This window comes from Pleurodeles waltl, chromosome 6, assembly GCF_031143425.1.
Source record: "Pleurodeles waltl isolate 20211129_DDA chromosome 6, aPleWal1.hap1.20221129, whole genome shotgun sequence".
Lineage (NCBI taxonomy): Eukaryota > Metazoa > Chordata > Amphibia > Caudata > Salamandridae > Pleurodeles > Pleurodeles waltl.
This window is the reverse complement of record NC_090445.1, coordinates 74207126-74279214: the sequence shown is the minus strand read 5'-3', so window position 1 is coordinate 74279214 and position 72089 is coordinate 74207126. Positions and strand designations below refer to the sequence as shown.

The 72089-nt window shown below is 45.2% G+C and overlaps 1 long non-coding RNA gene across 1 annotated transcript; it reads left to right on the top strand.

Annotated features, from left to right (window-relative positions):
• The first annotated feature begins 21045 nt into the window (after nt 1–21045).
• On the top strand, nt 21046–38270 carry LOC138299223 (uncharacterized). Its single transcript, XR_011204724.1, has 2 exons — nt 21046–21413; nt 38044–38270. It is a non-coding gene; the product is annotated as an uncharacterized lncRNA (long non-coding RNA).
• The last annotated feature ends 33819 nt before the right edge of the window (nt 38271–72089 follow it).

The window sequence follows — 72089 nt, the reverse complement described above, 5'->3', positions numbered from 1 at the left end:
ACCAAAACAGGGCTCACACCTTCTATGAGGATGGCAGCGATGACCCTCATACTCAAGACATACCGTAGCCTCTCCCTTAGAGGGACAGCTTATAAGCTGATGTTCCGTTAGTACTGCTTCCCACATGCCTGGCTTAAATCTACCCGTGAGCTTCATCCAGGTGCCTGTGCTGCAACAACGCTCTGGGTGACTTCTGCCACATATGGTGGTCATGCAGAGTTATCGCCTCTTACTGGGAGGAAATACTGGGCCACATCAAATCAGTATTGGGATATCCACTCCCCTCACACTACCACACAGTAATCTTGGGCGTACGCCCCATCTCGTTACGCACCATGAGCCACACTGAATGAAGGTTAGCCAGCTATATGTTACACCCGGCATGTCAGTTGATAGCCCTCTCCTAGAAGGCACAGATGCCACCTTAAACGACTCAATGGTTTCTTCGCCCATAATGGCGATGGAGCTCCTCTCCTATAAACCCCCTTTAAACACTGAAAATAAATTCCATGCCATTTGGAAACCATTGCTTTAATACTTCATCTGCCTTGAACACATATGCTTTGCACCACCATGCTTTAAAGCTTTACAATTATTCAAATTAATTGAATTAAGTGCCATCACTGCTCTCTCACCTAATAGCTCCCAGGTGGCTTTGGGAGCCGTCCACCCCCGCATCCCGCACGCCAACCCCCAATTCTAGGGATAGTGACACACAGGAATGTAAACAGCCAATGACTTGACTTGGTTTGTACCATTTTTGATTTTTGTGATTGTGTTTGACCAAGCCTATGACACAGTATGGGCGATGGGCTGCGTTCTTAAAGCCCTCAATTGCTGACTTATACATTGTATTTGTCTTCTTTTTAAGAGACAGACTGATCTGACCCAATACCCAGAAAAATGTAAAGTCTCTGATGTAAGCTTGGTTTGTTGTTTTACACTTCTGTCTGCTATATAATGTAAAACGAAACCAATAAAAATATTTTGAGTGTTAAAAATATTTTGAATAAAAAAAGAAATATGATGCCTCAGCATTCTATGGGGATGCCTCGCTACTGTTTGTTATACCAAAAAAATGATTACAACCATAAAATAAATAGTAGGAGTGCTCATACATAGATCTGTAGGAATACTTTAAATTCTCTTGTCAGTTCTCCTTTAACCCCGTATCTAATTTTGGCGCTCATATGTAGTTTCGCCAGAAAGTGTAAAAGTGCTTCAGCCAAGCAGAAGTCTAAAAGAAAAGTCCACAGCTTAGACTGATTCACACAATCAAAGGCTGTGGACAAGGCCATAAATGCAAGATATAGTAGGCAGTGCTTGGAAATACTGTATTTGCCAGTTATCAGATTTAGGTTTAATTGTCCCTACTCACTCCCTAAAAGCCAAATTGACTGATCGGCAGCCCATGTTCGAATCTTATTATAAATGACCCTCCCTAAGATGTTAATGGAGGTGTCAATTAGTGAAATTGTGAGATAACAACTAGGATCCGAATGATTGCCTTTTTTAAACATAGAGACAATGATGGATGTACACCATGAACTAGGTATGGAGAAATAATCCAGATTATTGCAAACATTTGTCAGTAGGGGTGCCCAGAAATCTGGATTGCATTTGGTCAAGTCTACTGGGACTCCATCTGTGCCAGGGGCCTTCCTGCAAGTAATATTCATAATAGACCCTCAACCTCGCTTAGGTTAAATGACATACACAGTTGGGTATTTACTAGGAAGTATAATGCATAGGCTGCTGAATTCGAGACATAAATTCCCGAAAAGTGGGCTTCCAAAGTGGCGCAAGAGGTATGGCTCCTATGGGGTGGCATAAACCAATTTAAGGTACACGCAAAGGTTACAGCTGTTCGGAAGCTTCTTGAATCTTGAATATTAGAAGCATGAGCTTATGTTTTCCAATGCTGGGTAATGACTTCTGCCCACCTTTTTTTAATAGTTGTTTTTTCCTATCTATACTGATTGGTAGTGAAATTATCAGGAGTTCTCTTGCTTGATTAAATGTGCAGTGTGAGTAAACCTTTATCTCTAGTGAAAGTAAGGTTCCCTGGCCTTAGGAGCACGAAATTAGAATCATTTGGATGTTGGGGCTGTTGCATTACCATTATCAAGATGAACGTCCTCCCGTGGGCGCTATACCTCTTTCAGACGCTCCCCACTCCCATCCCACAAAACGAGATGCCAATGGGAGAGAAGCAACCATACAGGTTTTGTGCTGCCAGCGCTGACGGGATAAGACCAGGATCAGTGTCCTTATTTCCAGTTTCCTCTGTCCCTGAATATAATTTGTATATGTGGCCCTTGTGGTAGCTGTTAGGTTTAGACCACTACCCTGGGCTTCGGTTAAGCTAACCATGAGAAAAGTCCAAGTCTTCTGAAACCATTAAATGTGTTCAACGAACCAGTTCTCTTTTGAAGTTTGAGAATTTCTTGTTGAGAAGTGGGCCCTCCGGTAACTAGAGCTCCAGTGATCAGGATTCCATGTTTTAGCAGTGCTGACAAAAGGAGCCTGTTTTCTTGACCTTAACAGGCAAAGTACAGAACTAACTAAATGAAGGCGATTAATGAATGGAGTGGATAAGATGCCTGATGATACTAAGGATGGTTCTTGAATCATCTACCAGAGCAGGTAGGAAAGAGTACGGAAACCACAAAGAAAGAAATGATACTCCCAGAAATGAATGCAGGAGATGCAGATGCAACTCGGGGGAAGAAGGGGAACAGATAAACAACACAGGGAAAGATGGGGATGAATGCCACATGAAGAAGTAGCACACGGGCGAGACCAGCATGGAGAGGGGTGGGAAGAAGCACACAGGGACAGGCAACAGCACGAGGGAGGAGAGAGGTAGATCAGGAAGACAGCTCAATAACTGTTAGAAATGGGGTCTCTAGTTGGCAGTCGGTTTGCACCCTGTCCAAGTAGGGACCCTCACTCTAGTCAGGATAAGGGAGATACCCGCTCAGATAACCCCTGCTCACCCCGTTGGTAGCTTGACATGAGCAGTCAGGCTTATCTCAGAGGCAATGTGTCAAGCATTTGCACATAATACACAGTAATAAGTGAAAACACTACAAAAGGACATCACACCAGTTTTAGAAAAATAGCCAATATTTATTTGTGTAAAACAAGACCAAAACAATAAAAATCCAACATACAGTGTTAAAGATATACATTTTGCAAGGTTTACTCAAAAATACAGTTCCTTGAAGTCGATAGCTCCAACTGAGGCTATCTCGGCGTTGTGATCAACAAAACCAACAGTTCAGGCTGGCCACGGCATCGCAGGCCAGCTACGGTGTCGGTGAGACCCATAAACAGTACCTTTGGAATTGCAGGGCATCGTGATCCTCGTGGTGAGCTCCAAAGAGTGGCGTCGCTGTTGTCGCGGTGTCAGGTCAGGAGTCAATGCGGGAGTCGTCGGGCTCTTGAAGTCACACGCGTTGCAGATCGAACTCCGGGCTGATGAAGTCAGGAGCGCTGGCGTGGATGGCTTCGGGGCTGCAGTGCGAAGCGGGACGGTGCGACTTGCGGTGCCCACAGGTCACGGTGCAGGCAGCGGCTCAGTGACGGTCATCCAGCGGCGTCGGTGAGACCAGGGCTGCGGTGTGAAGAGGGGTGGTGCAACATGCGGTGTCCACAGGTCACGGTGCAGGCAGCGATGGCGGTGTTGCTAAAGCGCTGTCGTCGGTAGGTCCAAGCCAGTGGTGCGGGACGGGACGGGACGGTGCTTCATGACCCTCACAAGCGGTGTCCACAGGCCACAGTGCAGGTAGGGATGCCTGGTGACAACACTGGAGTCGATGGTGCTGGCATCGGTGGAGCGGGGCTGTGGTGCGGGACGGGACGGGGCTTTGTGCTCCTCACGAGCGGTGTCCACAGGCCACGGTGCAGGCAGCGGCGCTGGTATCAGCAGGATCGTCGTCGTCGGGGATGCCCAGGCTGCGGTGTGAGCAGGCGATGCTGGAGTGTGGGGCCCACAGGTCACGATGCGAAGAATGGCTCGGTGAAGTTATCCGATGACGGCATCAGTGAGACCAAGGTCACGGTGCAAAGCAAGGCAGTGTGACTCTGTGCAGCATCGGAGGTCACGGTGTAGGCCAGCGGCTTCGTTGGTGGCGGCTCAGTGGTTTCTCCTCTTGAACAGCACAAAACACACAGTTCCCAGTGCTGCAGGTCGATGAAACTGAAGTCTTTGGTGTCCCTGAGACTTCCAAAAGGAGGCAAGCTCTACTCCAAGAGCACTTTCTCAAGCAGGACACTCAGCAAAGTTCATCCTTTGCACTCTTTTCAGGCAGAAGCAGCAACTGCAGGCCAGTACAACAGAGCACTCCAGCAACCGGACAGTACTCTTCTTCCAGCTCTTCAGCTCCTCTTCTGGGCAGAGGTTCCTCTTGATTGCAGAAAGATTCTAAAGTCTGGGGTTTTGGGTCTTTTTCTTATACACCTTTCTGCCTTTGAAGTTAGCAAACTTCAAAGCAAAGTCTCAAGTGCTTGCAAGATCCTTCCTTGTCCAGGCCAGGACCCAGAGAACACCAGTGGGTTGGAGACTGCTTTGTGTGAGGGCAGGCACAATCCTCCTCCCTCTCCTTTAGCTCAGATGGCTCATCAGGATATTCAGGCTACACCCCGCCCCCTTTGTGTCAAAGTCTAGAGAGAGGTGCAACACAGCCCAAATGTCAAACTGACCCAGACATACAATCCACAAACAGGCAGAGTCACAGAATGGTTTAAGCAAAAAATGCCTACTTTCTAAAAGTGGCATTTTCAAACAGACAATTTAAAAAACAACTTCACTATAAGGTGTATTTTTAAATTGTGAGTTCAGAGACCTAAACTCCACATTTGTATCTGCTCTCGAAGGGAATCTCGCTTTAAGGATATTTAAAGGCAGCCCCCATGTTAACCTATGAGAGAGATAGGCCTTGCAAGGTGAAAACCGAATTTGGTAGTATTTCACTGTTAGGACATATAAAACACCCTAGTGTATGTCCTACCTTAGACATACACTGCACCCTGCCCATGGGGCTACCTAGGGCTTACCTTAGGGGTGCCCAACATGGTAAGTGGGTACACTTGCCAAGTCGATTTGGCAATTTAAAACTGCACACACAGACACTGCAGTGGCAGGTGTGAGACATGTTTACAGGGCTACTAATGTGGGTGGCACAACCAGTGCTGCAGGCCCACTATTAGCATTTGATTTACAGGCCCTGGGCACCTCTTGAACACTTTACTAGGGACTTACCAGTAAATCAAATATGCCAATCATGAATAAACCAATCAACAGTACAATTTACACATACAGCATATGCACGTTAGCACTGTTTAGCAATGGGAAAGTGCCCAGAGTCCTAAAGCCAACAAAAACTAGTCAGAAAAATTAGGAGGAAGGAGGCAAAAAGATTGGGGATGACGCTGCAAAAAGGGCTAGGTACAACAATAACGCATGCACTTTCTGTCAGTGCTTGTACAAAAAGAAAAAAGTAGTTTCCAGACATCGAGCACAGACACCAGGCAAACACACACAAATTTATGAGGCAATGCTCAATAGGAGGGACAAAAGAAAGATTGACAAGGAAAGCCAACCAATGATTGCTGCTGGTGCAGGTTGCTCTTCTGTGTTCACTGGCTGCTGCCAGTAGTTGGGTCCAGGTCTGCTTGTGTCTAATGCATGCATTGCACCACTTTGTAAACATGACGCAGGGAAATTGCAACTTTAGCGCCTCCTCAGCATCAAATAAATGACGCTATAGCGGCGCAAAGGTGGTGCTAGGGGCACTTAAATCTGCCCCTAAGAGTCTTGTTTTGTAGTTGAAGCCAGTAGTTCCATATTAGCCAACACTTGTTATTTAGGTTTCCAAATGAAATGCAAAAACTCTTTCTGTAACCCTTGCTTGTATCTTTTGAAAATGAAAGTGGTGACATTTGGAACTTGAATAAAACTGAATGAAACCCCAATGTAGACTGTCAGAAACTTTTAGGGTGCCAAGCTAGTAAGTCCATCATAGAGTTTTTACATGAGGCATTTTTATTCTGAGTTAGTCTGACATCCATGTACCTTCACTTCATTAAACTGTACCTCTTCATCTTCTGAGTCTTTACCAAGATTTCTTAGGGATGTGATAATTTATTAAATGAGTTAAACAGGAATGCCCTACAGTACATCAATAAATGGCGTATTATTTGATCGACATGAGTGAACAGACAGGACCTCATCTTCTGCAATAGGGGCATCAAGAGTATCTCTCATCTTGGCTGAGACAATCCTGGAAGTAATAGAGCTCAGAAGAGATTTGTATTAATAGTTACAAACTAAACTACGCATACGGTGTCTCACAGACTGAATACTAGTCTTTGGTAGCTTTAAGTTCAGTTGCCAGGTGAGATTCATGCTTGCGTCATTTCAAAGGTGGCTTGAATAGAATTGTTCAATGTGTACCCTTCCGGTAAGGAGTCCTTCCAAATAATTCTTAAGTATTTGTAGTTGCTAGTACACTGTATTATTCCAGTTTGTTAGTTGTTCCATTACTTTTACTCTGGAAAATAAGATTTAGTTCAGTCATTCATCTTCGTGAGTTTTGAACAATCTGTCCCCTTTTTGATTTTATATGAACCATTTTATTAAACAAATATTTATGTATATTAACAAATTGCAATACAATTGCTGTATAAAAGTTTGCCTCTAGTTTTCTTAATGCAGTCAGACGAAAACACCTTTATTCGGCTGAAAAACAGCCATAAAAGTATGCAGATAAATAGAAAGATAACACCAATCAATCAAGCAGCCCGCCATAAACATTAGTATCACACATAGGTATTTTATTCATGTTTGATTAATTAAAATCATTACATGTCTAAAACTACACATAAAAGTTACGTTAAAAAAGCACCAATTGATGCAACCAACACATTATTATTATACTTAGAAGAAAAACAAACAATACTGTCTCTTGGCTAAAAACAAAGCACCCTCACAACCAAATTAAAATCAAATGAAACAGATAAAAAGTTGAAAGGTTTTAGCAATTTCAAAGTTTAGGAGAGCATCTGGGTTTAGGAGAGAGGCTGGATAAAGTGCAAAGTGCAAACTAGTGAGGTCAAGTCCACAGCCAGGTAGTCGAATCATCCTAACACGTCATTAGTGAGTGCAAAGCGAATATAATTTGTACATTTTTCCAGTCTAGCTAGAGAATTTGGCGTAATTTCAGAAAAGCACAAACCCGAGACCTCCCTGCAGCACCTGGCACCATTAAATCGGAACAAAGGAAGGAGCAGGCGTGTCGCTCGTCGGCCAGTTTGGGGCAGCAGCACAGCAGGGGAAGCCACGATTCTTTGTGATAGTTGCAAAGCCTGCACGAGATTGCCCTGCCATGTTTGGTCCAAACAGGATTAAAATCCGAGATTGGCAGAGTGATAATCTTCATGTAAAGGATCGTCCTGCGTATCTGGTGCTCTCGGTGTTGGGGCTGGCACGCAGGCTTTCCATATCCCGTTCAAACAAGGGATGCTAGCCGTGTTTGCCATGGAGAACCCTCTTCTTCAAAAATCGTTTTCAAATGGTACTTGAGGGAGGTCTCTGGAGCCCACAGAACCCTTAGATAGTACTTTATCAGTCCCCCTGACACATCAGTTCTGGGCTCCCTAGCCCCAGCTCCAGTCTCAGCCTACTTCTTCTGGCTTGCCTTTGGGCAAGCAGCACTTTTTTATACGACTTGATCTGGGAGACCGAGAGGCACAAGTCAAGGGCACCCGGAAAGGCCAGATGGCCATAGTTGAGAGCCGGGATCAATTTTGCTCTCAGAATTGTCAACGTGGCCTTGGCTGTTCGTTTTTTAGGCGAATGCTTAGGTGCTTCAGTGCATAGAAGACTCTAATAGATTTTATTCTGAAGTATCTTCAATGAACAGACGGTTTGGCCCTTTCTGAGAACCAGACTCCAAGGTAGGCATAAGCTAAAGCTGTCGTTATTTGTACCTCCCCCAACTGCCAATGAAGATGTTTTTTAAGGGGATAATTGCGGAACACTATGACCCTGGTTTTACTCTAATTCACCTGCAGATTATTCTCCTTGTGGTATTGATAGAGGGCGTTAAGGGCTCTCTGTAAGTCTACTCGGGCATGGTCCTTGATTGCTGTGTCATCTGCATATTGCACACTCTTCCTAGCCTTGGTGTGACTAGATTAATGCCATTCAAAGCAGTCCCCAGGTCTGCAGTGTAGAGGTTGAAAAGGAAAGGGGCCAACACACAGCCCTGTTTGAGTCCTTTATCAGTAGGCACTCTGACAGTGGCTGTATTGGGGCTTGTTTCTACCCTGACCCAGATATCCTGGTATGAAGAAATAATAGCCCTAAGAAGCAGAGGTGGAATCCTCTGTGCGTCTAACTTTCCCCATAGTTTGCCCCGATCCACCCTGTCGAAGGCAGTACTGTAGTCGACAAAACAGAAATGGGGGGGTTCTGACAGCTTGTGTAGATAAATACATAAATGCTACAATATTCTCCATTGTTGAACAGGCCCGTCTGAACCCAGATTGATGCAGCAGGAGGATACTTCTTTCAGTGCCCATGCTTCTAATTCCTTTAAAAGGATGCAGGCATAAGCCTTGGCTTTGAGGTCAAGGAGAGCGACAAGCTGATGGTTTGCCAGGTTGGATCGGTCACCCTTTTTGTGTATGGGAAAGGTACTGTGGCAGAGGCAATAGCATGATTAAAGAGTGGCGTTAGTGTTGATACCCAGAAGAACTGTGCAGATTTGAACACAGGTGGGAATCCCATTCGTCCCTGGGGCCCCATCATTCTGCCCGTTCTTGATGGTAGCCCCTACTGCACCTCCTGTTATGATCATGTTGGGCCTATGAATCGGGGACAGGGAGGACTATCGAAGGAGCTGCTGCCACCAGCGGATCGAATGTGTGTAGCTGTGCTACGTAACTAATTCAGTTCCTTTCCACCGCTCCAATCTCTTTGGGTTAGCCTGGGTTACCGAGGCAGTTTATGTACCTCCACAATCGAGCATGGTTCTTATCTTTTAGTAAAGAGAAGATTCTAAGCCACTCTGCTTCAATGTACTCCCTTTTGTGCTGCCATACTTTCTGCTAGTATGCTGCTCTTAAGGTAGTTATGGATTGATCACCTTCTATTTTACTCTCTCTTCTCCTAGTGCTAGGACCCAGCGGAGATTGCACTTGCAGGCAGTTATCTCCTTGTTTCGACACAAGGTGAAGGTTGAAATTATGGAACTTTTGCTCTGGGTTTCTGTTGGCCATTCCGCACCGTATGTTGAAGATCCACCATGAGGTCTTCCCAGTACCCTGATAATGTTATTAAACTGGATGGCTTGTTTCTTGACTGTCTCCTCTTAATCCAGGCTGCGGGTCTGCCTCCCAGAGTGGTAGACCATTTAATTCTGTGTAAGACCTTGTGGCGCTCTTCCCCTGAGTGCTCGCAGAGGGAAGAAGGTAAAACTGATACAGTAGAAATTAGCTGCAAGGTTGCTGCATACGTCTATGATCGCTTTCATCCCTGTTGTAGACTTCCAAGTCTTGGAGCATTGGAGCCAGACCGTCGCTAACAAAAATGTAATCAATTGTGGATGTGTTACAAAAAGTGGGGTGAATGCACCCAAGAGGAAAGCAAGCTTCTTTTAAGGTTCAAGATGAACTAAGTTTGTGAGTGTGAAGGACAGGATGTAGAGGTGCTGTCACATCTGACGGCCTAGAGGAGTTATAGGACATGCCCAAGTCCCTGATGTTGAAATCCCCAGCCATGATAACCTGGTGGGTTGTTTATTCAACAATTCACCAATCGTGTTTACTAAGAAACCCAAAGCCTCTTTCTTCTGATGCTGGGCAGGATTAAGGTAACAGTTGATTAGCAAAGGCTCGGGAATTGATCCTAAGCCTTTACTATTGTTACTGTGTCTGCCTCGCAGAACAGACAAAACCACCATCCCCTGTGTGGGACGATAAGGAACATGTGGGTATTTCTCCGGGCAGGGGTGCAGAATGTATATACCCAAATTTGCTATCTCGGGCACTTCCTTAAGCACTGCAAGTTGGAGTCTTTGTTGTCAAAAACCCACCAAGGTTGATTTACCGTGGGTGTCTCTGGAGAGATTCTGAAATCGTACCCATGCATGGGTCGTCAGAGTGAGTGAGAGCCAAGGATGGAATGTGTTTGAGCAAACGAGGGATGTTACTCCTGTTTAGAATTTCATAAGGGCCTTTGACGTATTATCAAGGAGTAAGCACTACCTCATAAACGCCAGTAGCTTCCTTTGAGGCTATAGGCCCTGCTGAATCCTGCCTGTGTGGTTGAGTTGAATTAAGAGGGCCGCAGCCCCCTTACTCTGATGTATGATTTTCATTTTGTCTGGTGTGCTATGATTGCTGTGGCAGAGGACTACCTATTAGGTGGCAAGAACAATGGGAACAGATGTGGAGAGGCCCCTGCCATATGCTCGGCTGGTTCAGTATTCACAACGTTTGCTGGGATGACCTGGGTTCTAGTATCCATCTTCCTCTTGTTGAACGCCTGTCGTTTCCAACCCCCAGGGGCGGGAGTGAGTCCACTGAGGGCCTGAACTACCTCTAAATTCCTGGAAGGGTGGAAGATCGTGGACTCATGAACAATACCCTTTTTTATTAGATGTTTGTTGGAACCTAACGTGGAGGTGAAAATTGGGTATATTGGTGCATGGTTGTTCGCACCTGTTGTTCAGTGCTTTGAAGTCTGTGGCTGCAGCACCATTCGAGTTGTTTTGGCTTTTGCATGCTATTTCCTCCTCTTTTTCTTGGCCCTTCACAACAAGGGGGCCCCTGATGTTGCGGAGAAAAATTGCACCTCATTATTATTGTTCTCATTGGGGGCAACATTAGATCTGGAGCAAGGCCTTGTTTGGGAAGGTAATGATTCTGACAGATCTTCAGGGGCTGGGAAGCCCTGAATGGGCACAGAACTGCCACTTAAATGTATTAATAAACTATGATTTGACCCCTCTGGACACACAAGCTCCTAGGTGAAATCACAATTAACTTTCAGCCAACTTTGCCCCAGACTGAAGTTAGGAGATCCCCAAGGATCTCAGGTAAAGTTACTGATCTGTCAATGATAGCTGCACATGAGCAGGAACACTTCTTAGTCTTCAGGTTGCCTTGAATCTTCCCTTCAATGATATTAATCTTGGAGCTCAAATTCACCAAGCGCTGCACAATCGATTGCAGAAGGTCTATTTGAAGCTCTATTTTTTTGGACTGCCATAACAGTGCTCCTGCTATGGAGATTAGTGCTGCATTTATGGCTGACGAGTGCAGATCCTCTATACTGTTGGCGACTTGTGTTTCTGACAATGATTCCCTTGTCACTTCCGGCATTGAGTGAGCTCAAGTGTTCTTTCGATTTTGGACTCGAGATGTCGTAGGGAGGAGGCTGTAAGATCCCCCTTGTCATTATTTTCAGTGGATGTGCCGGTCATTAAGAGGGTGGAACCTGTAAAGACTGAAAAAGGCCATTTATTTAGGACAGGATTGCCGTATATACAATAACATAGCCGGTAAACTTTTAAACAAATTCAAAACCCCCATCCCCCCATCTTCTAAAACCTCTCCAGTCTTCTTTTCACTCATCTCTCCAATAGCTTTCGTTCCTCCATCTTTCACTCATATGTGACCCACACATCCTCCTTTTTCACCCATTCCCTGCCTGCTTCAGGCATCCCCCACTCTATCATCCTTCACCTGTTTTCTTTTCCCCCCTGGAAGGGTGGCCAAGCCCGCATCTGGCTCTCCACCCTCCCTCATCTACTGTCACACCCCTACCAGCAAACCTGCCCTAACTGGCATTCCGCAGCTAAAACCCATAATACACTCCACGCACACCCACAGTCATCTCTAAATGCATCCACGAACTTCCACACCGCGCTGACAGTTGGTGTGGAAGAGGCCGGTCCCCACACCCCCATAACTTAAATACCCCACCCATGTCCCAATCCCACGTTTCACATTACCAATCCTGCCTAACCCCTTGTCACTTCCCTCCCGAAAGTCCCAGTGGAGAGACTAGACTGTGCCTGCTCTCCACGGGGCCCCCCATCGGGACATAGTCAATGACACGAGTTCTCAAAGTGTAAAAGGCCATTTATTTAGGACAGGATTGCCTTATATACAATAACATAACCGTTAAACTTTTAAACAAATTCGAAACCCCCCAACCCCATCTTCTAAAACCTCTCTAGTCTTCTTTTTGCTCATCTCTCCAATAGCGTCCGTTCCTCCATCTTTCCCTTCAATTTGACCCACACATCCTCCTTTTTCATTCATCCCCTGCCTGCTTGGGGCATCCCCCACTCTATCATCCTTCACCTGTTTTCTTTTGCCCCCTGGAAGGGTGGCCAAGCCCGCACCTGACTTTCCACCCTCCCCCATCTACTGCCACTCAGCACAAACCCGATAGGCGTTTTGCTGCCCCACTAGCGAACCCGCTGCAATATTGCATGCTCAAGCATCATCACAGAGCCACATCTTTTCACCCCACAAATCTCCCAACATTAATCTCAGTTCTGTGAGATAATACACATTCCCCAATTCGGAAAGGTGCACACCATCCGACCGAACCAGGTCAACCATTTCTTCCTTGATGTCCTCATGTTTTAGAACCCTGATCCCGTGGGCCCCGCAGAAACTCTCATAGCTCTATTCAGCTTCCTCCTAGCCCTCTCCACGGCCCCATGTTTCAAGGCCCCTCTCCATTTTCTTCGGGGTACGAACTCAGTCCGTATTATGCATGTGCCACGCATCCTTTGGCAGAGAAACTCAAGATCTTGTTGCATATGTTGCAGTATGGTGAGACCAGAAAGTTTTACTAAGTCATTTACCCCCAAATGCAAACACAGCATATCTGGACATCCCCAATTGGGTAGCATTGACGTTAGAAAAGGAAGAAAATTCCCCCATCTCATGCCACTCTTTCCCCACCACAACACTTCATGTCGTCCACTTGACAATCCCAAAGAACGTCTGTATATCTGCCTTTCCACGTATTTCGCCGACCAATGGATGAAGGAATGCCCGACAAATCAAGTGACTGATTTGCATATGGCTGGGTCCAAACTGGGGTGGCATGGTCAGCAAAAGAATGATGGATTAAACCCAGATCTGTGACTGGGGGTGAGTGTTTGCATTGCTCAGCACTCCGTCCATCATCCTTTTGTGTTGCTAAAGTTGCTTAAGTGGAAAGGGTATGCCCAGACGTGGGACCCTTGCTCACTGTGTCACTGGATTCAAGCTAGCCTGGCTGATGAAGGGTGAAACCCTGAAACCGGTCCCAGGATGCTTGTTTCTGGTCCAGGGAGGACCCAGCTTGGCAGTTCGGGCTGGACTGTTCCCATGAGGAACAGGGTCAAGACTGATGTGCGTATGGCTGGGTCCAAACTGGGGTGGCTTGGTGAGCAAAAGAATGATGGATTAAATCCAGATCTGTGACTGGGGGAGAGTGTTTGCATTGTTCAGCACTCCATCCATTATCCTTCTGTGTTCTACAAATAGCTTCTAGAGGAGGCCTCAGGGGTAAGATGCAAATAGCTCATAACAGTCGATTTCCGAACCTTCACCTTCAGCCTCTCTGCTTGTGCATGCTCTAGTAATAGGGCTTGAACTTGCTTCCTGCCAAGGGAAGTGCATGTCGCTATGGCGACAAACATATCAGTTAAACTGATCTCTTCCAGGGATTTTTTTTACATACACCAGCCAAGGAATAGAGAGGCCCTTGTCACATGACAAGCAGTCAAAAATTATATTACTTGTTAGGGACGCCTCTTCCATGCTCCATAGAGCCACAAAAGGGGTGGGGCGGGTACGAATGTAATTGCTCAAATAAATTAAGCCTAACTCTTTATGACAAATAACATGGGAGGTCGATACATGGGCTAATAATACCTTTCTGCAAAAGCGATTTACTTCCCTCTGAAGATTTGTTGGATCACCTGTTCCCCAGATTCCTACCCCATAAGTCACAGTTGGAAAGCACTGGGCAGAATATATTTGCAACAGGGGTAAAAGTGTCCTTCCTCACTTTGGGGACAGTAAGCTGAGGAAACTGCCAACTGCCCTTGAAACCTCGACCCTATTCTGTGCAATATGGGGGGACCATGAGCCAGTGGAGCTGAAGGTGCCCAACAGGTAAGAAAAAGTGCTAGTGCTAGATAAAGTGTGCGGGCTACTTTAATAGATGGAAGCCGCGCACGCTAATGGCAGTCATTATAAAAGATTTCACAAAGTTAGTCAACAGATCAAGATTTGCCATAAACTGTACGAAAGAATAGACAAAGGTATGCAGAGCGTTAGGGGAACGAGTGATTAACACTGCGTCATCCACATAAGGTGGGGCAGGGAGGGGGGCACCACTTATCATTGGTACATTGGGGGTGCACTTGGTAAGCTCTGGGCTAAGATAATTTATGAAAGGGATGAACATGATCAGGGCAACCGCGCAACCTTGGTGCACCCCTCATTTGATGCTAAATGCATCTGACACTTTCCTCTTATTGCCAAACCTACTACCGGCATTTGTACCTGAGTGCAATGAAACCATAAATGTACAAGTGCCTGGTCCATTCCTAGCTTGATATGGACTTGCCACAGCTTTGACCGGTTAGAACAACATATTGCCATCAACAAGTCCATAAAAGCAAGAGATACTGTAGACTGTTTGCCACAGTATATTTCCCAATAATCAAGTGAAGGTTGAGGCATTGTTCCACCATTCCTACACCAGTGTGAAAACTGAACCGACATGCATTAGGATATTATTGTCATTGGTCCACTCCAGTATTCTGTTATTCAGCACTCTGCCAAGGATTTTGGTGGGGATCTCGGTCAAGGATATAGGGAGGTAGCATTTGGGATCCACTTGGTTCCCTTTCTTGAAGAATGGGATGATAACACAGGCTGTTATAAACATTTGTCAACAAGGGTGCCCAAAAATTCATATTGTACTTAATGATGTCAATGGGGACGCCATCCGGCCCTGGTGCTTCCCCCTGCGCTCTCCTGGATGTCCACCATGACTTCCTGCAGAGAAACTGGTGCAAAGGATAAAGAATCCCACGAAGGAGACTGCGCACAGGTAGGCTCCCTAACTGCATATATTTTCTCAAAATGTGCCACCCATTCCGCCTCATTTATGTGACAGCTGATGGATGTGGACCCGAATCCAAAGAATGTAAACAAGATACAGCCCTCCAAAAGGTCTTACTATCTTTAAGACGGGCTGTATCTGTCAATAGAGCCCACTGGTGAGTAATAACCGCCTTCCTTCTCTTACTAATACGTTTATAGTGCTTAAGCTGGGCCACCACAAGTGTGCGATCACGGGGCACGCATTTAAGGCTCTGCGCAGAAGGCGATTAGCCAGTGATCGAACCAGCCTGGGGTCTGGAGCACTGGGTTTAATGGGTACAGAGAGAGACTGTCTAATCCTATCACAGAGTGTCGTAAAAGAGGTGACAATCGCACCTTTGTCAGTGTAATCTATCAGGCATCCTATGACTAAATGCATAATCTCAGCTAACACCTTATTGAGAAATTTTTAATGGGTCAGGCAGTTTCCAACGTAATCTAAGATTTCCCATGGTTGGCAATAAATTACTAAGGCTGAGTGTACCTTGTGGTATCTCCCTGGGGGTGGGCACTTCTAGGGTTGTTTTAATCAGATTATGATCCCCAAAATTTGTTCTGATGATTGTGCCGTGTAACAACAGGTTCACCAGGTTGCAGGAGATAAAAATATAATCATTAACTGTGGAACAACTGTGGAAGCATTCCTTCCCCTATAAGTGGGCTGCCCCAGCGTACCAAACCCACCCCCTCCAAAACATTGTGCAAGTCAGAGGCAAGAAGGGCTTCCAACTCATTACCTCTCACATCGGATCTCGTGGGGGCTGATGGCTTTATCCCCACTCTATGAATGGGTAATCTAGCATTAAAGGCCCTGATAAACAAAGATACAGTTGCTGGCCCTGATAACATTTACCCGCCACGTTAGCTGATATGAAATCAAATAGTTCTGGGAATTTCTGATTGGACCCATTGAGAAAGTCATTGTTATAGAAGTTAATACAGAAAAATGTCAGGGCCCCCTTATAAAGAATGGTCTGATATTCACTTTCAGGGGTTTTCACCACCTCAGCGTGGACCCCAAGTGATAGGTTAATCCACATAGACAATCCATCTGAGGCTCAACTAGGGCAAGACGGTACAGCCGCTAGACTAAAACACATCAAACCTTCAAAAACGATGGGATTGATTTCCCAGGTCTCTTGCATTATTAATATATCATACAACTTTGTAAATAGGAGTCAATCAGGTAATTATAACTTGGAACAGAGGCTGGCAATATTCCAGTTTAAGATTTTTAAAGAAGAATTTTTGGCTGGAGAGATCGAAAGAACAGGCGCTATAACGAGGCACTTAGTCGCTGATGCAAACTCGCTGGCCGGGTCAGTTTCTAGGCGGTGAAGCTCGGAGGTAGTGCCTAGGCAGTCAGGCTCAGCTGAGATTGTGGACGCTACGGGCAGCAGGAAGTAGATTCGGAGCCCTTAGATTCACAGTGTATTCTCCTGTTGCAGTCAGTGTGCCACTCTCAGGCAGCCTGGGCACTGCCTGTCAGTCGATCTTGTGATGTCAGCTAGTACTGCAAATCTATTATTGCATGACAATCCCTGAAGGCTGGGGGCAGCAGCCGGGGGAGTTGTTGTAATATTTGCTTAGGTGGCTTGTAAAAGTAGCCCAAAGTTAGAGTGACAATCTTGGTTCTAACTGTTGCCTCCAATGCACAGGCGCCCAATAAGTTCCCCACACTGTGACGGTGCCTAGAATTAACAACAATACAGTCGCCAGCTATACTTTTGTTGGAGGAACCGATCCGAACATTATAATTTCTTGACTTCTTGCAGAGTTAAAGTTCCTGTGCGCACCAAGCCGGTAGCTCTGCCCATGTCTCCACCGGATTGTGTTTCAAAGGCGCTACACCTGCCATTACCAGGACATAGGGGCAGGCCTCTGGAGGTAAATTTAAAGTCGAGCAGCTGGAATTTTCACCTGTGCGGCTACCTTCACAATGTGTCACACTGTGTGGTTCTGACTACCAACTACAGTTGATAAGGAGTTATTGGTAACACCCCCGCGTCCTGATTCGTTCCCGGTGTGTCCTTACAACCCTCAGGTGTAACACTTTGTGTAGGGGAGGCGGGAGTTATAACAGCCTGAAGGGTCACCCCTCCCTCGAGGTGCTTTTCAGCCGCACATGTCAAAGGTCCCCCATTGGGTGCACTAGATACATGCTCCACAATGCGCATAGTACAGTTTGTCCCTGTATAACTGGAGGGCTTGAGCGGGGTTGCTATATGAATTTCAAGTGTCTCAAAGTGCTCCTTTATTGGGTTTAGTTGAGTTTCCAAAATGATTGAAAACCTGTTATAAATCTCCTCTATATTGATATTGCCTGTGAATAGTGAGCTTGGGCCAGCTGTTGTATAGCCAGATTGGGCTATCGCCCTTGGAGCACGGGCGCTCGACTTTTCCGTTTGTTTGCAGACTCAATGGGAGAAGTTGGACTGCTGGACCTCAAGGAGGCTAGAGAGATGCCAGAACTTCTTGTAACGATCTTAGTTCCTGGTAAGACAGAGAAGCCATGGGGAGACGCTATTTCCCCTGTACCTCTGGCATCAACCTCCTCCATGGGACTGTTAGTTTGAGCTGTACCAAAGCCATTTGTTGTGCTGCTGAGACTGCTCCCGTGCCCCATAGATAATCTGCTTTCAGATAACGCGATTTCATTGGACACCACCCCTATTGTACGCTCCATCAAATACTAATAGGCTTGTGTAGGGGTTTTTGTAGGGGGGCAGGGCATCCCTCCATCTTGTGCTTGCCCATTGTGGAGAAGGTGAAGAAAGAGTGGCAACACCACTTTGTCTGAAATTTGATCACCTGTCTCAGAGGGGTTGCCCAGCCCAGCCTTGTCTGGCCGGGGACGGGCGCAGATGGGCCCATTCTTGGCCCAGTCTTTGCCCAGGTACCCACCCGGGTGCGTCCCTCACCGCAGGGCTTTGCTGCCGTAGATGGACGTCCCAGCAATGCAGTGGAATTGCTCTCAGGTGTGGGCAAAGAGTGAAGGAGGCTGGGGGATGAAGTCCCACCCCACCATCAGCAACAAGCACTCAGCGCATCCCACGTTGTTGCTGCCGTAGATATAGCTCCTAACAGTGCCTTGCATTGCTCTCAGTTGTGGGCAAAAAGTGAAGGAGGCAGGGGGATGAAGTTCTACCCCAGTGCCAGCAACAAACAACACATTAATGCAGTTGAGTTGTGATGTCTCTAGGTATGTGTCAATCAATCAATCAATCAAACATTTGTAAAGCACGCTACTCACCCGCTAGGGTCTCAAGGCACTGAAAGGGGGGGAGGGCAGGACTGCTACTGCTCGAATAACCAGGTCTTGAGGCATTTCCTGAAGGTCAGGAGGTCCTGGGTCTGTCGTAGGTGGGTGGAGAGGGTGTTCCAGGTCTTGGCAGCGAGGTGGGAGAAGGATCTGCTGCCGGCTGTAGTTCGATGGATGCGAGGGACGACAGCGAGGGCAAGGTTGGCAGAGCGGAGATGGCGGGTGGGAGTGTGGAAGGTGAATCGTTGAGGTAGGCCGAGCCTGTGTTGTGAAGAGCTTTGTGGGCGTGGATGAGGAGTTTGAAGGTAATCCTCTTGGTGACGGGAAGCCAGTGAAGGTCTCTGAGGTGGGCTGAGATGTGGTCGTGGCGTGGGATGTTAAGGATGAGGCGTGCGGAGGCTATGTATACGTTGTAGTTTCTTCTGGAGCTTGGCTGTGGTTCTTGCGTAGAGCACGTTGCCGTAGTCCAGTCTGCTGCTGACGAGGGCGTGAGTGACTGTCCTTCTTGTTTCGGTGGGGATCCATCTTAAGATCTTGCAAAGCATGGGGAGGGTGTTGAAGCAGGAAGATGAGATAGCGTTGACTTGCTGGGTCATGGCAAGTGATGAGTCTAGGATGAAACCTAGGTTGCGTGCGTGGGTGGTGGGTGTTGGTGTGGTTCCTAGGGTGGCTGGCCAGCAGGAGTCGTCCCATGCGGAGCAGTTGGAGCCGAGGATGAGGATCTCTGTCTTGTCCGAGTTAAGTTTGAGGTGGCTCTTCTCCATCCAGTTGGCGTGGAGGTTTGTTTTGGCCGTGGCAGGGTCCTTGGTGAGTGAGAGGATCAGCTGAGTGTCGTCGGCGTAGGAGACGATGTTGAGGTTGTGGGATCGGACGATGTTGGCGAGCGGTGCCATGTAGATGTTGAAAAGAGTTGGGCTGAGAGAAGACCCTTGGGGAACGCCACAGATGGTTTTGGTGTCTCCCGAGAGGAAGGGAGGGAGGCGGACTCTCTGAGTCCTGGCGGAGAGGAAGGATGTGATCCAGTCCAAAGCCTTGTGGCGGATCCTGGCGTCGTAGAGGCGAGTGCAGAGGGTGTGGTGGCAGACAGTGTCTAAAGCAGCCGAGAGGTCCAGGAGGTTGAGGGCCGCGGTTTCGCCTTTGTCGAGCATGGTCCTGAAGTCGTTGGTTGCGTCGATGAGGGCGGTCTCGGTGCTGTGGTTCCTACGGAGTCAGGATTGGGAGATGTCCAGCGTGTTGTTGTCCTCCAGGAAGCGGGTCAGTTGGCCGTTGGCGATCTTCTCCATGACCTTCGCCGGGAAGGGGAGGAGGGAGATGGGTCGGTAATTCTTGAGGTCTTCAGGGTCCACTTTAGGTTTCTTCAGCAGGGCGTTGACTTCGGCGTGCTTCCAGCTCTCCGGGAAGGTGGCGGCTGCGAATGAGCTATTGATGATCTTACGGAGTTGGCGGGCGATGATGGGGCTCGCTTTGTTGAAGACATAGTGGGGGCAGGGGTCTTAGGGAGATCCGGAGTGGATGGTGCTCATGGTTTTGATGGTGTCCTCGTCATTGATGTGGGTCCAGGAGAGCAAGAGGTTGGTGTGGCTGGGTGCGTCAGGGTAATAAATAAAATGACTTAGCTGTTTAAGTGTAATAAGTTATTACAGTTTAGTCCTAACATGAAAATGCAATAACGCTGGAGCCAGCAGCCAAGGCGAAAGAATAAGGAAAAATGACCTGGCTTTTCATCCTTCTGTTCTGTTTTCCTACAATGAACAGTGATCTGCAGAAGGAGATTTGTAAGGCAGCGTGCTTATTTTTTGCATGCTATGGGTCCTTACTGGAAAGATAAAATCCTTCTGCATGTTTCAAATATATTTTTGCAACAGATTACGAAGTGCTTTTATAATAACTTTATTTCTGAAGGGTTCTATAAACAATAACAATGAAATGCCCCATAAACATTTACCAGTAGTGGTTGCAGACAGTGGTATTCATAGTTTAAATATATACATATATAGCTGACCGTATATGAGAGTCCCAAATTATGGGTATCATTTTTACATAATAATATAGAGTCGTATTACACATATCAACCAGCAAAACAATTTATGTAACTAATAACTTTAATGTGTTTTACGTGATGATGGGGTATCTAAAAGCAGCAAATAAGAAGGTAGAGGAAGACGAGTATCCTTGGGACATGAGGAGTGAGGGATTGTGAACACATAAATGTCCATGTTGTCATTGCAGTAGACAAGGTTGTTGATACAGTCAGTGTCCTTGGAAGTAGGACCCCTTCCCACCTCATAGTGAGGCTGTTCTTTTCAAGAAGGGCTGCCAGCACTGTGAACCTTCTCAACTGTTTGTCCATGTTAGTGGATGCGTTCTATAACTAGTTTGGTTTGATAGAAAAACTTTCAGGGTCAAAGAAGCGCTGTTAGCTGGCAGACATTTTGGTCTGAGCTCTCTAGCAGTTTGTGTGTTAAATTTTTCACCGCAAATTCTGTTTTTCTTCTTCACATGAAAGAGCAAGACACTAAAGATTTATGTCGTTTGTGGGATGGTGTGACGGGCTGGTTGAGACCCGCCTGCACACTCTGCCCACTTGTGCTGTTGCTGCCTCTGGGGTGCCGGAACAACAAGGACTCTCAACCAATGAGAGTGGCGCACCCTGGACAACGCAGGAAGGCAGGACCTTCAAAAGGTCAGCGGAGAAGGAGTCAGGGAGGAAGGAGTGGAAACAGGAATCAGGAGACGCCGCGGAGGACAGAGAGGAAAAGCGGGACGACAGAGCAAGCAGCCAGGAGGCTATTGCGACAGGAACCCAGATCGGAGGATCCAGGATCCAGGAAAGGAGTTTTACCGAGACCGACAGAATCCGACCCAGGAGGAGCGAGGAGGAGACCGGAACGCCACGGTGACCGGGAGGCAGAACGCCGCAGCCCGCCACGCTTCTGGAGAAACATGGAGTTTTCAGGTGCGTGACGTGTTGTGGTCTGGGGAAGGGAGGACGGGTGGTGTGGACAAAAGGTACAAGGGAGGACGGGTGGGAAAACGTAAGAAAAAAAACCAGACGGAGGGGCAGACATAAGACTTCAGGAAGCACCGGTGAGGTGAGGTGAGGTGAGGGGAATCACAATACAAGAAATAGAAACGCCATAAGAAAGTATCAGGTCATCCTATGACAAAGAAAAGGAAGGTGGGGTAAAAGACCAACACCAATACCAACAGACAGGTCCAGAAGGAAGACAGAAACAGGGAATTACCGAAGAAAAACCAGCTGAAACAAGGAAAGGAAAAGAGAAGGTTAAAACAAAGAAGGAGAGCACACGAGAGAGAGAGAGAACAGAAAGATGAGACAGAAGAAGAGAGACAGCAAGGAATAGTAGGAAAAGAGAAAACAACCGAAACACTTACCGTTCTATTCCTTCTTTTCCACACATGCACCTCCCAGGAGACCTATGGAAAAGAAGAGAACCAAGGAGACGGTGAAAGAATAAGGAACTGAAGTAGACCCGCAGAGACAGACGGAGAAACCAAAAGAGCCACCAAACCAAACACAACCACTTGCATAAAACAATAAACATCCATAACCTATTGGAATATCGACTCCTATGTTGTCCTTTGCACTGCGTCTCGCCACAGAGGGCTAATAGTTTGATTATGTATTACAAGGAATAAAATACCCTCTGTAGTATGTTAAAAGGATATTGCATGTCACTTCGGAGTAACATGCCCTTGGCCTTGGTGTTATGTTTTGTTATATGGATTTGTAGAGCACAATTAACAGCCATGAGGGTATCCAGGTGCTTTATATCATGACTTGAAATATCCTTAGTGTGTGTAGTGGAAGTACTTGATCCCATATGATAGACTGTATTGTAGAAACTATAGCCATACATTTGGGATGGTTTCAGAAATAATTATCCCTTACCTACTTATTTATTTGAAAATTAACCCCACAAAGCCCCAGCATCTTGAAATCATTTTTGATACATGCAAAAGCTGCCATGGTTTCACTGTGACTCATAGAAAAACCACGGCTGGAATGATGTGTGGCCTGCCCTTATTGTGTGGCCACTTTGACACCAGTACCTAATAGGTTCTCAAATGTATGGAAGCAAATGTGATTACATGATTTAGGTATGGTGTTTGTATGGAGAGAAGGTCCATTAGTAGAAATACAGAATAATATACATGTCTTTATTAATGGGACAAGTCAGGTATGAGGTACAAAAGTACATGCATTGGGTACATACTTACAAGTTTGTCCAAGTTTTGTCGTAGTTTGGACTCTTGCTCTGAGCAAGACTGCTGGTCTCAGGATGACAGTACTTTTGTTTGTAGGTGACTAAGTCTCTTCCTACAACTAGTTGTAACTGTTGTCCAAACCTTACCGGCTTACTAGCAGTACCTCACCAGAAACACAATAGTAAAAGGTGATTTTTAGCAGTCGCTTACGCATGCACTCAAAGTACGATATCTCAGGGTTGTCGTGGTTAAACGGAGATTACCCTTTTCTCACAGATTTATTATGTCTCATACAAACAAAGGCAATAACACAGATGCAGTGAAGTTATAATAGTTTTTATTCAACATAACTGCAATTTGTGATAAGTTGCATGAACTGCAATGATTAGGATAATGAATATACCAAGCAACAATATTGTGAAGAAGAGAGTCATTGTTATAAAGACCCCCACCATTGTGCAATATATGAAAGAAATATATGTATATGTAAAAGATGGAATAAGCCCTAATACCCTAAGGAGAATAGGTCCAACCTCCTACCTAAAGGAGAGCTGGGTTTGTTAAACCTAATCTGCCACAGTCGTGTCCATGAGAGGAGCCCCCAACCCTCGTTACCTTGGAATGAGGTCTCTATCTCAGACTCCGCAGGGACACGAAGACTGGGTCAGCGTCAAGATGACTGCAGCATTGGTATCAGCGATGGTGGCGATGCCCTCTGGTCGGAATCCCTCTGATTATCTATCTAAAGTGTGCTGTATTTATACAGATCTACAAGGTACCCTGACATAAGTGTTATTCATAACAATAGATAACAGGCATGCTTGGGACGGCAATTAATATCAACAATCCCTCGAAAGTATAGAGAGGGAAAATCCCTAAGTGTGAATACCTACTGTATGTTTGTCTTTCGTGCTTGATCTTGACGCCTTGGCGCAGTGACACTGATAATAGAACCCATAACAAGTGGCCTAACTATAAACAAGGCCGCCATCTTGAAGGAAATAAATAATTAAATGGACTAAGACAGAGCAAGCTAAGTAGGTTAAAAGTCACTGGGTTACGGGGGCACGAGTTTACAAGCCTACGGCTAAGCTAACTCCTGTTATCCCGTTAAAACAAACTAGGATTCACTACACCCTCCCCATTGCCGTAACAGGTATGATGAAGGTAAAGCAACCCAAACGCTAAAAAAGCTGCTACTGAACTAAAAGCCAAAAAACAAAAACAAAAACTCAAGCTAAAAAATGTACTTAATGACAAAATAATTGCTGTGTGTTAAAATTCATTTAAAAAACATACAGAGATGTTAATATCAACCATGACAAGTATAGCAAACTTTTAGTATAATCGCTTATTTTGGAACCGGGAACTGGTAAGCAAATTCATCAAATCATGTGTTATATGCAGGATCTTGAAGAATGTCATCGAAGTCACCATTCAAAGATCTTAAAAACGAGTCAACATCGTCTGAAGTGAAATCTAGAGCTGGACGGACAAACGGATCCACAGAGCAGAAGTGAGCCACATTCATCGGTGTATCGACACTCGCTGCAGCGTCCTCATCCATGTTAGATCTTATAACAGAAGGCTCATAGGTGGCCTCGCGGAGCAACCTCAGTCTCAAGGGGCATGAGCGTGTATGAACCCTCATCGGGGACATCAGCAGTTCGTGGTCCACAGGAGATGTTGGTACAACAGCAAGACAGACCATAGGCAGATGTTCAAAGAGACACCATATGCAGCGGAATACCGGTTGTACACACCATAGTAGAGGCCGGAATGACAATGACCAGTCAAACTCCAGTTCCACCAGCAAAGGTGTACCGAAGATCCGAACCATGCGGCACAGCGGGGTTGACGGGAGCGGCTCCATTGCTCTGTGTCGTTGGAAAAAAACAACCACCTCGAATCAGAAAAAATAGCAGTAGCAGTCCGCCAATTAAAGCCAAAATAATTGGAAAGCCACCAAACACACTGGAAAAGAGAGAATGGATGGCTGATGGGATGACTCCGAAGACAGTCTGGAAGATGGACACGAAACCAGACCGACAGCCTTAAAGAAATGAACAATCCCAGTTGTGCTTGAAGCATTGAATATTCTGGATACCAGCTCTCCAAAGTGTTTGGGGAAATCAGTATTTAAAAGGGATTGTATCTCGGCTGATGATCTCGCAATCTGGAGAGCATACGTCTCTTTTGCGGATGTCAAGGCGACCTGTTTCTGAAACAATAGGGCCTTTAGTCTACTCAACTTTTCATAGTTCACATTAATAGTATCAATGTGGGGCCACATTTTAGATACTTGTATCTCTCGTGTGGGGGGAAACAAAACATGACCACAACACGTAACGACCTTCGTGACTGAGATTGCGTAGGCAATTCCAGGTCGCAAGCCGCAACAGCTGTCATCGTTCAGTAGAACATAACTCCCATTAGAAAGTACATGAAACACTGAACGAATCAAGGGGACGGGAGTACCCTTCAGAAAACAGGCCAAATTCGCGACCCCCGCATTGCAAAGACCGTGAAGAGACACCTGTTTGCATATCATGGAATGACGAACAGCAGTCTCACATTCACTTCCGCTAAGAAAGACCTCCTGTTCACCGTTCAAACATCGATACTCAAAGGGTAACTCCCACTCTTCCTTAATAAAGCTATCTCCTAGCCGTTCATATCGTCCCACTGCAAGATGTTTCAGGCAGCTCGAGAAACGGTAAATTAATAATGCCGTGTAAGAGCCAGATAGTTGAAGGACTCTCTGCTACCGTGAAGGGCAACTTATCTAACTTCTCTACTTAAAGCAAGGTGAAACGAGCCTCCCTTTTAGCCATTGTCTCTTGTTCCCTGGAAAAATTAAAAGCAGCGAATAGTTCACTCCCATTAATGTATTTCCATGGAATGTGGCCACTTCTTAGTGTCTGCAATGCCCAACCCAGCTGCATGATGGAACGTAGCTATGTTTGCCCATGATATAACCGGGACAAATCAGTCTGAGTGATATCAATAGCAGATGACACTATATTTGACAGTGAATAAATCCTGTTTGACAGCGTGTTCATGCCATTGTCAACAACAGCCAATGTTTTTTCCAAATTCTCCTTATCAAGTTGCCTTAAACGTGCAGCAGCCTCAATTTGGGAAAGTTTCAAAATGTCATTATACATAGCATATAAAAAACATTTAGAGCGTTGTTTCCTAGGACCTAATAGGAAATTCTGTAAGTCTATACTGTCAGAAAGAGTGTTCAGGTGTTGTTTAACCGTTGTTAAAGTATTTGTCTGCACCCATTGCTGGCACAGCTTACCCACACTGTATGTTGTAATTATACCAGTATGTTGACCTGATAGAAAGCGAGGGTCTGCCCTATGAATGGAAAAACCCCCTGAAGAGTTAAAAAAACGCCTTTGACACTCATCAGTGTCGGTGGGCCATACCAACCATCCGCCGGGACGGGAAAGTGAAGAATTATAAGCACCAGCCTTAACCATCGCATCTAGCCTATCCTCTGAAACATTAAGAAAGTGTTGCCAATCTCTACATTTTGTTGGAGTAGGGATACTGGGCGTGTTCAGATCTTTAATTTTTGCCAACTCTAGACATGATGTCTGCTCAACAGTGTCATTTAAAAAATTCATTTGCACATGAATCAAGCATGCTCGAAACAAAGCTTCCCTACCCTGTATTTGCCAATCTTGTGTCCCCCATACACTCTTCAAATCAATAGTGTTTTTCCAATATTCGTAACCCTCAATCGAGAGCCGGGAAACAAAGGGATCAGAATAAATCAGATACGTATCTGTTAGCAAAAGTTTTCTAAATTGCGCTGGAGGTAATTTAAAATAATACGACTCAGCTTTCTTTGTATCATGCCCAGAAAAGTATGTGAATTTGTCACTGTAATACTTTGGACTCCCCACCTGTGGTGTTGAACAGTGTTCCCATTGTGTGTAGTTAAAGAGAGGCCTATATCTAGTTGCACGGTGTAGTTAGTGATGTCCCCAATTGTTATAGCAGAACATTTCTCCATAATTCATTGTATAATCATATACATCATCACTTCCAAAAGCGGAGTAGTCCTTCATTTCAGTTAGCATTGAATCAACTGTTTGGACATCCCAATCATCAGAGACAACATTAGGTGTAATAACATCAGACATTGAAATTTTGAACACGTATGGTATTTGAATCATCTCTGTAGGCCCGTATATATCGAACGGAACTTTGTCCCATACAATCCCATCAGGAATTGGAATAGCTGTAATATTGACAGGGGACAAATCACGACGGACCTTATGTGAAGAATGATGTGGTGTTAAAATTTCATCAACAGGCTCCACAGAGGAGCGATCAGCGATATAGTGACCATTAATCAGTAAAAAAAAAACTGTCACAAAACCAATCCATAAAAATAATGCAATAAATGTCAAACAGAACCATAGATAGTTCCATGGATATATCAAATAGTTCTTCTCAAGCCATCAACAGAATTTGCTACTACTCGAAAGTTTGTCAGTCTCAGTTAAGGATGAATCCGAAGAAAAATCATCAATGTCTACAAAAGAGCCAGAGGAAGTCTCTGCAAACACAGGACCCGGTGAATTCTCATTCACGGCTCGTGGAAGTTCTTGATAGACAACGTCATTAGCCGTGGAAGTGTTTGTGTAAAATACAGCCAAATCCTGAAGCGGGGTGGTCACCGAAGTTGTTACTGGAACCAACAAAAGTTCATTTTCCGCCCTCCCCATGGTCGAGGAAGTGTCCTGAACAGCAGTTGACATAGTTGCATAGTCAGTAGTAGTGATATTCATCCTACTATGTAGATGGATGTCCTGTTGGGTAGTGAGAGGGGATCGGGAACTACCCAAGGGACCTCCTGGTCTACTGTGAAGAATCAGCCACATGGTGTAATTTGATGTCATCAATGGAGATGAATCTGTTTGATTTGGAACCAGACAATGGTGGAAGGATGACAGTCCTGGTGTCTTTTATCCCCAAGACCGGTACAGGTGCTCTGTATGATGGACCAAATTCTTTTTTCACCGCTATCTTTTCACGAACCAGATCCCCAACGTTAGGAATCCAGCCAGTCGAAGTTTTCGCCAATTCCCTTATTCCCAAGGTGGCAGCACTTGCAGATGATTTATCATCACGGAATTGTTGAAGCTCCTGTAAAACAGTGAGTCGTTCTTTTATGTCAAATGGTGTTTCTGCTGCCACCATACCAGGGGCATCGAGATCGGGGACATACATAGGTGTCCCAAAGAGAACCTCATATGGAGACTTTCCCCCCAAGGACCGTCTTGGCAGATTATTAAGTGCTCTCTGGACCCCATATAGGTGATGTAACCAACTGCGGCCTGAACCTAATACTCGAGCTGTTAAGGACTGCTTTAGATCACGATTCCACCTCTCCACGACCGAATTTCCCTCGGGATGGTATGGTGAGGAGTAATGGAGTTCAACATCCATAGTTCTCATGGTGTCCCTGAAAGCTTTAGAGGCAAATGCAGGGCCCTGGTCCGAATGGAATGCTGCAACCGCATATGTACCGATAAAGATCAGCAAATCTTTTATAACAGTCTGGGCGTCAGCCGACCGCTGTGGCCATACCCACAGGAATCTAGAACAGGAATCTACAGCCACTAAAATGTATTCATATGCACCATCAGGCTGCAAGGGACCACAATGGTCCAGGTACACACAATGGAGTGGCTTGTCTGACACTAAGAGGGATGTCTGCAGAGGGCGTCTGATATTTGAGCCCTTAATCTGCTGACAAATGTCACAGCAAAGGACATACTGTTTAGTCCGTCTGCATAGACCAGGCCACCAGTATCGTTGATGTAGTATTGTTATAGTGGCCTGTATACCAGCATGTGCAGAAGCGACACCCTCATGTGCAGCTGTAATCAGCTCTAATCTTTGGTCTTCATTGGGGATCACTCGATCACCTACCTCAGGAATCGTTGCAAAAGCAACATTCTGTGCACTGATATGATAAGTATAGTTCGTAGGGTATCCTTTCGGAAGGGTCTTGCCTGCAGCCGAAGCTTTAACGGCAATCAGTATTTCATTATCCAACCTCATCCGAGAACGAGTCACTGCAGCCACAGAAGCCGTAGCTACTGATGCTTTGGCTGCTTCATCAGCCAATGTATTGCCGGCAACGTGTATGAACCACATGGACACATGGAAGCTTATCTTTAAGATCAGCCACCCTTCCCCACACCATTTTGTGTTTAATGGTGTTCCCTTTAGAATCTCTAAACCCGTTCAGTTTCCAATGATTGAGATATTCATTGTATGACTGGACGCAGTAATATGAATCACAGATGATCAAAGTCTGTGTTCCTGGCTCAGAATGTTCGAGCGCTAGAAGAAGAGCCTTAAGCTCGGCCAACTGGGCTGTGCAGTCCCCTAAGGTCTGAGTATAGGTATTGTGAGGATGGAAAACTCTGTCTTCCATTACCCCGCACACGGCTGCGCAAGCTGCCGAGTATTGATGTTTAGTACCCACAGCCGGTTGTGCCGATCCGTCAGTATAAATAATGGTATCATAACTGTCTATTGGCAATATATGTAGAGGAGCGGGGTACTCCTGTTCATACTGGAGAAATTCTTGTGTCCGAAGTCTTGGGTCAAACACATAATCAACATCAGTGGCGGTCAGAGACGTTGCCCATTGAATCCAGCGTGGATATAATGTCTTAGCGTTTGGAACGCTCGCTTTAGTGACAGCCTCTAAGGCCGGCACCGGGGAGACAACAATAATGCGTTTCCCCTGGGCAAGTGGCCTCTCCTTTATGACGGCCATCTGAACTGCTGTCAGAATTTCTTCTGTAGGAGCAAAACGTTTCTCAGCATTCGAGTACAAATGTGATTTGTATGCTATCGGCACCGTGTCACCCTCATTAAAGGTGACATAGGTAAATCCAAGGGCACCAGCTATTATTCTGATGACCAAATTTGTTTTATTGTCACGTGTGTATAAGTGTCTAGCTTCCAGCATGTCCAGTTGTATGTCCCTAAGGATGTGTGTGTGTTCAATCGTCCATCGTCTGCTAGAAAAGTTGGGCTGAATTAAGTCATAAAGTGGTTTGATGCATTCAGCATAATCTGGAATGTATGTTCTGCCAAAATTAAAGAAACCCAGTAATGACTGTAATTTCTTAAGTGTGTTCGGAGGCTGTAGCTGAGCACACTTTTCTAGGAGGTGCTGGGCCAGGCTCTTCCCCTCGTTTGATAGTTCATATCCTAGGAACAATACACTAAGAAAGGCTATCCTGCTTTTCTTAAAATTAAATTTATAACCGAATGCTGCAAATCCCAAAATGATCCGATCGACCCTCGCAAGATGAATGTCGAGGGCGTCGTCAGTGAGATAGATATCATCCACATAGGATAATGCATCGGAATCAAGCTCGTGCAATATTGATGTTACACGGGCTGAAAACAGTCCTGGGCTGTTTTTATAGCCTTGGGGTAAATGACAAAAGCGTTTCCGAGAGCCAAAGGAAAATGCACTTAGGTCTAGTGCAGGTGCCTGTGCTAAAGCCCATTCAGCAGCATAGGCTTTTTTGTCTGCCTCCGGAACAAGATCGGAGAAAGAAGGCAAAATGACATCTTCCCCATGTGGGAGCTTGCGGACATGTTCAGGTGGCCAGTCTCTCTCGGCCAACAGGATATCACTAGTAAGTTCATCCCAAAATATTACACTAATAATGCGGTCCACGTCTCCCTCTATCTGAATCGTTAAATCATAAACCTGATCGGGTGGGAGAACGCGGCCATCCGCTGTCTCAACCGCGATGTAATCGCTAGTTGCTGTCGCAACCAGATGATCTTTCAGACTCTGGCGACATATCGTGACCTCTGCTGCGCTGTCCAACAGAGTCACTGCCCACCTCTTGTTCCTCAACAGTGTTCTCAATACTACTGGCATTTTTAACGGTCAGTGCTGCCACTTTCTTCTTTTTAAATTGTGGCTTTTGCTGAGGAGTCTTTTCTTCTTTTTTAACGGTAGACTGTGGCGAGTCTTTCTTTTCTTTCACGTATTCCGGACGTCTTGACGGCCCCCTCTCTCGCTACGTTTATCCGTGCATCCTGAAAGGAACGAGAAGGACGTGAATCAGTATATCTGTCTGGAGTTCTAATGTTATCCCTATTTCTGAGATTATACCTCCTTTCGGAGTACTCCGGATGTGGAGAATCAGCTCTTTTATTTCTCCTGTCTTTGAAATCTTTTTGTTTGTCCCTGCGCTTTTTAGAGCCCTCTTGTGCCTGCTTTGTACCTTCCTTATGGGTGGTAGATGGTATGTCCAATTTTTTTGGGTTGGCTCCCAAACCATACCGTCCTATACTAGTGTAGGTATCGGAGATTATTTTCGGTAGCTGTCTCTCTTGTTCCATATTTGGAGTTTCCCGGAGACGCTGGCGTATTGCCAGTGCCACCGCTTCCCCTTTAATATTACTTAGTATTATCGAGGAGACGGCGTCAAAGTTACGCATCAATTTCATCCCCAGATCCAGGGCCGGTGCAGCCCCATGCTCATTTTGTATTTGTTTTAACACTTCCGGTAAATTGGCAAGTGTAGGGGTACCATGTGTGGCAGTATAAACGGCAGCGAAGACTGTACCCCAAGTGGCACACTCATCCACTGAGGGAACCATCCCAAACGGCAAGCACATAGTGAGCAATCTATGTTTTTCCTGTGGCCCCGTATGGGGGAACACAGCTTCCAGCTGATTTGTTTTCTGGGCAATCCAGAACGGTATTTTTTCCTGTTCCGTGGGCACTTTACCCATAATAGTATGCACTGTTTGTGGATTAATCCCAGTAGCCAATTGATATCCACCAGCTACTGGTGGTGCTGGACGCGCTGGTGTAGTGTTCAATGTTCGCATTACGAACTGAACCAGTCGTCTATATAATGCCACTAATTCATTATATACTATTCGTAAATCTGCGATCGGCATAGTCTGCATGCCTGGGTGAGGTGTATATGTGGCAAACATGGGCCATGTAGGCCCTTCATTACTTAAAGGACCTAGCATCACCCGTCGTAGTACATGCGGTAGGGCGCCTTCAAACCAGTTCTGATGCTCTTGATATGTGAGCGACATTTCATGATACTGGTATGCTTCGTATCTTACGGGTACGTTCGCAATGTCATATGTGTGAAATATGTGCATTTGTTGGTCAGCCTCAGGAAAGGCAACCCAACAGTAAAACGTTTCTGTTTGGTAGGCTTCAGTCGCTTCTATAATCAGAGTAACATCCCCGCCCTCTTCTGTAAGGCCATGCGCTAATAAATGTTGTGTAAGTGCATGTCTAGCATTTGCAGGAATGTCTATGGTATTAGCCATAGTTGTTTAGAGAAACGGAACACCAAAAAATAGGGGAAGCTTTTCCTTTTGATGAGTTCGAGCTCGAACAACCTACAGCCTAATTAGGTGTTACCTGTTCAGCTGAGGAGGATTCTCCCAAAGACCACGGACGTCTCCGTATAATGGTACTGAGGGTACCTGTTGTCTGTGAGACAGTGATAGTCAGGGTATCCGTAAATTAGTGCCTAAACACCATCGTTGGTGGCGCCATGTCGTAGTTTGGACTCTTGCTCTGAGCAAGACTGCTGGTCTCAGGATGACAGTACTTTTGTTTGTAGGTGACTAAGGCCCTCATTCTGACCCTGGCGGATACAATCCACCAGGGCCAACGGGCGCGGGAGCACCGCCGACAGGCCGGCGGTGCTCCTAAGGGCATTCTGACCGCGGCTGTTCTGCCGCGGTCAGACAGGGAAAACTGGCGGTCTCCCGCCAGTTTCCCGCTGCCCTGGGGAATCCTCCATGGCGGCACAGCATGCTGCGCCGCCATGGGGATTCCGACCCCCTTCCCGCCGGCCTGGCTCTGGCGGTTTGTACCTCCAGAACCTGGCCGGCGGGAACGGGTGTCGTGGGGCCCCTGGGGGCCCCTGCAGTGTCCATGCCCAGGGCATGGACACTGCAGGGGCCCCCTCACAGGGCCCCACTAAGCTTTTCAGTGTCTGCTTTGCAGACACCGATATGCGCGACGGGTGCAGCAGCACCCGTCGCACGCCTTCCACTCCGCCGGCTCCATTCGGAGCCAGCATCTTCATGGAAGGCGCTTTCCCGCTGGGCCGGCGGGCGATCTTTGAAAGATCGCCCGCCGGCCCAGCAGGAAAGTTGAAATACCCCTCGCGGTCTCCTGACCGCGGGGCGGTATTTCGGCGGCCTCCGACGGGCCGGCGTCGACCGCCGCCGGCTTAAGTCGGAATGAGGGCCTAAGTCTCTTCCTACAACTAGTTGTAACTGTTGTCCAAACCTTACCGGCTTACTAGCAGTACCTCACCAGAAACACAATAGTAAAAGGTGATTTGTAGCAGTCGCTTACGCATGGACTCAAAGTACAATATCTCAGGGTTGTCGTGGTTAAACGGAGATTACCCTTTTCTCACAGATTTATTATGTCTCATACAAACAAAGGCAATAACACAGATGCAGTGAAGTTATAATAGTTTTTATTCAACATAACTGCAATTTGTGATAAGTTGCATGAACTGCAATGATTAGGATAATGAATATACCAAGCAACAATATTGTGAAGAAGAGAGTCATTGTTATAAAGACCCCCACCATTGTGCAATATATTAAGGAAATATATGTATATGTAAAAGATGGAATAAGCCCTAATACCCTAAGGAGAATAGGTCTATCCTCCTACCTAAAGGAGAGCTGGGTTTGTTAAACCTAATCTGCCAAAGTCGTGTCCATGAGAGGAGCTCCCAACCCTCGTTACCTTGGAATGAGGTCTCTATCTCAGACTCCGCAGGGACACGAAGACTGGGTCAGCGTCAAGATGACTGCAGCATTGGTATCAGCGATGGTGGCGATGCCCTCTGGTCGGAATCCCTCTGATTATCTATCTACAGTGTGTTGTATTTATACAGATCTACAAGGTCCCCTGACATAAGTGTTATTCATAACAATAGATAACAGGCATGCTTGGGATGGCAATTAATATCAACAATCCCTCGAAAGTATAGAGAGGGAAAATCCCTAAGTGTGAATACCTACTGTATGTTTGTCTTTCGTGCTTGATCTTGACACCTTGGCGCAGTGACACTAATAATAGAACCCATAACAAGTGGCCTAACTTTAAACAAGGCCGCCATCTTGAAGGAAATAAATAATTAAATGGACTAAGACAGAGCAAGCTAAGTAGGTCAAAAGTAACTGGGTGACTGGTGCACGAGTTTACAAGCCTACGGCTAAGCTAACTCCTGTTATCCCGTTAAAACAAACTAGGATTCACTACAGTTTGTACTCTACCTTTCTATGCAGTTTTCTGTGAGATGATACTTTTTTTTAATGATGCCTCCGGTGTGCTTCAGGCAGAAGAAAGTGTTTTTCAGTTTCTACTTGTCCAAGCTCACGCTGCTGTGAGTTGCTTTGTTTCTGATATGACCTGTACAGTCTGTCTCTGATCACTTAGTCTATTTTCGGTGATCACTTGTGCCTTGTATTTCAGTCCACAGTCAGCCTGTAAAACTAAAGTCTTCTGTAAATGTTCTGTAGGTTTGCACATACTGTGTCTAACAGTAGACCTTCCTTGACCTGGATTCCTGAGGGATACCTCTTCCTATAAGTGCCTCCCTTAATATGAGCCAATTTGCAGACATTTGTAGTTGGCCATAATTAACAAGAGATGTTGAAAGGGTTCACGTCTTCACTCACTGGCATCATCTATTCGAGGTATCTGACCAGCATATGGTTTTAAAGCATTTTACTGAATTTGAGAAAGAGAGATTACATTTTTTGGGCAACATTGGTTAATATTCAGTCACCTGTGATCAGAGGGACAGTGCAATGCCTTGACACGAGATGGTTGCTGTAGCGAGAATGTATGGAATGACTATCTTGAACATCAAGGGCCTTATTGCCAAATAAGAGCTAACTACCCATATGAAGAGGCAATTGCCCCAACTATATCAGGCTGACAAACACTTTTTAAAAGAGAGGTTGACATTAGCCCTTCTCTTAAAGCATACAGACGGCCCTGGTTTATCACCCTACAGGTATTCTTCAGTAGTATGTGACTGGACATATGAATGTTTATGGATTTTGCCAAAGATAAAGCTTTTAGTGCAATTATGGCAGTATTCAGGAAAGTTAGGCCTGCGCTAAACCTGTAGATTAAAATGCAGATAGTCAACAAAGCTGTTGCTATCAACTGATGTTTAATAGTAGTTCTGCCTACCTAAGTAACTGTATACAGTTTAGACAGTAAAGTAGGTGAAGGTGAAATTTGGAAAGGAAGCAGCTCTCCCAGTATTATTTAAGCAGTACACTTGGCATGGAGTGATAAACATGATCTACATATTGATTTAAAACTTTGATGACACACTGTGCCTAGATACTATGTGAGTTCTTGAATGGATGTGTGCTTCCTCTCCATCATGGATCTTCACTGATAATCAAATACTAAAATCATCACATCAACATTATTATTATTAAAATTAGTTTGTCATGCCTTATAGAGCCCAACAAAATATTAACGCCATATTACCACATTTCTTTAAAGATAATTGAAAGTTACTCATCAACCTAGTTTCTCCATCATGGGAAATTTCACCTAAGTCACAACACTGATAAGGCTCGGAAGCGGTGATACTCCTGTCCGCTGCATTCTATACCATGACTATTAGGACTTTGATCCAACGACTGCATAGACTTGACATTAAATACACAGCATTTCAGTAGATAAAGGTATTTATTTCTAATAGGACCCAAGAAGTCCAACTTTGAACTTCTGCATCAACACTGCAAAGACATTCTGCAAGGGTTAGCTTTGTTTCTACTACTGTTTGATATCAATGTTCAACCCTTGGAGATTCTACAAGAAAGAATTCAGTTTGATCCATCTGATGATGACACACACATTATAATCAATCTAAATTATGACCCTGGAAACCCAAGGTCCAGCCACTCACCCAACTTAGAAGCCATATGTGCTTGGATGAATCAAAACTGTCTCAAATTGAATCCCTCCAGGCTGGTGATTCTCCTGTTCTATAACAAATTACAATTTTGGGAAGTGTCTCTATGATTTGCAAGTGTCCTCAGTCAGAGACCTTGGCCTAATTTTGGATTCAGAGCTAAATATGGAAAAACAAATTGCCAACATCACCAGGACATGCAAATTAACACTCCTGGACAAATTCTTCCTTTTCCTCCTAGCATCCATATGAGAACCATGGGCAGTGCCTTTATCCAGTCCCATGGAGATTATGGCAACTCTACATATCTTGGCCTGCCAAAAGAAAATATCAAGGGGTAACAAGTAATCCAAAATGCAAAAGTTAGTATGGTCTTTGATCTAAAAAGGTTTGAGTCTTTATCCAACCAACTATGCCAACTTCTCTGGCTACCTGAAGGTAAGCGCTTCACTTTTAAGGGCTCAAGATTGATGTACTAAATCTATCATGAAACTGCGCCTACCTTTCTGATTAACAAGTTAAAGGAATGTATCCCTGTTGGAAACGTCAGATCAGCAATAAGGCAACATTTGAAATTCTCCTGACAAGCTGTACTAGATAGGGTGTGAGAGCTTTTTGAATTTACAGACCCAACTATTGAATAAAATCCCCCTGGAGATTGTCAGTCCACGCCCCCTGTTAAAGTTAAGGAAAAGCATTGAAAACCTAGCTGTAATTACTCCTCTATCAATAGCAGGTACTTACTCAGTACCAAGAGACCCCTCCGGAGAGTATGCTGCCTATAGCAAAAGCCCATAAATAAAGAAATAGTCCCAGTCATGGGTTTGCATCTAGATATTGATTTTATAAAAAGACAACTTGAGAAGAAATAATAATTTCATCACTCATCCGCAAGCTGTATTGGACAAATTTCCTTTATCATTAAAAAAGAGCCAACTAAATTTAAGAAATGCCTTTAGTGAAAACATTGGGGTGAATATTCTTTTTCACAAACATCTGAATGAAAGAAAGAGGATAATTGAGTTACACAGACTGCAGCCTCATAAGGTTGCAATAAGACACTGCTTCTTTATAGGAGTCAGCAGTTGCTCTGGCAGGTCCATTAGGAATTTTACCTTATTGACTGTACCACTGGTTTGTTTACATGGGAGCATGCGGAGTTGGAGAGTCGTTTTTAACTTCTTTGATGATTCTTATGAAGGAGAAGGGAGATAACAAGTAATTAACTTTCCCATTAGTGTTATTAATGGCGCAGTGTTGTTATTGTCAGTAATATCAGTGGTTTGGTACTACATGGCTCCGTATCATTAGAGATCATTGACTCTGTAAAGGACCCATTATCTATGGGACATGTGGCTATTTCCTATTATGGGGAAAAAAATATAAACTACAGAATTTAGGACCAGATGTACAAAGCCCTTTGGCATTTCTTAACAGTTTGAATCAGTATTTTTGACCATTAAAAAATGCAACGCCATTTTCATATGTACAAAGCCGTTTAAGAAATCGCGAATTGCGATTTTTACCCTGTAGAAATTGCAATTTGCGATTCCCATTGTAGGAAATCACACACAGGGATTTCCTATTTGCGATTTCTATTCTGATGGACAAAGCTTTTCCTAAATGCGACTTGGGCATTTAGGATATGCAATTACCACTGACTTTAAGTCGGTGATAACCAGGTACAATTTGAAAAAGCATACCAAGGTGCTTTTTAAAGTTGCAATAGAGCACACACATGCCCATTAGGCATATGTGTGCTCTAGTGGTGCAACCTTATTTTTGGGGTGCATCACGGGGGGCATTTGCCCCTTGCCATCCATGGCTTTGCACTTCCTAAATAGTGGATTCTTAATGCGAAATTGCTATTTAGGAAATGCAATGGAATTTCTTAATACCGATTTACTAATAGCAATTCCTGCTTTGTACATCTATAAAGTTACTATTTAAGAAATGAAAAGTCAATTTTTTTACATCTGACCCGAAGTGTGGGAATACCATTCAGCACTGGGAATTTCTACCCTCCAGTATCCCCAACAAAATAATCCAACAAACTCGTAATGAGGGCCGTATTAGGATATTAACTTGAATACAGCTAAGTAAAACTATAAAACAAGTTCAGACCCTTCTCCAAATGTCTCCTCTCTGCCTTAATGGAACTCCCAACATTATAAAGATCCAATAAATGTCAGTACATTATGATAGAACCAAGTGAATAGATTAAGTGCATCACATAGTTTAAATATTGGAAGCGAACAAAATAAGAAAAACAGCTCTTATCCTTCATGTGCTTTGTTAATTGTAACATCAGTCTATTTTGTCTTTCATATTTTGCAGAAGAGAAAATGGCAGCTATCAGGACTGGAGTGTTTATGTTTAGAAAATCAGAAATCTGAGAGAGGAGAGATTTGAAGTGCGTCTGCTAAAGCCCCAGATTTTCCTCTTGTTTAAAAAATGGTTGTGATTTTGATAATTGATTAAAGAAATCAATATTGAATAATGAGGTGCTTTTCATAAGCTACATCTCACATTGATGCTTTAATAAATTCATCTGCATAAGTGTACCACCCTGTAGTTATGCTTATGTCTACTTTACACTGAAAAGGCCTTTTTGATTTCTTAATTTGCTACTAACTTTGATGAATCTGTTGGAAATTTGACAGAAAATTTGGATGTCTGGCTTAGTTTTGCTGTAAGAAGTTTCAACGGACACAGCTGCAAGAGTAAAGGGTAGGTCAGACAGAAGCACTTTTACTGCCTAACTTGGCTCAGGTGTAGTGCAAACCCACTTGTGAGCTGTTGAGATATAAATATGTTAAAATAGAAGTGAGTGTTAGAAAAAAGTTCAAGAGTGCCTGTTCAAGAACCTTGTCTAAATGCCAAGTACAAACATGATTAACTGAAGCATTGAAAATTAAAAAAAACATGTGCATTGTGAAACAAATGTTGGGGACCAAGAGGTGGCAGAACACATGTGAACCCCATTAAAGAGTAGGGTGCTTCACAGAACAGTATAAATACCTTTTCTTTTAAAGAACGGTCTTTGGCTGCTTATGTTCCAGTTCGGAAAGGACCTTGTTTGGCAGTTCAGGCTGGGCTGCTCCAACTGGAACTGGGACTAAGGCAGACCCTGTAGAATACGTAGGACCCAGACATGGGCAGAGGGAGCAGAGAGAGCCCATCGCTATGCCGGGGGTGCAACAGTGGTCCCCCTGATTTCTCCCACGTCGGGGGCTCACAGATGGAATTTCAGGCCGCTTTCTTTCTCATTAGGGGGGATGCAACAGCGCTCCCCCTCATCTTATGTTTGGGGGCCAGAGATTGGGTCCCATGCCCCTTTTTGAATGAAATGGTCTGGGGGGTGAGGTCCCCAGGCTTCGGAGAGCTGTGAGGATGGGACCCCATACATGCCTCTCCCAGACTCCATAATTTTTTACGAACCCTGAGCTAAGCTATGTACTCTGCCCGCCCCAGAGTTTATCTTCTCACCTGGCAGTGGAGCACCACAGATTCTATTTTCAAGGAGGGGTCCAAGTTCACACTGTTTTTTGTGAGCATATCTCATTGGGCCCATTTGGAAAATCTTGGGCTCATTTATTTCCTGGTGGTGAGCTCTAGCCACCTGAAGCAGTTTTAGCAGGCCTTCTGGCCTAATAAGGTAGCACTTTGCAGGGAGCTGCTTCCACTGGCTCCCTGTGCCAGCCTTTCTCCTTTTTCTTGGGCTTTGGTGCTCCTCCCACCTTGCTTGGGTGCAGAAGTTCAGATCTTCACTCCAACCTATTCCTTGGGTGTGTATTGGAACCAGGTGCTGTAGTCATGGAGAGACTCACTGGTTCTAGAGTCAAATAAGGGCAGAGTCCTTAGTCAATTAGGGGATCGTGGGATGGTGTGTCCTCCAGTTGTCCCTCCCCAGTTCTGCACAGCATGCTGGGACACTTCAAGATGGTGCAATCAAGAAGTCACTCTCTTAGGACCTCAGCTCTGCCCTTAGCGGACATCACTGACATACTAGCTGTAGAGGTCTGGGATTCCTCTTTTGTTCAATTGGTCTGTAATATTACAACCCTGGTATGGTGTGAGGGTTACTCAACAGATGCAAGTTTTCTTCCCCACTGTTTCCTCCTCTGGACCTGAGGGAAGAACTGTTAATTACTTCTTTTATTGGGGGAGGCCTTTGTTCCATCTAATGGGTAGTAGAGTAATTGACTTGGGCCAGCAGGGTGACAAAAGGCGTGGGCTCTGATCCTGAGCCAGAGAAATATGAAAATTTTAGGTGAACCATAAAATGTACATGTTATCTTGGGACCTATGTAGTCAAACTTGTTGCATATGTTTCACCCCATTTCCTTACCTTACATGACATTGTAGGTGTAAGGGAAGCAAAACTGCACTATAAGGCAGATTTCCCCTATGTGTATAATAAACTGACACTGCAGATAAAACAGTAAACCGTACGGACTTTATGTATGAGGCCCACTAATATTATAAGGTCTATCCTAGGTTAAGATCTCACCTTACAGAGTTCCCTCTGTGCCAGGCTGCCTGCATGCAGTTACCAGGCTGTGCATGGCGATAGTCTTGCATGCTTGTAACTAGCCCAATGCTCCCTACCCTACCTGTGTTGCGGCAGCCTTATCTTAAAAGGCTGACACGAACATCCATTGGCCATGTGAATACTGTGGGTGAAACACAAGTAGTGAGATTCACACACAGTAAAAAGTCTCAACTGGGTAAATGTAAAAATCAAAACATCCAGGCATACTAAATGGACGGAACCAAATTGCAATGATCAATCAGTAGAAAATCTAATAAAATCACCAAAAGAATGTTGGTAGAGGGGGTTATCATTCTTTAGAGAAATACCGTTCATATTGAAAACAAAAAATGACATTTCCCACCAAAAAAACTTTGAGTTGAGACATGGTTTTCCTCTATGGGGTCTGCAGTGATAATGAATAGTCTGGTCCACGCCTTGAATCCTGCACCACTTTTATCAAAAATGTATAATAAGTATATATTTTTTCCACTGGATCATTTTGTGTATTGCGATCTTCTGTACCCTTAACAAAGAATCCCCCTACAAGGGCATTGGGGCCCATTCCACCACTGAAAGGTCACTTCCTTAGTGTTGTCTCAGGGTGTGCTTGTGTGGAATATTTACAGAGCTGCAGCATGGGCTTCGGTCCTCCCTTTCTCTAAGCATTACTGCCTCGACCCCAAAGTCTGCAAAGATGACTGTTCTACCAGCTATGCATTGCAGGACTTCTTTGTCTTGGTTTTATCATATTTTGAGATCCACCATCTGGAAGGTACTGCTTATGATTTGCTTCAAGAGGAGAGGAATTGGAAAGTAGAATTATGATCTTTCTGGTGATAATCTATCTACCTGCAGATTCCACAAACTCACCCGCATCTACATTCTGAGAAGTGGTCATGTGACTTTTAATAAGGCACCAAGTTAGTTTTCGTACACTGCAATTTGTCATTCTCAGTCAGCCTTATCTCTGACTCTGACTGTGGAAAAAAGGATGGGCAAGTTATGTCAGTGCCTGGATGGCTTTTTGTATATCTTAATAATGTAGTATCTGGGGTGGATCTGTGTTGAAGCCGTTGTTACCACCGGTTACATTTTGTGATCAAGTCTAGCACCTGGAGGAGATTTATGAGATGAGGAATCTGCAGGTAGATAATTTATCCAACAGAGACATTGTTATTGAAGGTAAGTAACATGTTTGTTATCTATAAAGGAGATAATTTAGGACTTGAGAAGGGCCCATTTTTGTGCTGTGTCTGTAAACCCTAACCTTGCCAAATCCTCCTCTCCAGCACTGCCTGCCATATTGTGAGATCTACGCCTACCTGGTGGGGATCTCACTACCTTAAGCGTATCTGCATGTGCAGAACACATCTGCCTTAAGTTTGTTTTTCTTTCTTAAGATACTGAATTGCTATAAAATTGCAATCTCTTTGGTTTAAATCTGTTTATTCAACATAAAGAAAAGTTGGGCCTTCACCAATACTTTAATCAATAGATGAAACAAACCATCCTCTGCCACCGCATATTTGTTTCACTATAGACCTTTCGCACAACCGTTACCCAGGCGCAACAGGGATTTGCAGGCCTCAAGGGAGAAATTGGAGAAATCCAGAGGCAAAGCATGAAAATTACAGTTGTAATATTGGTCAGCCTCTGCTCTCTCTCCTCTGTGCAGCTCCACCTGTTGCTGCTGCCTCTGCCGCGTTTAGAACTGAGAGCCTGCCTGACTCTCAGTTCGAGGCCCACCTCCACCCACAGGCTCCCGCCTGTGCCTCATCCCTGGTGGCCTAGTGGCCATCTGTATGTAGGTATCTTGCTGTCTCTTTTTACTTTTGCTTATTTGTCTGTCATCTTTATTTTCCTTTTCTTTCTTTCTTGTCTCTTTCTCTCTCCTTCAGCCTTTCACTCTCTCCACGTTTCCTGCGATGCCACCCCCCCTCCCTCCCTGCGAAGCGCTTTCCCACCCTTCCACCTTACTGGACTACCCAACTCCCTCCCCTTCTTAATGTCAGCCGCTGTGCACTGAGAGGGCGACTCCTCTGACATCCTGGTTACCATCTGCTCGCTCTCCTCTGCGCAGCTTCACCTTTTGCTGCTGCTGCTGCCTCAGCTGCGTTTCAAACTGAGAGCCAGCCTGACTCTCAGTTCAAGTACCGCCTGCGCCTCATCCCTTGTGGCCTAGTGGACATCTGTATGTAAGTATCTTGCTGTCCCTTTTTACTTTTGCTTATTTATGTTTACTTATATTGTCATCTTTTTTTTTTCTTTTCTGTCTTTCTTGTCTCCTTCTCTCTCCTTCAGCCTTTCACTCTCCATGCGTTTCATGTGCTGCTCCTGCCCCTGTGGCCCCACCTTCCTGTGAAGTGATTTCCTGCCATCCCACCTCTCAGCTGACCGGACCCCTGCCTCCCTCCCCTTCTTAATGGTATCCGTTGCACCCTGAGAGTGCGACTCCTCTGACCTCCTGGTCAGTGTATGCTTGCTCTCCTCTGCGCAGCTCCACCTGTTGCTGCTGCCTGCCTGACTCTCAGTTCGAGGACCACCTCCATCTGCATCCCCCTCAACATTCGCTTCCTCCACAACCACGCTGCAGAACTCTGGGACCTGCTGGACTCCACCTGCCCGGACAGTGCCTTGGTCATCGAAACCTGGATAAACCCAGCATCTGCAATGGACATCGCCATCGCCAGCGACTACAAACTGCTCCGCAAAGACTTGTCATGTTACCCAGGCGGCGGCCTAGCCTTCGTGCACAAATCCTCCCTCCGCCTGACAAACAATGCAGAAGGACACTCTCCCCACATGAAGCGCCTCCATTTCCAGATACACACCACACCCAAGTCAATCTTCTACGGTACCCTCATCTATAGGCCACCCAGCCCCCATCCTACCTTCAGCGACTCCATTATCGACATCATTTCTCCTGACGCTCTTGCCTCCTCGAACTACTTCCTCTTCGGTGACCTCAACTACCACAGTGACAACGGCAACGACACCAACACCGCTTCCCTGCTCAACAACCTCGCCACAATAGGACTAAAGCAACTGGTCACCTTGCCAACACACATCAATGGACACACGCTCAACACCATTTACTGCACCAGCAACAACATCACTGTCGACAGCACCTCCCCTCTTCACTGGACTAACCACCACTGCATCCATTTCACTATCACCTCACCACCCATCCACCTCTGCGCACTCGACCCCAAGCAGAGATCACTGAGGAACAGCTCTCCAACACTCTCAGCAAGTCTCCCCAGACCCTCACGGCAGACACCAACATCTCAGCATGAAACTTCCACCAATGGATCTCCGAATGCGCCAACACCCTAGCACCTTACTGTAAGACCTTGGCTAAACACCACCTCAAGAAGGTGAGCTGATTCTCCAGGCACACCTGCAGACGGCTAGCGAAAAAATAGAGGGACAGCAGGTCCCCCGGAGACTTTGAGGCCTTCAAAGCGGCCACCAAATCCCACCACAGCCTCATCAAAGTCACCAGGAAAGCTGACCTGCAGGACCGTATGAGCGCCTCCACTCACAACAGCAAAGAGCTCTTTGCCGTGGTCAAATAGTTTCCCAAACCCCAATCAGAAACAACAAACGTCCATCCATCTCAAGACTTCTGCGACAGGCTAGCCAACTTCTTCTACCGGAAAATCAAAAACATATGCAACAACTTCGGACCCCAAGACCCTTTGAGCCCTCCAACAACCCACAAGCTCTGACCCATCGAACCATCACAGACCCTGCACTGCTGGACCACCTTCACCACAGTCGAGACCCGCACCTTCATGAGCAGTAAACACTCTGGAGCCCCTACGTACCCCTATCCCCACCTCATATTCAACAAAGTCAGCACCTCCATTGCATCCATGCTCCACCACACCCTCAACTGTTCAACAGAGACAGCCACTTTCCCAGAGGACTGGAAGCATGCAGAGGTCCACCCGCTCTTGAAGAAACCCACAGCCGACCCCCTGGACTTCAAGAATTACCACCCCATCTCTCGTGCTGCCTTTCCCAGAGAAGGTCATTGAAAAGGCCATCAACTCTAAGCTCCGTAAGCACAGCGAGGAGAACAACATCCTGGACACTTCCCAATGAGGCTTCAGGAGCAACCACAGCATGGAGACCGCCTTCCTCGCTGCCACAGATAACATCCGCTCCCTCTTCGACCGTGGCTATACAGCAACCCTCTTCCTACTGGACCTATCGGCCGCCTTCGACACATTCTCACACCTCACCCTCTGCTCCAGGCTTCACGCAGCTAGCATCCATGGAAAGGCCCTACAATGGATACGCTCCTTTCTGTCTGGCAGAACATAGTAAGTCAGCCTCCCGCCTTACCTGTCAGAACCTACAGAGATCAGCTGCGGAGTTCCACAGGGTTCTTTCATGAGCCCCACACTCTTCAACATCTACATGGCCCTGCTTGTATTAATCGTCAGGAACCATGGGCTGAACATCGTCTCCTACGCCAATGATACCCAGCTGATCATCTCACTGACTACAAACCCCACTACTGCCAAGAAGAATTCCCACAACGGGATGGGAGCCGCCATCATTGCCTGGGTGAAGGACAACTGCCTCAAGCTCAATTCTGATAAGACCGAGATCCCCAACCTGGGACCATCCACATCAGCATGGGATGACTCCTGGTTTGCCATCCACCCTAAGCACCCCACCCCAACCCAACAAACCACACATGCAACCTCTGCGTCATCCTGGAATCGTCGCATCCTCCTGCTTTTACACACTCTGACTTCTCTGAAAGATCTACAAATGGATCCCAAAGAACTGCTGCAAACCCATAACCTATGCCCTGGTTACCAGCTGACTCCACTATAGCAACACCCTCTACGTCGGTACCACCTAGAAAAACCTGAGGAAACAACAGCACATCCAAAACGTCTCTGCTAGACTCATCCTGGACATTCCCCACCGCAAACATATCTACAATCACCTGAGAGACCTCCAATGGCTTCCTATCGAGAAAATAATTAACTTCAAACGCCTCATCCACCCATAAAACGCCCTCCACGACCTAGGACCCGCCTACATCAGCCGCCACATCAACAAGCACTAGCCACTGTACCCCGCATACGGAAGACCTCAGTTTGTTGAAGATCCTTTGTGTACCTTGCGGCAAAGAGCTGAAACACCCTCCCCCTGCACCTCAAGCAGTCACCATCCCTATCTCAATTCAGGAAGAACCTTAAAATCTGGCTCTTCAACTGAAGTTTAGAGGATAAACCTCCTTAGCGCCTTGAGACCCTTACGGGTGAGTCATTGCGCTATATAAACCGTGATTTGATTTGATTCGATTTGACTGATGGAGATGCTTGTTCCCTGCAAAACTCAATAAAATATGTTTTAAAAAGTATTAAAAGTACAGCACAGCTTTATTATAAGACCTGTTTCCCAGCTAGTACTCATTTCTGGATGAAGTTTGATCCAATTAGTTAACTACTGCATCACACAAGCCTTCTTTATAGAATAGGTGTGTAACAGGGACTAAAATTGGAAACTAAGGGGGTCATTACAACCCTGGCAGTCCAAGACCGCCAGGGCTGTTTCGACGGAAGCACCGCCAACAGGCGGGCGGTGCTTCCTGGCATATTACGACCGCGGCGGTAGCGCCGCGGTCGCACCGCCGGGGCCGGCGGTTTTCCGCCACAATGGCCCCGGCGGTTGTAATCCGCCAGGCCCAGAGGATTACGAGTCCCCTACCCCCAGCCTTTTTCTGGCGGTCTGAACTGCCAGGAAAAGGCTGGCGGTACGGGGAGTCGTGGGGCCCCTGGGAGCCCCTGCACTGCCCATGCCACTGGCATGGGCAGTGCAGGGGCCCCCTGACAGGGCCCCATGCGGCTTTTCAGTCAGCTACGCAGACAGTGAAAAGCGTGATGGGTGCAACTGCACCCGTCGCACGGCCGCAACACCGCCGGCTCCATTTGGAGCCGGCTCCCATGTAGCGGCCCACATCCCCGCTGGGCCGGCGGGCGGAAACTTGGTTTACGCCCGCCGGCCCAGCGGGGATGTCCAAATGGCCGCATTGGCGGCCGCACGGCGGTTACAGCTTGGCGGGCGGCGGTAGCTGTCCGCCAATGTTGTAATGACCCCCTAAGGGTCTTATTTAGAGTTTGGTGGATGGATAATGCACCACAAATATGGCTGATACCATGCACACCATTTTATGAGCTCATTATAACATATGTCACTTGCAATACTGAGGATGGTATATCTGCCACATTTTTATGGAGTATCCTGTCCAACAAACTCTAAATAAGGCAATAGGGGTCTAATTATAAGTGCAGGGCTCACTTTCCGATCCCTGTTCAAACGCCTATTTGCATAATAACTGGTATTACGAGTAATGTGATTTTTATCATGACCTCACAGTTTTTCCCCTTATAAATTCTGGTAGGTAAAACCTGCCAACATTTATTAGGGAGAAAAGGCCAGAAAAAAGACAAAACTTGGAATTTGATGTGTTTAATATCAATTCTGCATATTAGGCCTCGTTTTGCAGTTGACAACCCAGAATAGGAGGTATTGACCACACTTAAAACGTCCCCCTGGGGTAATGGTATTTACCACAGGTGGTAAATATCCCACTCTATTCTGACAAACTTGTAATGAGAGCCTTAGAGTCCTTGCTTGAGGAAAGCTGCGATGACAATTCGAATTCTAGCTTCTGCATCTGGATCTAGAGGATGCTGTGGGATAAGAAGTAATTCAATAACAATATCAGCTGAGAGCATACATGTCATATCGTTATCATGCTTGGACCACAAAGCCCTTTGTTTGAGAAATTCCTCAGGTAATGGTACATGTTTTAATTATCTCCTCCAAAGCCCCACATCGATTCACATAACACAGACAATCCTTCATTTTCATTTAGCTTGGGCATCTTTAGAAATACACTACTGGATGTGTACCACACAGTGCAATTCAGTGGTCACAACAAATCTCAATCTAATTGATTTGCCGGTGAAGTTGGACTTAGCAGAGCACGTCAACCGGTTATAAAGTGATAAAACAGGATCATTAATGTGATGTGGGACACGCCTATTGGAAATGGCGACTGCACCAATAGAGAAAGGCAAAGATGGGAATTAGGAAGTCAATCAGATATGCTGTAGGTTTTTTGTTACTTACACACTTTGTGAATGGGCCATTTCGATCACCCAAAATCAAGACATTCATCCTGTGAAATAAGGTGCCTAATTTCGGGAAGAACTTGTTTACACCTTTGAAAGTGAGTCCCGCCCACTGTTTCAGAAACCTGCGGTGGAAAAGGTGGTCCGCTCACATTGCAATGCAACCAAATAGCTTTTATTGCTTTAAGTGTAATCCAACATAGAGAAACGTCCTATCCCCCTCTGAGGCCACCTGCCGACTGCTCTTTCACAGGATGCACATTCTAGATCCCACTTTACTGGGCCTTCTGAGCCACTAACTCAAACGTCTAGTCAGACGACTGTGCATAAACCAGATCAGGAGCCAAGTTTGACAGCCAAATTTATTTTGTGAAAAAAATGCATTTGAATGAAAATCATAACGAATTCCTCTCTGGTAGAAGTTCCCAGGGCAACAAATAAATGGCACTGAGAAACATCTATAAAGGCGTTTGTGTGTCAGAAGGATCACCGAGTTCAAGGAGTAGGTTACTGAAAACCAAGAGGTGACCATGGCTGCTAAGCGGCCAGTGCAAAAACATATGGAACAAGTTGCAGATGTTCACTTGATGTTGGAGGGCTGAAAATCAATGATTAAATAACCTGGGAGTTTTAAGCATTGAGAAATGCTCAGAGGGTCTTGATGCCAGGGGTTTCATTGCAAAAATGCTTTTACAAGCTTTCCACGGTTTAAAGATGTATAATTGTTGCCCTGAGACTCAGTCCATACATGCAGGGCATGACTGACCCTGACCAATACGGTTTCATTTCCTAAGAGAAGATGTTCAGACAACACACAGAGGATCTTGCACCTCGTGGATAAGGCACAGTGATCCGCAATTGATGCTTTACTCTTAGCTGTGAACCTGGACAAAATATCCAATAGAGTTTATGGACTTTACTTAATGGATACTCATGGGGACTTTGGATATGGAGATATGTTTAGAAGGTGGATAAAATGTGGGTATTGTCACCCAATGGTCCAAATACGAGTCAATGGAGGCCTTTACGCCCCTTTCCTTATTCAACACGCCCCTCCCTAAAAGCTCCAGGGGTGTCCCCTTTATTCCCTTTTATTTCTCCAATGGATGGAACCATTGGCACAACAAGTATGGTATTCCATTTGGCCACGACACACACATAATTACTATATGCAGACAAAGTGAATCTCTCCGTGACTAATATGGGCCAGTTCTTTCAGGCAATAATAAATGAAATGCACATATTTGGGGAAGTCACCTATAGAAGTCACAAATTCTCAATCTCTTGATGTCAGTGGGGCATCAAGAAAAACTGTGCTCCCTTTTTATATTCTTCTTTACCCTCAAACGTAATCACATACCTGGGGATTCACATAGGAAATACACTATCAACTGCAGTCGGTCTTACTACTAAAGCGAATTTGCTAAGGCTTAAGGAGTGATCAAAACATGGTCTTTCCTGGTTGACCAGGATTGCAGCTACTAAAATGACTATGTGCCAAAGGATACTATGTTTATACCAAACACTCCCACTGCCACAGCCAATGGGTCTCCTCTTAGACTTACAAAAATAAATAAAAGCTTTTGTTTGGGGATCAAGAAACCTTGCATCATCTTATCGACACCCACTGGACAGTGGTTTGGGGATTCATAACGTGGTGCAATACTATCAGGCAGTATAACTCTGCACCAAGGTCGAATGTTCAAGGGACTGGATGGAAAAATATTGGTGCTTCATGGACTAACCAGTGGAAGGGTGACACATTTAGAAACTTACCTGGCTTTGCAGGGTCACTGACCGGGGCGGCTCTACTCATCCCCAGTAACTATGGCAACACAGATGGTCTGGGATTCGCTGGAGGTGAAAATGGGCTTTATGACTTTCCTCTCTCCAATCATGTTGAAAATATCCAATCAAGAATTTACCCCCGTCCTTAAAGGGACCCCATTTAGGTAACTGGCTGGCTGTACACATACAGGTGATGTAGTGGATCAGGAGACAATATGTTCATTTGATCAACTGAGGAGGGAGTGAAGTCTACAGGAATCAGAACACATGCACACAGGCGAGACACTGGACTTATAATGTGGCAATAAAGACAGAAGCTAGTAGATTATAGACACAATTGCTGCTTCCTAAGACTAATGATCAGCATTTCATAACAGCTCTATACTTACAACTGCAGGCGGCCTCTCCGTGCCCCAGGTACTCGGGTCAAACATGATGGGAGTAGAGTTAGACAGCACACTTACAAAGAATGGGAAGATAACTGGCATAGAACGTGCTCAATAACACGTGTCTCTACGAGCAGAGAAACGGTGAAAAAAACGAGAAGGACACGGATATTACAACCCGGCCAGGTTACATACCTGGTACATCCAAAAATCAGACCTATGTTGGAGGCTGTGGAATCACAGGTGCACTCACTCACCTGATGTGACACTGTCCCAAGAGATGAAGCTGAACTAATGGCAATGGAGGTACAGCGATTTCCAGCGTATGTTTCGTTCGGCCTTCCTAATAGGATGGTTTACCAGCTTCACTCCATCAAGGCTAAACAAACACCCTTGTCCTCTGCCAGCCAAGCGATTCTCTTTTATTGGGGGACTAAATGTCTGGTCACAGAGCTTGGCTGCACCGCATACAGTGCCTGTTAGGGATGGAGATACTGATTATAGCCTTGGAGCCAGCAGAGAAAGAATGTGCAACAATATGGGCTCCATTTGTCACATCACTCTCCTCAGAATTCAGACAACTGACCTGCCCCCATTACTTGCAGGTCTTCTCCACATCAAACAGGCACCAGGAGAGACCAGCAACTAATGTAACCTGGTTCATAAAGCTAAGTCAGCAGATGGAATTCTATGGAAGGACCGGAGGCTCCGATTATGCTTCTCAATCTTTACTACTCAAAAACAGCAGTCAATGAAATAACAATAAAATACAGTAAACACACTACATGTCGCATTAGGCTTTAACCCACCAATAGTCTCTTGGCATCATATACAAAATAGTGAGAAACCATCTTTCCTGCCTCTTTCTTTGCTGCTCTGCAGTTAAGATAAGGGCCTTTCTATTTCACTTCGTTTAGGCCTTTTATATGTGAAACATTGTTTATGCTTTGTTTGCGAGCACACTACCAGTGCAGTTAATTACTGGTTCCTACCCAATTTTTCTTCCTTTCGCATGTTATTTGTAGATGGCACAACACCTGTCGCGCGACCCGCGATCTGTTTTTGTGCCTCTTCTTTCCTTTATTGTGATTTCTTTTTTCCCCCCTGGGTTTTACCACTGCACTTTGCACAGCGCAGTGTACGTGAGCCCCTCCTGGGAGCAAGTTTGTGTGTAGAGCCTAATTGGGCTATGTACATGGGCCTCTGGGAAAGCTGACAGCATGTCTCTCTTCGCCCAGCAGCTTCCCTGTGTGCATGTGCTGCCTCAACCCCGACTGCAAGAATTGTGGATTTCTGTACACTTTGACTTTGGGGCTCATTATTTGGGAAACTGTTAAGGCTTTTTCAGGGTTTTTGCCCTGTTCATAAGACCTTGCTTGTGCACACTCCTATTTTGGTACCAGCTCAGTGCTTCCGTTTGACGTCCTGACCCCTGAGCTGGGAGGGCTGTAATAATGACATTCATGGTCTGTCCTGTTTCCCCCCACCCTTTTTTTAGTGTATTTCCGAAAGACCCTTGCTTCCCTCTGGGGACTCTGAGTGTGAGGTGTTTCCCTCCTATGACCATGTCTGATTATGAGACATTTGATCTGGGCCTTGAAAGCTACTGCCCTAATGAGGACGAATATTAATATTATGATGAGGGTATGGAAGCAGTGGTTTACAGATCCATCCATAAATTCATCAACAAAGCCCCCAGCTCAGCCCTCCAACCCATTTCTAAGCACTTTGATGGTCCGCAGGACACTCCTCTTCTCCTCCCTCATCTGTGGATCCCTCCCTTCTTCCTTCCTTTTCCCCTTCTTCTTGGTGGCACTCAGATATCATTTATAAGGTGACCCAAGGAGCAGTTACTGATCATGCCTATAGTGCAGGGCCGCACCCTGTCCTCCCCCCCTTCCTGCACCTTCCCAGGCTACTGACTCAGATTCTGATTTCTCGTTTTCTCAGACGTCAAGTGCAAATTCTCCCACTCCACTTTCCTTCCCACTCTCTTCACTTTTGACCCTTCAGAGATTGTACACCCTAGATCATTCAATTGGACCCCTTCTCCTGCGGTGGCTGATTACATGAACCTGAATTTAGGCAAAGGTTTTGACAAAGAGGTCAGATCCAGACTCAAGTCCGAATGTCTTCGGCCAGATCTACCTCATAAAACTGCTCTCACTCCTGACATTGACGCCTTGATGTTGACTTTCCTAAAAGAATTCAACAAAGACCCCAAAAAGAGCATAGATAGAGCCCTCCGGGCTTTCCAGGATAAACTCCTTGATGTCTCTGGCCCGCTGGCAGATATTCTTGAATTGGCCCTACAAGCTCAGGAGACAGGTGCCCACATTTACCCCATGTGCTGGTTACCTGGACTCAATGGACGATCTGCCTCTTGGGCAGCGGAACGCCACAAGTCAGTGCTGCTGCGGATTGATCGGCAATTGGTTGAACTGGCAACTTCTGAACTAGGACCCCTGGTGGACGGGCAGTTGTTCAGAGACTGGTTTGTTAAAGACATTGTCAAATTTTTGAACACTTTTACCTCTCTTGACAAGTCATGGTCTTCTTTGAAGCATGTGCTCAATCCCCTTTTTGGCCGAGCTAGCCTCAGCAGAGGACATTCATCTAGCTGCTTCTACCGAGGTCCTCCAAGAGGGTGTACCCTAAGGTGCAGGTGTGATGGTCAAGATCCAGCCAATGCGGGCTTCTACCCTACCAGATCCAGAAGATACCATGGTCGCTTTCACAGAGGAATCAACAGGGGTTATCGAACCTCTGATGTTCAATCTTCAGGTAATGAATCCCGTTTTTCCTTCATCTCTTTCTCGGGGGGCAGGCTGAGACACTTTGCACACAATTGGGCCAAGATTTCTTCAGATTGCTGGGTGCTCGATACAGTACGAGGCTATTGCATAGAACAGTCTCATCCCTCTGTCCAGCCTTCCCTTCGTTTTCCTCTCCTTTTTTCCCAACAAGACATGGCTTTTATAGACTCTGAAATTCTAGAGCTGTTGACATTACAGGCTATTGCACCCACAATCCCAGCACCTACAGGGTTTTGGCAGCAATGTGTTTCTAGATCAGAAGAAGGGTGGAGGTCGGAGACTAGTTCTCAATCACAGACATTATAATCCCTTTGTGGTTTATCACAATTTCAAAATGGAAGGCACCCGCCTGCTGAGAGACCTGCTTCAGGAGCAAGATTGGATGGTTCATCTCGATTTCAATGATTCCTGCCTGTGGGTCCCCATTTGTCCTTCCCACAGACGGTTTCTTCAATTATGTTGGAGAGGTCAGTGGTGTGAGTAATGGTCCCTTCCTTTGGGTCTGTCATCAGCCCCCTGGGTGTTCACCGAACTCCTCAAACCAGTGGTGGTCCGCTTATGTGAAATGGGGGTTTTCATGATTATCTATCTAGACAACATGCTCATCTTAGCACAAGACAAAAGTCAGATAATGACACACATGTCCTGGACAGTGTCTCTTCTCCAAGACCCAGGGTTTGTGGTCAATACCAAAAAATCTGTGATGATCCCCTCACCACTGGTAGAGTTTTGGGGTTTCAGGTGGATTCCATCACAGCCCAATTGCTGCTTCGTCCCCCCAAAAGTGAAATCCATCAAACAGTAGTTAAGATCTACTCTATACAAACAGATGCTTTCTTTGAAATCCATAGCTCAGATTGTGGGATTGGTAGTGTCTTCGATCCAGGGCGTGTTCCCGAGTCCATTACACTACAGGGCTCTTCAACATTTGAAGATTCATTACCTGCAACAGGGTTTAAGTGACGATCATCTGATTCCGTTGACGCCCGAGGCCTAGGAGGAGCTTCAGTGGTGGCTCCTACATATGGATGCATGGAATGGCAAAGCCATTTTCAGGCCTCCCTTGACGTGGTCATTGAGTCGGACGCCACTCATTGGGGCTGGGGAGCGTGATGCTGAGAATTTTCTACCGGCGGTTGCTGGTCATCCAAAGGATTGGGACTTCACATCAATAGTTTAGAGCTCCTGGCAGCCTCCTTTGCCATAAGGTCCCTTTCTCCCATCAAAAGCAATTTCTGCATTGTCTTACAGATGGACAACGTCTCTGCAGTATGTTAGATCAATCGATTGGGGGGGGACCAGGTCCTGCCTTCTGACAATCATTGCTCAAGACATTTGGCACTTCTGCCTATCAAAGAAGATAACAGTGATATCGGAGTTTCTTCCGGACAAGGACAACCTAGTGGTGAATTGGAATTCCAGGTTCCTTGTGGATTACAGCAACTGGAAACTCCATCCTCGTCTCTTCCAAGGCCGTGTCAGGGGGCTCTTCTTGCTTAATGCATGAATGCTGAACTGAAAAGGTTTTACATTTGGAGACCGGATCCGATGGCGACAGATTCTTTTCTGCAGAATTAGGCAGGGCAGCTGAATTGTGCGTTCCCACCCTTCACCATCTTGGTTTCCGACCCTTTTGGAAATGTCAATTGCTCTTCCCATTCTCCTTCTGATCTTCCCACATCTTCTCTTGGATCAGGTGGGATACCCGCACCCTCTGGTTCTTCAAAACCAATTGACTCTCACGGTTTGGAAGATCTCAGGAGACATGGACAAATTGCAGGTGTTTCACCGGTGGATGCCCATTTTATACAACAAGCTTGGGCTCCTTTCACCCGCAAACGATACTCTTCTGCATGGAAGAGATGAGTGGGTTGGTGCCTTAAACGGGAGGTGGATCTTGTGGGATCCGAGTTAAAGGATGTTCTAAATTTCCTTTCTGAATGTGCTGAATCTGGATTATGTCACAGTTCAGTAAATAATTACAGGTCGACTTTGTCCACTGATCACAACCTTATCGATGACAAACCGGTAGGTGTCCATCCTCTGTTGTGTAAATTCTTGAAAGGTATTCTGCGGCTCACCCTCCAAAACCTAGATACTCTTGGTTATGGGGTGTAACACATGTCTTGTCATTATTATAGTCATGGCCATCTAATTCTGATTTATCCTTGAAACAGCTTTCCGCTAATTTAAACATGCTTTTATGTTTTATTTCACACCAACAAGTGTCAGGTGTATGTGCATTGGATCTTGCAGATAGGTTGTTTTCTCCTGAATGTGTTTTATTTCTTATTTGGAAACGGACAAAAACTATGTCACGGTCCATTGATTATCCTGCTTTCCCTCACAATACAAAGTAATGTGTTGTACAGTGTCTCAAAGTTTATGAAGAACGCACTGTGGTACATAGGGCTGATCTTCTAGGTCCTTTGCTATTCGCTCTTCAGAAGCCTTTCTGACCTGTTTTGGCAGCCACCTTGACACTTTGGGTCCTCTGGATCATGTCAGAGGCTGGCATTGATGTTTTCCAGTATGGTGCCCATTCAGTTAGGGGTGCCATGGCGTCAAACGCTTTTGCATTGGGATCTAGACTAGAAGATATTTTTCGGGCTGCTGATTGGTCATCTGATTCTCTGTTTAAGCTTTTTTATTATAAACCTATTGTACATGTTTCTTCTGTTGTGGTTGGTCAGCTTTGAACCAGCATAATCGCAGCCTCTGGTCCTGCCACAGAATAGAAAGGTTTCTGGCATTCGCCACAAGAATTTTAAATTCTATTAAGGACACAGAGGCGAGGATTATCCCACCCTTTAGGACAGGTAGGATATATGGTATCTTTGATGTCAGAAGTTTATGTTCTTTTACTTTTCTTTTCAGGATCTGAATCCAAAAAATAATGAAACGCCTGTGGTGGGCTGTTCCCTGTGAACTGCGTACGTGCTTCCAGTTGCAGTATTCGGATTTCCTTCCGTGGGGGTTGGTCCATGCTGAACTTTGGTATCTCTCTATTGAGAGTCGTTTGAACTGTTTTTCATTCATTTTATGGACATGGCTCTTATTTCTCGGACTGCATGTTTCGCAAAGAAAGAGGCAGGAAAGATGGTGCCTTGCTATTTTGTATATGATGCCAAGAGACTATTGGTGGGTTAATAGAGGCGTGGTTCAAAGCCTCATGGGACATGTAGTGTGTTTACTGTTTTTTACTGTTATTTCATTGGCTGTTGTTTTTGAGTGGTAAAGACTGAGAAGCATATTCCTCACCTCTATGTCCTTAATAGAATCTAAAATTCTTGTCACAAGTGCTAGAAAATTTTCTATTCATCATGCGATGCAGGGTGGTTGGAACAGTCATAATGGTTGTCTGGTTCTCACTTTATCGAGGTTATGAACTTAAATTGGAAGCCAGCAGTTATATGCAAATAACGTATGTTGTTGGGGGTGGAGGGGTTTGCAGTTTTGATACAGGATGTTATGATGTGAACATTATATGCCGGCCTCTGGGTTGTAGGCACTACTACACTGCATTTGATTTTGCTTTTGAAACAATAACACAATACTTCCAAATCAAGAGTGCAACCAGAACTCGGAAATCTAGACCTTTGAGTATTGCTGATATGTCACTGGTAGAAATTAGGTATCTGACCGAATCAACCCATGAAATGTTGGCAGTTTCCTTCCTTGTTAAGGGCTGACTCCTGCCATGCTATAGTCAAGCACCGCTGATGTGTTCATCAGCTTGTCAACCCTGACCTGGATCCCCGGTTACTAGTAGTATTGGAGAAGTGAAAGTTATTGTCAAAAATATTGCGATAAAAACATATGTGTATCACTCAATGCAGTGTAATAGGACCAATGGTGATCTTGAGACTGTTCTTGTGAAATGAAAAATATGATAGTGAGGGTACTTTTTTTTAAATATGATGACTGTATACAGTAGAGAATATTGAATAAAACTTTTGCCTGATGACGTATGGTGGGTATTATCCATCTTATATCCACAGAGTTCCGGTTATTGCAATGTATTGTATTTGTACAAATGCTGCTTTTAATTTAAGAGTGTTAGCAATGGTCTTTTCTGTCAGTATATGTATCTGTGTTGCGTTTGGCTTGTTTACCTTGTGTTTGGTGTAATTTTATTGTAATGTCAAATGTTGGGTATAAAATGGGATTTGTGTTAGGAGTATCTTTTATTGCAGACCTGAGGAAGTTCACAGGAAGTGAATGAAACATGTTGGCTGTGCTGTTTTGTACCATATGATGAAAATAAAGAAGTTTGGAATACACAGTTTGGACTTGGATTTAAATTTGGAGGAAATATAATTTATGGGTGCAGTACCAGCTGTATTTATGGGACTGACAGACAGGGGGTAAAGTAGCGGCTGCTTCAGGTTAGCTAAAAACAGCGCAGACCCATATTAGTGCAATGTGGAAAAACAACGGACAAATGTAAATCTCGAAATATTTCAGGTCTTTAATGCATATTATCAGGCTCTATTCATAGAAGTTAAGTGAGAAAAAGAGGAAAGAGAAGTCTGAGAACTTGACGAGAGATACAGAGAGAGAAAGAGACAGTTCTAAAGAAACAAGCTGGAAAAAAGCTGAAACTGCTGAGAAAAGTGAGAGAGAAGAGGCAAGAAAGGAGGAAGACAACCAGCTGAAGTAGAAAGAGCGGGAAGAGAAGGACACCCCAGATGAGAAGTGTGTGAGAGAGACAAGTTGTAAAGAGACTTCTGTGCATTTGGGTGTTTGTCAGAGAGAGAGATCCCAAGTGCTGAATATAGCAGAGACAAGAGTGCCACAGACAAAAGAAAGTGGAAACGAGATCAGTGGAGGACAGAGTACATTACAGATAGACAGGTGTATGTGTGAGTGAGAGAGATAGAGATTGCTTTAAGATAGAGGGAGATTGGTGCTTTTGTAAAAATGTCCATTAGTAACAACACACAGAATGTGGATCTTAACTCACATTTATATGTGTACACTTGTCTGATGCTATTGCTTTTGAAAAGATTTTACAGTGACTTGCTAAAGAGCCTCTTTCCAGCTTATACTAACAAGGCCTCAATTAGGTCTCAACACCAGCTTGATCAAAATGGATGCCTCACCCTGCTTGTTAACTGTTTATTAATTCTGTTGCATAGTCAAGCAAAGTAACATTTGTTTATTTCTAATTGACATTGTTCTCGCTGTTCAACGTCATGGTAGAGGGAGAGAAAGGAGAAATAAAACAAAACTACACATCTTCGTGACCTGCACGTCCGCACTCAGCCCCTCCAAGATGCAGTTTGTATTCAGAACACTGCTATAGGGGTGGGGCCTGACATCTTGTCCCAAAGCGTTCCAGTAAGCACTCAACTTTAGCGTTTAGAAGCCAACGGCAAGCGTTATGTTTCATTTGCAGTGCGATTAACAATGCAGGGTCTTCAAGCACTGAGCCCACAGTCACGCCTCAGTTAAAGTCAGACAGAGAGATATCCAGGCATGCACAATCACAAGTGATTGGACCTGCATTCCAGTCCATCTTTTTTCGAGGACCATACCACTCTACATAACGGCCTGCCTTATGCAAATCAGCATTGATCCTGCTACCCCCCCGAAGTACAAGGCAAGGCCTTCTCCAGAAGGGACCACAAGAAACCTCAGACCAGTTTCAACATACGTATGTCCCATTAATGAAGTATAGCTAGAGTACTATGATGCAGTAAGCATGGGACCCACATCTGGGCATAACCGTTGTGAAAGCTGAATTAATTATTTGCATTTATTATTGTTTAAGAATTTGTATGGAATTAGGCTAACATAGAAAATAATGTGCAGCTTCGACAATGTGCCCACTTGAGTGGCTGCCATGAATACGTAATGGTTCTAGTGAATGCATATTATTATTAGTTATTGTGCATGTGTAGAGAAGAATGTATTAGTATATCATATTAACGATTTCATGCTATGTATTTGTTTTAATAACTTTAAGCCATAAGATTGCAAGTTTGGCCTCGTTTGCAAAACCTCATGTCAAGCTGCAATGTTTAATAAATGGTGCAAAATGTATTGTAAGCCTAGAGAAATTAATGCTTTCATTTTTCACACTGTGCTGACCAAACGATTTGTAAATGTCTTTAATTTTCTCATGAGAACTGCTTGTAGAACCATGCTGTATTAGAATCAGTAACAATGTAAACTTGATGTGTGAGATAGAAATTTTCCCAGGAACGGACAATGTGTGCACAGACTGGAGTATGGATTGCAACAAAAGAGTTACCTGACAAGCCTGACGATGGGAACAGGAGAAGAGGAGCAAATCATCGACGCATGAAAGACAGTTTCGTTATATCTTAGATTTGGGTTTTAGTTTTTATTGGGCCAACTGTAAACATACGATTTCCTGACCAATGACGATGTGGGAAGATTCTTTATGGAATTCTAACTTAGCTTGACTGCACGGAGGGAGAGGGGTTCATTCATTCTTTGCTCACTTTCTTATTCCGATTCTGTCTGTAGTGGTTTGATTGAGGAGCTGAACAGTTCCTGATGACTTTTATTTCTAACTTTAACTTTATTGCTTAGTTTGCTAATGATGGATGCTGTCCCCTTAGTAATTTCTTCCAAAATAGTTCAGATAGCTTAGAGCCCACTGTGGCTGAGCCATATCCCTTTCAGTGTCCCGTTGCTGAAGATGACCAGAGAGATGTCCAACTGACTAAAAGAATCACAGCTTGCCATTCCAATGAGGAGAGGTATAACAAAATGCTATTGCCTTTGCTGTTGAAATTTAGTTCTTCAGTCTTTGGGTACCAACCGCTAATTTGATAGAGCCCAAGTTATATGTTTCCCAAATTTACTTTTGCCTAATTACTTTTGCATGAAGTCCAAACATGCTATTCTAATTCGAGCTTTAGTTAGAAATATTAGATGTTGACAAGGATTATTTACCAAGGATTGATTTTATCAATCTGTTGAATCTAGATGTGTGCTATTTCTATTGCACAGTTATTGTTGCTATTGATTTGTACTGAGACTCTTGAATGCTTAATTGCAAATGCAATAGTTAATTGAGATTCTTTCGAAGATGTGGCCAGCCGGTGTTATTTATATATGTGTATCATTTGGTAGTGAGACTAATATACGTGATTTTAGCATTGTTAATATAGGGAAATAAACTTTCTAACCTTTACTAAAAGGTGTGGTTATTCATGGCCACATGGGTCATGGTGCGTGAAGGTTACTGACTCAAGATTTCTGATGAATTGATTGTTGCGTACATTGTTGTCACTTGATTTGGTTAAGAGAAAAAGAAAAGGTGATGGTGAGATTCCTCTATGTGCGGTCAAAACGTCCATTGAACCTCTAACACGTCTCCTTATGAATAAATTACAAAGGACCAAATAAGGTCAGACGCGCTCACACGGTCACACTTTGGGTGAAATCTGCAACACCAACAAGGTGATGGTTGGAACGTTTGAATTAATCTCAGACACTGGCAATTGCTCAGGCAGCACTCCAGATCATCGTTTTTCACCCACTATGCCACTCTAGAAAAAGGCCCCTTATGCAAATCAGCACTGACCCTGCTCCTCTTGGGAACAGTCCATCTCAAACAGTCTTGTGTTCATCACCCTTTGCGACAAATACATTATGGCCCTCATTATGACATTGGCAGTAAATCCCACTCACCGCCACGCAGACTGCCGCCAACATACTGCCGCAGCGGCAGATATCCGTTCACCATATTATGACACACACAACCAATCCATCACTATTCAGCCACATACACAATTCTGCCACATCAAAGGTCAGTGATAAACTAGCGGTATCAAAACCCACACCGTCACACCAACAGAACAACGCCCACCACATTATGACCCTTGAATCACCACGGCAGACATTCAATGGCGGTAAACCATTGGCGGTACATACTGCTGCGCTCAAAATATACACACACAAACAAAACAGCACCACATTGGTCAATTCAAACTACACACACCTGACACACATACACACACCACACCCACACAACTATAAAACACAGACCCACAGTACCCACAACCCTTTACAACTACAAACCATTGGCACGAGACTGACACCACAACCACAGACAAGACCAGAGCCACACACCACCTACACCTATACACCACCCACGCACCCCACATCACACACCCCAACACATCACCCTACACACCGACACTACTCACACAATACCCAGGGCACCCCAAATTCTCAGAGGAGGAGCTAAGGGTCATGGTGAAGGAAATCATCAGGGTACAGCCTCAGCTATTTGGAGCAAAGGTGCAGCAGATATCCATTGCTAGGAAGATGGAGCTATGGAGGAGGATCGTGGACAGGGTCAACGCCGTGGGACATACCTCAGAACCAGGGATGATATCAGAAGAGGTGGAACGACCTACGGGGCAAGGTACGTTCCATTGCAGCAAGACACCAACTTGCTGTACAGAGGACTGACGGTGGACCCCCACCACCTCCCCCACAACTAACAACATGGGAGGAGCAAGTCTTGGCAAATCATGCATCCTGAGGGCCTGGCAGGAGTAGCAGAAGGACTGGACTCTGGTAAGTCAACTCTCTATTACTATCACCCCCCTACCTCCATGCCATAAAATACCCTCACCCTCACTACCATCACTCCACCACCTCCCACACACCCCACCATCACATATCACCCATCCCGATGCCAAGCCCTGCATGCACCACCAATGCATGGACATCACTCACAGCCCTGCATGGACACCTATCACAAAAGCATGCACAGAGAGAATCAGCTAGCCCACCACATACCAAATCACACAAGTGAAAGCTGCCAGAGCACATACAACCAAAGAGGGCAACCCACTGATGCACAATATGTCACACACAGAAACAATAACACTGCATTTACATCCCCACAGGTATCCCAGCCAATGTCAGCGGCGAAGAGGTGCCAGCACTATCCAGTCCCCCCACAGAAAAGGCCCACAGTGATGACAGTGACTCTGGTCGCCTGGATCTGTATGGCCAACCTGGCCCATCAGGGACCTTCGGAAAGTCGGTTACCCAGCCGCAGTCACACACCACCGCAGAGCCTCCCCATCAGGAAACACCACCAGAGCACCCACCCAGCGTCTCCATACCTCTGTCCCCTGGACACGTCAATCAGCAGTGTGTTTGCCACTACAGGGACTCCAGGGCACACCTCGCCCCAAGGCAATCAGAGACCTGGGGTCAGTGGCATTGGGAACACAGTTCAGGGGACAGAGGCACAGGACAACAGGGACACTGGGAGGACTGCTGTGCGCCAGGGTGAGCACAGACTCAGGGAACCGACTCTCCAGGAGGCACTCACTGAGATCCTGGGAGCATACCAACATTCCCAGGATACGCTGGGCCAGATCCTGGCCAACATGCAGGAGGGAGGAATTCGTACCTATATTTCAAATACCCGACTGATTCTGGTATAATCATGTTGGCAGCACACATTTTTTATCAGATTGTAATTGTTGAATTCTCAGCTACATGTGTGTTGGCATTAACCCATTTTTATAATAATATTCCAAAGGTGGAGGTAAAATGAGTTTTATGCCAAATAAGTAAAGACTTTGAAGCTATTAGGAATGGGATTAATAAGGATGCGGTATTGCTGAGGGGTGGAGACTATAATGTTGAATTGTGCACTAAATGTTCAGAAATGATTTGTGGCCTAAATAAGAGTGAGAATGATGGGCACTCACATTCCACACATTTCTTATGGTGATAAATTTAATGAGTTTCTTTTTAACTTTGATTTGGCCTTTTTAATGAGATTTGCTACCCGCCAGATTCATTTATGTACACATTTAACAGTCAGGGAAGACACTCTGTGATAGATTTCAGTTACAAACAGGCATGCTGCGAGGGTTGAAGGAGGAACTGTGGGATCAACTGCAAGAGGCCAGCCTTAGTAAAGACTCTGCTGCCTTCTGGCATGTGATTAACTATCCATACCTTAGCTGAGATGAGGGAAAACACCTGTAAATTGTGATTAGCGAGGCAGATTGGCTCTCACATTTTTTTGCAATGTATTCGAATCCTTCTGTTAGGCTAAGCTCTGGTGACACTGAGGTACTGGATAGCTGTTTTCCTGCCACTGACAACTTTCCAATTAACTTTATGTTTACTCTGGAGGAAGTAATTACTGTGGTAAAAGTTAGCAAAGGTGGTAAGGCGCTGGGACCAGATTTATCCCTATAGATTTATTGGAGGTCAGCATTGGTCTCTGGGGACCATTGCTTACCCAAGTTCTAAATGCATGCTGTAAGGTTCTTTTTTTGGGATTGTGGTCAGAATTCCTTATTGTGCCAATTTTTTAAAAGGGGGACCAGCATAGTCCAACTTGTTACCGGCCGATTTCTTTATTGGATTGCCTGGTGAAAGTGGCTAGTCGCATTGTTTTGGAAAGACTACAGGATTGGGCACTAGAGAAGAACATTTTATCTGATTTACAGTATGGGTTTCGAGTCAGAGTGGGGACTGTTGAGCAGGGCCTCAATCTAAAGATGGTGCTAGAGAAATATTGTATAATTAAACAGGGGAACTTATACCTGTCTTTTGTTGATTTATCAGCCGCTTTTGATTGTGTAATTTATAATAAATTGTGGTCCATCATGACGGACCTCAGGGTAGATCCACCAACCATACATTTCCTAGGCAAATGTACAATGCTTGTAGGGCAAGAGTGAGGTATAGATTATTGGGTGAATGCTATTCAGTATAAAGAGAGTATGAGGCAGGGCTGTGTCTTGGCTCCTTTTCTGTTTTTTTTACTCTATATATTAACAGCTTGGGAGGTACGTTAAGCGCTGACTGTAAATGTTTGCCCCAAATAAGACACCACCCTGTTTCTGCCCTGCTTTATGCTGATGATGCAATGCTCATGGCCAGTACAACTCTAGTATTACAGCAGTTACTAACACGATTTGTATCCAACATGGAGGAACTAGGGTTACTAGTGAATAAGAGCAAGACGTTTGCTATGAGGTGCGGAAAAACAATTTAGAAATCTAATAGTCCTATGATAAATGGCACCAGAATTGTTTATGTTATGGGGACGCGCTTTCACGACGCCTGAGGGCCGAGGGGAGACCAGCACCAGCACAACCAAGGGCAGGAGCCCTTTAAATCTCTGCTAGTGCTCCCCCCTCGCGGGACGCGCTTTCACAACGCCTGGGGGCCAGGGGGAGACCAGCACCAGCACAACCAAGGGCAGGAGCCCTTTAAATCTCTGCTAGCGCTCCCGGCTCGCGGGACGCGCGCGGGTGGCACCCGGGGAAAGCCCGGGCCAAGGGCGGGCCCGTCCTGTGCCCGTCAGAGACCGGAGGAGGCTGGGCTGGGCCCCCCCTGCAGCCCCCCCCCCTCTTTCGTCTGCAGTAAAGAGCCTAGCTGTCACCTAAGAGAATTGCACGGTTTAATCTGAGTAGCTCTGTTCATCACTACAACTGCATTATCAACAGGCCCCTTTCACAAGCTCCTCTCTGTTAGTGGTGGCTTTTACCCAGAGGGCCCTATTTAAACAAGTATCTAGCCGAAGAGCGGGACGCTGCTACTTTCCGGAAGAGGCTTGGCAGGCAGGGCCAGTTACTCCAGTGGCAGGACATTCAACATACAAGTAAGAGAGTTATTTTTTTTTCTTTTTTCTCTTGTATTTGTATTTATTGATTTTACTAGTGTTCTTTTATCATGGGGAAAAGGAAGGCTATAGATTTACCAGCGCAAACCAAGGGAACAAAAATAGCGAAAAATCGCCCAAATAGATCCCTGAATTTGGGCTCATCTAACAAGCCAAATCCACTTGACGAAATTGACCTCTTAGTTAAAGAAGTTGAGTCTATGCTAGGTACACAAACCACGGGGATAAGTAATCCAAGGAAAGGCCCCCCCAAGGATAGGAAAATCTCAGAGATATTTAAAAAGAAGGGGAAGAGGATTCCTCCAGATGTAACAACAGAGGTTGATGGGGATGGGGCCCCGCACAATTGTAGGGACCCCACTTCAAAACCCACTTTTAGCATAGAGAGTCCCCTAGTATCCCAGGGGGGTTCCCCATATGTACTAAATACTCCGTCCTTCCTTCCGTTGAGCCCGGTGATTAAAGTGGTTCCAAGTCTATTGTGTACTAATCGCTTTGAACCACTGCTGGCAACAGAGGACCCGCCGCCTGTGCCTGTGAGTGTGCTCAAGCCTGCAGTTGGAATATCTAATCCTAGTGTTATTCCATTGATCTCCCAGTCTGATCCGGAAGGTAATGAACCAGCAGCTTGCAGAGGCAATCTGGCTAAAGCTCTCCAGAGAGTTGACGAAGTCAAGGGACTGGTTCTAGTATTAATAGAGCTCTTGAAAAGTAATCTTGTGCACCAGCATGGGAATAACTGTGCTTGCGAAGGGATTTGTAGGGTTTGTGGAGAGGTCAGGGGGAAAGAAGTATTCCCCTCCTCTGCCCCAAACAAGGGGCTGAGTCAAGGGTTAATTTGTGTCTCCCCGTCAGAGGGGGGACAGTTCCACAAGGGAGGGAAGTTAACCGCCCCAACCATACCAAAGATAACTTGAGGCCCAAAGGGAGGGTTGAAAATGCACCCAGAAACCGGGATTGTCAAGGGAACTGGGCGACTAATCCAACTAGTGGTAGAGCCAGAGGTAGGATCAACGGATCCGACCCCCTTGAAACTGTCAATTCTACACAATCTCCTAACAGGCCATACAAAACCTTCTATAACAACAATTCCCCCGTAACAATATTGAGAACACAGTTAACAAAGAACAGGATTTGTGTACAAGCTATGGAACAAATAAAATCTATTTGACTAATTTTCCCAAATTATTGCCAGGGTCAGTTGAGAACCAAGCCTCCTTGATTAATAAAGTTACACACTGGATACGCACCCGACGAAGTTGCCTCTCTGTCATTCGTTCGGCTATAACATCGGCCGAGAGAAACAGCATCTCAGGGACCAATTTTGACATAATTACTATCCATTTTGAAGATGAGACTATGGTGACTCAACTAATGGATTTTGACTCTCGCACCCACTCGAATAGAGCAACAACTATGGGGGGGATAAGACTTATGTTAAACCCATACAATCACGGACCAGATAGGGGACCGGATGGACCAGATGGCTCTACTAGTTCCCGTGGAGGTGTTGTATGTAAGGCAGCTACCGATCTTGGGCCGCTGCCTGATTCTGTATGACTGACTTCTGAACCAGTGACTCATGCGATGGCCTGCTCCAAGGTCTCACATTCAAAGGGGAACAATAAAGTATCAACATTCGACATTTGTAATAATGACCTGGGCCCAGGGGACGTTGGTTGCTCAACTGTGGTGATAAACAAAGGCAAATGCACACTAGAACTCATGTCCTGGAACATTGCTGGGTTGGCAAAGAAATTAGATGATAGCGAATGGGCCTTTTTTATTAAGGATATAGATGTTTGTCTCTTCCAGGAAACTTGGGTAGAGGATGCTACTATTATAGATGGATTTCTTTCTTTTAGTGTTCCTGCTATACCTCCAGAGAAGGGGTTGGGCCGGGTGAAAGGTGGGTTGTTACTACTTGTAAACAAGAACCTCCAGTGTGATTACAAGCTTCTGGAAATTGATTCTGTAGATATAAAAGCTATGTGTATTACGTACAAAAGAACTTTATCAATTGTTATTGTTAATGTTTATATACGATCGGTCTCATGCAGCTCCGAGTCTCATACCTTGGCCATTTTGTCTGAATTTGTAGAAAGCCTTCACCCCTCGACTATTTTAATTGTAGCTGGAGATTTTAATTGTACCTTTGAACCTTCCACCCTTATTAGTGACCTAACTGACAAAGAGGATGAGCTGTGGGGGATCCCGCAACTATCTATCACTCGGCCCTGCAAAAAATCTCGGGTGGCCACACAATTAGCTTCACTATGTTTAAAACACAGCCTTAGGGCCTGTAATGGTAGGACGCCATCTGATATGAACATTGCACCAACGTTCAAAAGGGGCAAGTCCACAAGCACTATAGATTATTTCTTAGTTGATGTTAGGTTGTGGCCCCACTTGGAAGATATGAAAGTAATAGTGAGAAGCAATATCAAGCAAGGCGGCCAAAGCCATGTGAAGGAAAAGGGGCACGTAAGGGATGGTTCGATGAGAGGTGTTCAAAGGCTAAGTCTGGGCTAAAAGCAGTAGTAATGTCTGGTTCCCAGGGGGAGATCAAACAAGCTAGGTCTCCATATAAAGAAACCGTGTCTAATGAAAAAAAGCGGTGGGAGGACTCCTTGTGACAGGAATTATTAAATGCCTCCAGAGAGAAGCGCTTTTGGGAACTTCTGTCTAAAAGAAAAAATGGAGGTAGGAGTTGCCCCAGCAACCACATACAACCAGAAAGCTGGGTAGAACATTTTTCCACTCTTTATGCCCTACCAGAGGGCTCAACGGACACCAATGTAGTCAACTCCTCACCTATGCTATTGGATTTGATCCCCAGTACGTCAGTCCAAGTGGGGGCCCGGTGTATCCCTAAGGGTCATCTCATTTTTTAAGTAGAAGAAACCCTTGAGGCTATAAACAGTCTGAAACTTGGCAAAGCACCCAGACCGGACAAACTCCCTGGAGATCTTTATAGATCGGAACCAAATATCTGGTCCTGGTATATCAATGCCATCTCAAATAGTATAGCTGCAGGGGGACAAATCCCGGGCACATGGAAGGGGGCCGAAATTATACCCATCTACAAAAAAGGAAATGCTAACCTTCCAGCCAACTACAGGCCAATCAGCCTTATAGACAACTTGCAAAAGATTTTTGCTAAACAAATTCTGCAGAGGCTAACTAGCTGGGTTGAGGAGCACCAAATTCTTTCTCAACTACAGGCCGGGTTCTGTGCTAAAACTAGCATGGTAGACCAGGTCTTTAGATTGGCTATATTGTATTGGAAATATGTCCTTATCGCCAAGCAGTGTCTATATGTAGTATTAATAGACCTGCGATCTGCTTTTGATATGGTTACAAGAGCTAAACTGTGGGAAGTGCTGGGCAGACTGGGAGTTCCAGAGGACCTACTACTCCTGCTAAAACGATTACATGAAAATACCTATGCCCAAGTGAGGTGGGGCGAACAAGGTGAATTGACAGAACAGATCCCAATCAGAAGGGGAGTCCGCCAAGGTTGTGTGCTAGCCCCCTTATCATTCACTCTATTTATCAACGAAGTAGTGAAGGCTGTGTCCACATGCCAGAATGACGCTCCCTCCTTGAACACACAAAAAATCCCTATCCTGCTGTTCGCAGACGATTCGCTCCTTATTTCCAAGACACCGATGGGGTTACAAATCCTTGTTGATCGTTTCAATTAATTTTGTAGGGTTCACGGGTTGGAGGTTAACATTAAAAAAACAAAACTAATGCTATTATCCAAAAGGCCTAGTAAAAGATGTTCCATTCACATCGATGGTGTTTTCTTGAAGGAAGTTAGCTCTATAGACTATTTGGGAGTCAGGTTAACTAGTAAACTATCATGGGAAGAGCAGATCACAAAAAGCCCAGGGTTGTTACAACATAGAGCTTCATCCATACTGCGCTTTTATCAGGGTTCCCTTGCAAAAGCTGTTTCTCCAGCATTAAAGATTTATATAGCCAAGGCACAAGGTGCAGCCCTGTATGGAGCGGAAGTATGGGGTTTCTCCAACTGTAACAAGTCTCAGTGGAAGAAAACAACTTTGCGAGGGCCTTTATAGCGTGTCCACGCTTCAACCCCTGCTCCCAATATTTTTGGATCTGGGGTTAAGTCGAGCAGCAGATTTAGCTATTTTAAGACCTCTCCTGTATTGGATCAGGTTATGGACTACCCCTGTACTAGATATATATAAGACCTCATTACTTTATCTATTAAAATGCCAAAATGCCAATACTCTCCCCTGGATTTGCCATGTGTCCCATTTGTTCCGTTTGTTGGGTTAGGGTGATTATTGGGAAAATCCCCACAAACTAGAGAGACGGTATAAAAATGTTTTAAAGTTAACTTATTGGTCTTATGTTAGGGATAACAACATAACCTGTAAATCTCATGGTCGTTTAACTAACTTTTTTATTGATCTTAAATGGACTCCAAAGTTTGAAGCCTATTTGGACATTATACCGGATCTGCATGGCAAAAGCCTATATGCAAGGTTTCATTTCGGCTCCTTGCCCCTGATGTCATTTATTCACAGGTGGGGGCCGATTGGTCTCCCTGATATATGCCCTGCTTGTGGCAGTACCTCCGAAACCATCGAACACTTTATGTTCTTCTGTCCAGCTTATGCGAACCCGCGATCAAAATGGATCTGCAACACTTGTAGGGCTATGGGATTTAAGATCTGTTCCTTGGCTCTATGGGTGTTAAAAAGTCATAATTCAGCTGATGTAATTCTTCCAGTGACCAAGTATTTAGTGACAGCCTGGCGCATCTGTTGCCATTTCCAAAAAGCAACCTAAGGTTATTATCTCTTCTTAGAGCTTTATGTGTAATTTGAGCTTTTACTGTTTTAATGTTTTAATGATTTCAAATTAATTTATTGAAGTGTAGCTGCTGTATTTGACCAAAAATGATTATTTATTCTTGTATCTTTGCTAGCTTTGTTTTATGTTGCTTTCATGGTCAATTGATCGAATAAAGCTGTGTTGACTGATTGTGTTAAATCCTTTTCGTACCTGGGGATTATGGTTGACCAGGCTGGGTCATGGTTGATAATGATTAAGACCAGGAAGTTATATTTCCAGAAGACGATTACAGCTTTACGCAATTTGCCTGTAAACCTGGAAAGAAACCCCTTAGGGAGTTACTAACCATATATAAGGCTAAATGTATGTTAACATCCTTGACTGAAAATGCCTTTTTGAGAAATCTTCTGACTCTCCCGTCGAGCAGTCCATCTTATGTATGTCATGCTGAATTATTATTTTTTGGTGTGAGTATAGTTAAGATTCAGCCTCTCTTGCTATGGCATAAGGTATGGACTTCTGAGCGCACAAGACTTAATCAAGAGATTATTAGGGATTGTATCAGCTCAGCTCAAGCAAGAAAAGTTGTATGGCTAGAATTTATTAAGAACTTTATGAGTGACCTGGGGCATCAAGATTATTTTTATAAACATGAATCGCTAAAGACTGTGGCAAAGAAATGTCTGAAAAATGAATGATTGTCACATTTGGAAGAACTAAGTCTATCTGCAGCACTTTTTAAGCCAAGTGTATTAAAAAATCTGCTGATTTTAACCTCATCTGGTATGCAACCGTATTTAGCTGAGGTGAACAATGGCCAGCATAGATTTGTTTTAACCAGATTTAGACCACATATTTTTTATCATCTGGTAAGCTTTCCAACTTTGAATGACTGGACATGGCCCTGGCAAGATGCCTATGTGATAAGGAAACTGCTCAAATCACATTTAATATCATTTTTATCTGTAAATTGTATAAGGCACAAAGAGATGCACTATTATCATCCTTGAATTTTGTACGATGTTGCCCAGCTTACGTGTTTTTACAATCCTTGCCAACTATTTTATCTGCAATGTCATGTCTAAGTATTTATGGGCTATTTTAAGGCAAAGAAAGGTGATCCATTTTAAACAGAGTGGGAGTTAGTTTATATCTTAGTTGTTGCAATAATTGATTGATGTTTTAATATTTATTTTAGTCATTTTACATAGTGTGCTTTTATGATTTAAAAAAATAAAATGAATACATCTGATTCTGATTCAGTAAATCTTATGTGATGTTTGTGAGAGCGTGATATAATACATCAAAACGTATAGTTTGGATATTCATACCCTGGTGAAAGCTTTGGCTTTTTCTTACATTGAAGTGTTGTTTGACTGCAACAGAATTCTGAAGCTCCTGATGTCTAACGAGAGGGTGGAGTTTGCTACGGCCAATGCTGTTGTTGCTAGTTTTGCTCAGAGATTGGGGTCCTGGCCACCCAGTACCCTAATCATGGTTTATCTGGCCTAGTGTGTCTCCAAGATCTTATATGGTACTGAGGTTTGGGGATATGCGAGAGTTGAGATATCCAGACCGGGGAAGGTGTGTGTTGTGGGTCTCCCAAAGCCCCCCGCCATTTTGTGTGCATGATGAGCTAGGTGTCAAGTACATACATTACATGATTGCTCTTAGGCCACTGTCATGTTGGATCAAGATCTGTACTAGGGAGGAATTGTAATTGAATTGTCAGATCCTCATGCACTGCTTGTCTCTTGACCATGTTGGCAAAGTCCTGTGGATTGCATATATCAAGGATAGCTTGAAGGGTTTGATTCGGGAGGACTGATTCCTCAGCCCCAGCTCCTGTGTACCTGAGAACTGAAGTGGGTGAGGGACCATTTCCTGGAACTCAAGTCATTATGCAGAGAGCAGTCTGAATTAATGAAACCCATGGTACGGAGGTATATGCTGCTTAAAACAGTTCAGACCATGGAACCATATTTATCCATTGTACACAGTGACGGGGAGAGATAATTGACCAGATTTAGATTTAACATGCTGTATCACCTCTTGGCTACTCCTAGTGGTTGGAGCCTTCCTGAGATTGCTCGGTCCTTGTGGCTGTGAATGTGTCTCCACATGACGCTCAACATGTTTTGATGTTTTGAGGGTTACCCAGGCAAATGTTTATCTTGCCTTTGAGGAAATCCCTGAATTTTAAGCAACTTCAACCTGTTCTCATGTTCCTTAATTTTCTACCAAATAAACATATAGGCCCTCATTCCAACATTGGCGGTCTTTTTGCAAGACCGCCAAGTTACCCCCGCGGTGAAGACCGCCAGCCGTGGCGGTCTTCCGCGCTGCGTATTATGACCGCTGGCAGTGTACCTACGTCTTCCGGACGGAAACCCGCCAGCAGCTACCCTGGCGGTCGGCGGGAAAGTGGAGGCTGCTCAACCTCCACCGCCACGCCAACACAACACCGCCAACAGAATCACAACCCACGATTCTGTGTGGTGGTGTGCTGGTGGCGGTGTGCTAGCGGCGGTGATGTCCCCATGGATCCCGTCGCATCCCGGAGGACCAACGCGCAAGGTAAGTTGATCGTCCGTTAGGGGAGGGGGTGAGGGGGTGTTGTGTGTTGTGTGCGTGCGTGTGAGTGTGTAGAGGGGGTGTGTGAGTGCGTGTATGCGGCCGGGGGGTGCTGCTGTGTCTATGGGAAATGTGTGCCGGTGCGCATGTCTGCATGTATGTGTGCGGGTATGTGTCCTCGTTGTGTATGTGTGTGTGTAGGGGTGTGTATATGTGCATGTTGGGGGTGTGTGCATGTAGGGGTGCGTGTATTTGCATGTTGGGGTGGGGGTGGGGAGGGGGTTCGTACCACCTCTGGGGGATGGCAGGGGGGTTGAGGGGGTGGGGGGAGGACTCGTGGGGGGTAGTGGGGGAGACCCCTATCAGTGCCAGGGAAGGAATTCCCTGGTACCGATGGTGCCTACCGCCATGGTTCTCATGGCGGTTCCCGACCGCCAGAAACCGCGGCGGTATGCAGGGTCATGATACCGTTGGCGGTTTAGTGACGACCGCCGGGCCAGAGACCGCAACCTCCAGCTCAGCGGTCATTACCGCCGTGGCGGTCGGAGTGGTGAAGTGGCGGTCGATCGCGGCGGTGACCGCCGCAGTCAAAATTAAATTTTTTTTACCGCCGGTCTGTTGGCGGTCGTA